Source organism: Aegilops tauschii, chromosome 2, assembly GCF_002575655.3.
Source record: "Aegilops tauschii subsp. strangulata cultivar AL8/78 chromosome 2, Aet v6.0, whole genome shotgun sequence".
NCBI lineage: Eukaryota > Viridiplantae > Streptophyta > Magnoliopsida > Poales > Poaceae > Aegilops > Aegilops tauschii.
In genome coordinates, this window is record NC_053036.3 from 348,647,710 (window position 1) to 348,719,798 (window position 72,089).

Sequence of the window (72,089 nt, forward strand, 5' to 3'; positions counted from 1 at the left end):
ATGCATAGCAACGAGAGGGGAGAGTGTTGTCCACGTACCCTCGTAGACCGATAGCGGAAGCGTTTAACACAACGCGGTTGATGTAGTCGTACGTCTTCACGATCCGACCGATCAAGTACCGAATGCACGGCACCTCCGAGTTCAGCACACGTTCAGCTCGATGACGTCCCTCGAACTCCGATCCAGCCGAGTGTTGAGGGAGAGTTTCGTCAGCACGACGGCGTGGTGACGATGATGATGTTCTACCGACGCAGGGCTTCGCCTAAGCACCGCTATGATATTATCGAGGTGTAATATGGTGGAGGGGGGCACCGCACACGGCTAAAAGATCGTTGATCAATTATGTGTAGAGAGGTTCCCCCCTGCCCCCGCATATAAAGGAGCAAGGGGAAGGCTGCCGGCCAAGGAGGAGGGCGCGCCAAGGGGGGAGTCCTACTCCCACCGGGAGTAGGACTCCTCCTTTCCTTGTTGGAGTAGGAAAAGGGAAGGGAGAAGGAGAAAGAAGGAAGGGGGCGCCCCCCTCCCTAGTCCAATTCGGACTAGTCCATGGGGAGGGGTGCGGCCACCCTTTGGGGCCTTTCTCTCCTTTCCCGTATGGCCCATTAAGGCCCAATACGAATTCCCGTAACTCTCCAGTACTCCGAAAAGTACCCGAATCACTCGGAACCTTTCCGATGTCCGAATATAGTCGTCCAATATATCGATCTTTACGTCTCGACCATTTCGAGACTCCTCGTCAAGTCGCTGATCTCATTCGAGACTCCGAACTCCTTCGGTACATCAAAACACATAAACTCGTAATATAACCGTCATCGTAACGTCAAGCGTGCGGACCCTACGGGTTCGAGAACTATGTAGACATGACCGAGACACCTCTCCGGTCAATAACCAATAGCGGAACCTGGATGCTCATATTGGCTCCCACATATTCTATGAAGATCTTTATCGGTCAGACCGCATAACAACATACGTTGTTCCCTTTGTCATCGGTATGTTACTTGCCCGAGATTCGATCGTCGGTATCTCGATACCTAGTTCAATCTCGTTACCGGCAAGTCTCTTTACTCGTTCCGTAATACATCATCTCGCAACAAACTCTTTAGTTGCAATGCTTGCAAGGCTTAAGTGATGTGCATTACCGAGTGGGCCCAGAGATACCTCTCCGACAATCGGAGTGACAAATCCTAATCTCGAAATACGCCAACCCAACAAGTACCTTCGGAGACACCTGTAGAGCACCTTTATAATCACCCAGTTACGTTGTGACGTTTGGTAGCACACAAAGTGTTCCTCCGGTAAACGGGAGTTGCATAATCTCATAGTCATAGGAACATGTATAAGTCATGAAGAAAGCAATAGCAACATACTAAACAATCGAGTGCTAAGCTAACGGAATGGGTCAAGTCAATCACATCATTCTCCTAATGATGTGATCCCGTGAATCAAATGACAACTCATGTCTATGGCTAGGAAACATAACCATCTTTGATCAACGAGCTAGTCAAGTAGAGGCATACTAGTGACACTCTGTTTGTCTATGTATTCACACATGTATCAAGTTTCCGGTTAATACAATTCTAGCATGAATAATAAACATTTATCATGATATAAGGAAATAAATAATAACTTTATTATTGCCTCTAGGGCACATTTCCTTCATCTTTTAGTTTAATTTCCATCCGTCCGATATAGATCAGGCGGTCTATATTGCAAGATGGACGCATACCATCATCACCAACTCGGTTTTTTATAAGAGAAGAATTATAAGTATGGAGATACAAACGTATTATCGATACTTGTTTCCGTAAACTAGGATCTACATTCTATTCAACGGCTCAGCATGTGGGGCCTTAGCACAATGACTTCTCGACTGTGTAGAACAAAGGTTTTTCCGTCGCAGATAAGGAGGGGGTGACGGCGGCGCGCTTTCAGCTTGCTCTAGTCCTAGTAGTCATACTAGGTGGTCTACGCATGTGTAGATTTATTCTTTTTCACGTCTCATGTTCGCCGTACTGCCACGACTGTTGATGAATAGACGGTAAGTTATTCACGGGGAAACCCTTGTTGAGCGTGTTTACGAGAGAGAGAGACAGTGTGCATGTGTGATATGTCTAGAGACTGAGGCAATGATAAGAGATTCTTTGTGTCTATGTGTGTGGAGGATAGAGAGAGACATGTACATGGGGCTTTGTGTTGTGTAACGTGGAGACACATAGACATAATCAGAGAGTGAGTGTGTGAGATACACATGCGGACATGGGGAGAGATGTGTGAGTTAGAGAGATGGAGAATTTTGGTGTGCATCTGAGCTAGAGAGAGGGGGGTATATACATACCTAGAGCTGGAGAGAATATGCAAGGGTGTGTGTCTTAAAATAAGGATCCAGATAGATGGGTGTTTGTGCGTGTCTGTGTGTGTTTCTGCGCGCGTTTGTGTGTGAGAGAGAGTGTGTGTATGTGGAGTAGAGAGACCACTAATGATGTAAACCTAGTATAAGGGAAGGGGGAATAGTGTGACATGTGTGTCAAAGAGAGACAAAGGCATGTGTAGTAGCGGGATAGCATGGGTGCGGGCGGGGAGCAGACTTTTTGGAAGAGACATCGAGTGTGTGTGGGGGAGAGGGGTGTGAGAGCGAGCGAGAGAGAGAGAGAGATAGCGACGGAGAAAGAGAGAGGAAGAGAGGGGTCGTTTGTGTCCATAAGTGGTGTATAGATAGGGAGACAATGTTGATGTTGTTCAAAATTGGCCTATGTACGAAGACGCAAGGGAAGCGAGTCATCGTGTGTGTGATAGGGACTTCATGAGAGATCTAGAATAGATGGTGTAGAGAACAACGTGTGAGATTGAGAATGATGATACATTAGGGAGCTATGTTCAGGACCCCAATCCTAAGTCACACCGATCTAGCATGTAACACATCATATCACTTTGCGGCCTCACGCACGGTATTCCCACGGGTGCCACCTTACCTGGCCCGGGACCGTTTGCGCCTTTTGGCTCAAGTATATGGTAGTGTCACTAGCATCCATATGACAGAGAACCCGGGCCGACATGACTAGTCGTAAACCCAAAGTGGCACTAACTTACAAGGGCGGGCATACATGACCCAGCAACGAACGTGTCGGTCATCATCGCATGAACCCAAGTCGTAGCAAGCTACAAGGACTTAAAGGAACAACGCGTGACATTTCCCCGAAGGGACAAACACAGTAACGAAGAAGGACACATGTCGGCCCGCCTAAGTGTTCCGGAGCAGTAGCAAGCTACCATGGCTCAGTGGAAGCACTAGGAGACATTTCCCCATAAGAGAGGCTACCAAGAATAAACAACTAGGTTGTCACATCCCACACATACCAAGCATTTCAATAACATACACACAATACGCTCGGTATGTGCAAATACAACATGGCATCACAACAAAACTCTATGACTCAAAGTATTTATTCAATAGGCTCCGAGGAGCCAGATATTACAAACATGGGTCTGATGACCCAGCATTCAAGTCATACAAGCAACAAGCACAGGCGGAAGCATAAACATGTCTGAGTACAGACATCTGAAAAGATAGAAGGCTAGTAAGCATGTATATCTACAAGACCCTCCAAAGGGTACAAGATCGTAGCTGGGGTAACAAGCTAAACGTCGAAGTCCACGCGGAACTACTAGTGAGACTGAAGTCTCTCTGCAAAAACATAAATTAAGCAAACATGAGTGCAAATGTACCCAGCAAGACTTACATCAGAACAAGCTACATATGCATCAGTATCAACAAAGGGGTTGTGGAGTTTGACTGCAGCAAGCCAGCTTTAACTCAGTGGCTATCCTGTACTACGACTGCTGGTAACTCTTTTGAGGTGGCGCACACGAGTCCACATATTCACCATATCAATACACCACTATGGATCCGCTCCCGTCTCCCTACGAGAAGGCCATCCATAGCACTCACGCTTATCTTGCGCATTTTAGAGTATCCACTTTCACTTGTCTATGAATTGTATAGGCAACCCAGAGGTCCTTTACCGCGGACGCGGCTATTCGAATAGATCATTTATAACCCTGCAGGGGTGTATTTCTTCACACATGCTCTCGCCACTTACCGCCATGTATCTCGGCAACCTTCAAGCGGAAGCCTGGCGAGGGTGTCGGCCACGACCTGACTAACCACGCAAGTCTCCAGTCCAGGTTTTATCGCCTATTCAGGTTCCATCCGCAAGGAGATCCGGCCGGGGTGTCGCTCACGGCCCCAAACGATGTGAGCAGGGTTCCCAAGCCCACCAAACGGGCGACGCTTGGTACATCGTGCCACTGCACCTAGTCTGTCCCAAGCCCACCTATACCGGGTGCCACTTGGTAGACTACTAGCACTACCTACAAACACCAGAAACTAGTTGCAATTCCTGGACAGAGATTAGGTTGATTAATAAGCTGAGAGGGGCCGAGTTACCGGAACCCAATGTGTGGTAGTAGCTGTTCATGGATCACAAACACAGAACTCAGTTCCTAAGGACGGTTTCAATGAGACAACCCACCATGTACTCCTACATGGCCTCTCACCGCTACCTTTACCAAATCGTGTTCACACACTTTCTCAAAAGTAGGACATATTCACCACATTCCAATTCATCCCCGATGAATCAGACCTGACTCAACTCTAAGCAGTAGCAGGCATGACAACAAGCATGAATGAGTAGGCATAGCATGGCTCAAACAACTCCTACTCATGCTAGTGGGTTTCAACTATTTACTGTGGCAAAGACAGGTCATGCAGAGGAAAGGGGTTCAACTACCGGAGCATGTAATAGTTGAATCATTGTTGTCCTAATGCAGTAAAAGAGAGCAGGAGCGAGAGAGTGGGATTGTATCAGAATGAACAAGGGGGTTTTGCTTGCCTGGCACTTCTGAAGATAGTATAGTTCTTCATCGGTGTCATCGATCTCGTCGTCAGAACCACGTCTACTGAGAGGGGACAAATACCAGCAAACAAGGAAGAACACAATCAATGCAATGCAACAATTATGATGCATGATAATGACATGGCAATATGTTTTGATTTGAGCTAATGCAACTAGCAACAAGTTAAATGAAGTTGGTTTGAACCCTAGGTTCAAATTCAAACTCCATATGTTAATATTCATATGCCAATTATTTGATTCGTCCAATTCAGCAACTATAGGTTGTTCCAACATGCATGAAAATGGTGCATATGGATAGATTGATTTTTCTGATAATTTTTCATATATAACTTATTTCATTTGGAGTTACAGTTGAATTTCTATGAATTTTAGAAGTTTAGACAATTTTCTGAAAATACAAAAATCATTTGGATTTATTTAAATTCCAGAAATATTTATTACGTCAGCATGACGTCGGTGTGACATCAGCAAGTCAACAGAAGTTGGTCCAGGTCAAACCTGACCAGTTGGGCCCACTAGTCAGTGACTCAGTGCTGCCTAGGGTCACATACAGGTGGGGTCGGGTCAACGGACACGTCAGCATAGTCAACTCTGACGCGTGGGTCCCGATGGGTTATAAACTAATCTAAACATAAAATAAACTCGGAGTTAGTTAGGCGTGGGGCCCAGCTATCAGTGTCACTGGAGGGGTTAATTAGTGGGGCTGTTAGCTGCTAATGACGGGCCACGTCATCTCACCGGAGTTCAACGCCGGCGAGCACACAGACGCGACGGGGTCCACCCTAGAGGCCACGGCAGTGGCAACTGAGGGCACCAGGGGTTGCCCTTGCCCATGCGCATCTAGCAGAGGCAGCAGCAAGCTGTGAGGCCACCGGAATCGACGTCGGCGATAGCAAAGGCGGCGGCCGGAGCTCGGTGGTTGCGGCTGGGGGGCTAGAGCTCGCGGGCAAGGGACCTAAGCAGCGCAGTGGCATCTACACAGCACGTGGAAGATGTCTGCGAGCTCGGTTTGGTCGTTGGGGCTTGCTAGCGACAGCAGTGACGAGCGCGGCGGCGAGAAGCTCTCGGCCATGGCGGGGCTACGGCCTAGAGGGCGAGCGCGACCAGGGGAGAAAGGGGAGACGATGCGGGTGCTCACAGCGCGTCCGATGGCGTCGTCGGTGAGGTCGGGGGCGTTCAGGTTGCTGTGAATCGACAACGACGGCAGTCGGTGCAGAGGATGAAGACAACAGTGATGGCGGCGCTGCGGGGCGCTCCGACGTCGTTTGTCTCGGCAGAGATGAAGAGCAGGTCATGGCGGAGCTTCCAGGGAGGGAAAAGGGGGCGCGGGGTCAGCGGTGGCTACGGAAACGACGGCGGCGCGCTCATGACCGGCTCGGCCATGGGGAGGAACGAGAGAGGGAGGCGAGGGGGAGAGTGAACGTGGGGTGGGATCGATCCATACGCCTCCCCGACGCAAGGCGAGGACGCAGGAGGCATCGACAACACGAAGCAGGAGGTGGCCGCTTGGCGCGTGCGCTCGCTGTCCTGCGTGTGCCTACTGGCAGAGGTATGGGACGACAGGCAACGCCTAGTGGGCTGGGCCTTTGACTGGGCTGCAGGTAAGTTAGGTAGGTTTTCTGTCCTTTTACTTTTTCTTCTGTTTTCTGTTTTGTTTTATTTCTTTTGCCACTATTTGAATTCAAACAAGTGCCAAAACATCCTCTGCGTATTTTATGTTGCTTCATGGACTTACAAAAGCACACAAAACATTTTAGAGGTATTTGAAGTTATATTCTAATTATATGAATATAATTCAAATTCAAATAGCCAATGATTTAAATTCAAAGTTCCAAAAATAAATCCTTAAAAATGTTCCTAAATTTTGGTTTGATATATAGCTCTTGCCAAAATTCTCAAACATTGCATAAGGACATCTTGGAAACGAAGAATGAAATTTCCAGGGTTCTTTGCCCTTCTTTCAATTATGTTTTTGAGGCTTAAGATTTCCTCAATTCAGATTTCTTGAAGTAAAAATGATGCATGATGCTCTCAAGTGCAACTAGTTACAAGCAGTAATCTAGGGCTGTGACAGCTACGGAAAGAGTCACGGCATATATGTATACAGGGAAGGAGCTGGGGCGGGTCCGCATGTGGGAGAGATAGAAAGAGGAGAGTGGTGCACAAGAAGAGAAAGTGTGCTTGTTTGCAGTGGGGGTGGTGTGTGAGGTGAGTGTGCGAGAACCACAGAACTAGGGACATAGACGTTTGGGGGCGACGTTTTGTGTGTATGGGAAAGATACACTCTACATAGTGTGTGTGCTTGGGAAAGAGAGATGCCGGGAGACCTAGAGAGTGGGGGAAGATATGTGTGCATACTCGAGAAACAAAGTGATAAGAGACCTATATTGAGGTCCGGACTTTAGAAGAGAGGGGGGTGTTAATGTGCTCGTGTGTTCGTGTCTGGGGGAGAGAACGATTTGTGTGGGGGGCGACGGGGGGTGGGGGGTTGGCTTCAGATAAAGAGTGAGGTGTCTATATTTGATGGACTTCAGCAAATTGAGATATAAATGGTCAATAGTGTGTGCACTCATAGTTGATCAATTTGTTTCACAGTTTGGACTATGAAATAAAGATACTTTTGAACATGCGTGATATACCTTGATGTACCAGAATTACAAACCTAAGATAGGAATTTTGGAATTTGACTCCATCATTAGCTTTTGTAATTCATTTAAATGGAGGTACATTTTTTAAGCCAGGATTTCATGATTCCAAATTCATATATCAAACCTAGAGATATACACATACGGGCATGTTCAAACTTTATAATCATCCACTTTATTCATACACATACACGTTTTTGCTTTTGTCATGATATTTAGGATAAACACATTTGGAATTTCATTTGAAGTGGACCGTATGATGGTATTTGCTTGTACTAGCTCAATGATCCATATTTGAATTGAATGGACAATCTAAGTTTCGAGTTGGAGACACTGATTTTCAAAACTTGCAATTTTTTGCGTGCAAAACAAACAAATTCTCGGCCATGATATCATGGTCGGCCGTACAAGAGCAGAACACTTATAATTTTAGGCGCCAAAAGCTTTCAAACTTCCCGCTCACATCGAAATATCTCGCGCCCGGAAGTTTAGCCCTGCGATATTCCTGTGTTACCCCTGCCACATGAACAGAAAAGGGCTGCTTTGGTAATTCCATTGTTTTCCCCTCTTTGCCCCCAACATTCTTCCCTAGAGCCCCTCCCCGACCCCCTCCCCCAACCACGGCAAGCCGCCGAATCAAGTCCCGCGCTGCAGCGGTGGACCTCACACCCCGCCGGATCTACCTTCCGCACCTTGGAACCCCCAACTGCCAACTCACCACTTCACCGGAGCCACTTCAGCGACTGGCTTGTCCACCGCTCCAGATCTCCTTAACCGCCATCATGGTCCACCGCACCGGATCTGCTTAACCGGCGCCATCGTCCACCACAGTGTAGGCCCTTCACTGACTCCCTCGTCCGCCCCATCGCTGGCCCTTCATAAAAGCCCTCGTCCGCCGCAACAGATCCGCCTCACCGAAAGCACCGTACACCGCGCCCGCCGAAGCCTTCGTCCACTGCACCGGACCCGCTCCACGGACGCCATATTCAACTCCATCGGCCCTGCTTTACTGACGCCGCAGCCTCATCAGGTCATTTCGATTTGTACTCCTTGGTTTTTTCTCTTCTTTATCGTGCAACTGTTCACTTACCACAGATGAGCTTTCTTGTATGTCGACAGGCGCCGCAACCAAAGCACCAGAGCCGCTTCAGCGACGTCGACAGCCGGCCCAAACTCAACCACAACACGAGCACATCGACGATCCTTAGCTATCAGGTATGACAACGATACCCATACGCCGCCGAGAATCAGGTACTGTTATCCAACGACCGGCGCCTACGTTCACTTTCTTAGCATAAGCATCGCACCTTTGAATTTCTTCAGGGCATCATTCAATTTTTCATGAGACGCGTTATTCTGCTTGCACCTGTAGGCCATACTTCCGGCAGTGAACATGTTACATGTGCTAAATTACATACCAGTGCACATATAGTTAATATGCTTTAGTTTTGTCCTAAGCATTACTGTACTTCCTAGATATCACTGCCTACTATTTTACTTCTTGCATGCTATATTTATGATAATGGTGTTGTTCTGATGCCACCTGTTGGTTCCATCAGACTGCTTCATGTTCTCTATGCTTAATTACACATCAGCAAACTAGCATGTGGTTCCGCTGCTTTTTGTTCGTTTACCCTACATTTTCTGATGCTAGCTATTACATCACTGCTCCGAGCCACTGTTCATTACTTTTTTGTGTTATTGATCTTCCCAAGTTGCATGACTAATTTGATACTTCTATTAATTATGGAGCTGCCAACCCCATCAAGCAAAATATTTGTTCTTTTGGGGCTGGCACCTCGAACAAGCATAAAAATAGAGTGAAGCAGATATATTGTCGTGTAAGCACACACCCTTGTTTCATTAGTTTAGATAAACCATTGATGATCAATTCGAACCAGTGCATGCGATTAAAATTAATTCACCTAAATAGAGGGTGCAGAATAAACTACAACAACTAGATTTGCAACCACGGGATGCTGACGATATCTTCAAAGAACATTGCAACAGCAGCGAGGCTTCACAGCAACATATGGTAAGCCAGTGTGTTTTAGTACATGCGAAATGTAATGCGTGTGGGATTCTTTCTTGGCTTGTGCCCTCAACCTGTAATCCTACAAAATTACAAATATTTCAGTTGGCTGCTTTGCTGTATTGCTTGATTTGAATGCTTGTTTGTTACTTGTTAGGATATACCTGAGTTGGCCAATATGTCAGCAGTGCCTGTTGTACTATCGTAAAGAAATGCATGCCTAGTTCATTTGAGTCCTTAACTTTTCCTCTGAACTTCATCACAAGACTGTCTTTGTAGTTTATATGAGGCCACACTGTTAAGTGCTTTCTCAGATTATTTCAATTGCTTAGATGCCTTGGCAACTTAAATATAGCGATGGTACACTCCCTTTCAACTAGGGATGTCAACTGGGTCCCGTTTAATCTCGATTAAAGTCCACTAGTGGTATGATAGTTCAAAAGAGTTTTTTGGTTTTTGAGGAAAATGAATTAGGGAGCTAGCAAAAACTAACTAGATGGGACTGGCGGATGTCGTTTATTTGCCACTTACATCCCTAGTTTCATCTTACCATTTTAATTTCTTTTCGGCTGATGCTGCTTCGAACCATTTAAATATAGCTTTCCATGCTCGGCAATAATTCGTATGTTGTTTACCATGTAAGCTTACTGCCTGGATCATGCGATAACTATCTCTTACTTATGTACAGCGGAAACCTTTCGGGATGCCGTTCACACTAGGACACAATGTACAACCCAGAATCTATTCGTGGAAGCAGTGCGCCATCCATGTTACTAGATGGTAGCAGTTCAGAGGCAACACCACCGGAGAGCAGTCTGAGCACATATATTATAGTTCTTGAGGTTCTACTAGATGCAGAAAGAGATGGTGTGGCTGCCATGAATGAGGTAATCTTGATCTTGAGGCTGGAAATTATGCAATTAGTTGCACGCATTATGCAAGCAACCCAAGAATTGGAGGAAGTAAGAATGTTGCATTTGAAGACGGAGGAGGTTTTGCTGTTTCTGCTGTCTGAAGCCCTGGGTAATCCTAGTTCTTCTTTAGATACGAGTTGAAACTGTCATTAGATTATTGTACTTGCATGTTGTGTCATGTCTCTGAATGGATTATGTTGTAAGACCCCCTATGTTTTTCCATGTGTTGTAATGATCCGAATTTTTTAGGCGAGGTAATCCTCAGTACTTGTATGATTGACATAAGGTGGACTGTTTTTCGTGTGAGCATATTGTATTGGATGAAATAACTATTTCACTCAAAGTGTATCCAACCTACTGAATTCGAAGATCACGGCATTTCTAAATCATAATCATATATAAAGGTGGAATAAATCTTTGTTGTGGTTTTGAAGAAATAGATAACAAAATGTAGAATTATCTGTGGATATTCGTAATCTAATACAAATTGGATTTGAATTTAGTTGCCAGGGCCCAGGGCAAACGTGAATGCTAATTCTCCCAAGTTTTGAACCATTATCATTTGTGGGCTGACCGAAGCAAGTGTTTGCGAGATGGAAATTACTGTCTACCCCTGACACTTTGACATCCTTATCGACCGGATTTACACTGCTGTCGATAGGGGTAGACTAGTAACTTCAATCAGACATGACACGACCGCCTCTGAGCCCATTCAGACACGGTGGGCGCCAAATGTGGGCAACAAAACACATTTGATTCAAGCTCGTCCAAAAGACATGTGTCTCTTCCTCCATTTCCACATTCATACACGATGGGCGGTAAAACAAACTCTCCTCGTCCGAAATTGATGTAGGCAAATATTTTAAATAGGGGCAGATGTGTAACTTCCCTCAAACGTGACACAACCGCCCTACCTGTCAGCCCCGTTCATACACCGTGGGCGCCAACCATGGTCGGCAAAATACCCTCTCCTCGCCCGAAATCGCTACCGGCAAATATTTGGGAGATGCGAGATTACCGTCCTATCCCCAACTGACGTGATGTCCAAAATTTTAAAGGGGGGGGGGGTAAGTTCGTAACTTCCCACATTTCAAACAAGCGCGTCCCAAAGTTTGAGATCCCCCTCCCCCTCCATTTCCCCATTCATACACCATCGGCGCCACAACAACCTCCCACTGCGGCCAGCCTCCTCCGTCCGCCACCCCATCCTCCATCTTGCCGGAGCCACTACCCCTACCCCGTCGTCCACTACAAGAGATGGACGTCTCTCATCCACGACGCCACACCAGGATCCTTTCATCGCGTCCCCTCGCTTCATCGGCGCCGTCGTACACCTTGCCGTTGCTGCTCCTACGACCGCCTCGTCCACGGCAATAGGATTTATCCCCCGACCTGGCAGTCTGCCGTCTAAAGTCTTCTTCCCCACCGCCGACAACCATCGCACCCGCAACACCCTCAACGTATTAGCAGGGGCCTACACGGCGTCGTAAGAGAGGTGGTACTCTTCCATATGTGCTTAAGTTATTGGTCTCACCCGGAAAATAGATCATAAATTGTTTACTGTACTTTTCTTGTCCGTACCAAATCGTAGTGGCTAGTTGAAAGCAAACATTGGTTGCGAAGTAGCTTTGTCTGGTCCACTGGTCACCTAATGTTCCTATATTCGTTTCGAAAATCATGTGCGCCACCCACTGGTCCAGCTAGTTCCACTTTCCTAATTTTACTCTTGATGCTTAGGGTTTTCCCCTTTTATCTACTCTATTATGATCTGCGTAGGTGCTTTCTGTCGTACTAGCATTACTCCACCCTTCAAGCTAAACAACACAACACTCAAAATTCCAAAGCTTAGTTGTTCAAATATGATTGCGATATGGTACTAATATTAGTTAACGGACACATTTAATTGGTTAGCTAAAGGTCCCACTTGAGTTTCCAAATGCATGTTGCGACATATAGAGAGACAGCAGGATTGCATTTCTTTGTCACTTGTTGACTGTACTTTCTTGTCCACACCAAATCTAGTTGTTATTTCAAAGCAAACATCGGTTGCTAACTACCCTTTGCGCGGTTTGCAGCTTCAGATTTGCCGTCCCACTGCCACGGTCAACACTATACTCATCATGCTTACGGTTTCCCCATTTTATGATGACCACGATCAGCCTACGTGGTTCGTGTCGTAATAGCACTTCTCCACCCATCGAGCTAAACAAGCTTAGTTGTACAAATTCAAATATGATATTATGCTGATATTAGTAAAACTGAGATATTTAATTGGTCAGCTAAATGTTCCTACTTTAGTTTCAAAATGCATGTGAGCCACATATGGAGAGCCGGAAAGAATAGTATTTCTCTGTGCGCTCTGGTTCATCATGGGTGGGCAACTGACATTGTATAGAAAGACTTGTAATATCTTCAATCTGTTTGCTCTTCTGCTCTTCTTTAAGATGATCTTCTTCTCTTCTTTAATAAGTATGTTCCTTGTTGGGAAGAGTAGCAGAGACATTTGCGGTCGACTGGTCAGGTCGAGTTGTTCTCCCTTAGTATATTTTGAATCTGTCAGGTCAGGTCGACTTGTTCTTCTTTACTATATGTTGAAGCTGTCATCTGCGAAGTATCATCACTTCTGGAGCTCTCATATTTTGAGTAGTAGGCCACATTATATTAATGCACACACCAAATTACAGCATGCATGGCATCTCTCAGAAGAATTGCATAGATAGCACAAAGGGGTTTACAGGGGGCAGTATTGGATTAGAATCACTTCTGCATTAGAAAGATAATCTCACTTGTTTTTATGTTTTCATGCATGTCAGGTATTGAACATTATAAAAATTAATATGAGAATGGACGCACGAGAGGAATATTGCGGAACAATCCACTGGCTAACAAACTTGGCATGGTGGAGGATGGCCTATCTTATTCACCCATCAAGGTGCTTGCTCTAACTTGGCAAGGTTGTATAGATCGCACATACTTTGCATCTGACCTCTTGCACTACTTCTACTTTGTTATACCATCTGCTTAGTTTAAGCATCATATATGAGTATATGCCACACCTATCCATTTTCTGTACCTATTCCATGTGTCGTCATACTATGTTTTTCCAGTCAAATGTTGTTCTTTTGTAATAGATGTCCAAAAGGAAAAGGGTGAGTGCAGATCCTTAAGGAGTACAAACTAGGTATTTGGAAAAGGTAGTGATACTTGTTAAATCAGATAGATGAGCAGCCACAGAAAACACAGGCCCAACTGTACCACACTTTACCCATACTCCACTGGCCAAACCCCTATTAGAAATGCTGAGAGCCCAGCATCAGGTACTGTCTATGATATCAATTCAAAATTTGAACTCCTAAATTTCTGCATGTGCCCTACCTTCTCTCTTGTATGAAAACTAATTTCAGATGAATCTCCTTACTCAAAGGATCATAGGATCTCACAACAATACTGAGCTCTGCATTGCTCTTGTCAGTATCTTTTGCCCTTTGTCAGCATACTTACACTCATTGCTGTTTGATTATGTAGCATCACTGTAAATGTTCACTTCTTTATCCTTCCTTTGCTTGAAATTATAAGATCTATATTTACTCTTAGATACATGTAGAATTAACATAATGGTTATGAAGTTTTGGATTGCTCATGTAAGTACCTGTTGTCATGTACTCCCTCTGTATCGAATTAATTGTTGATCAATTGGATGTATTTAGAACTTAATAATGCTAGATACATCCATTTGAGCGACAAGTAATAACAGACAGTGGTGGTATTACTGTACTTGTATCGCGAGATAGTAGATTGTCTAGCATTACTCTGCATCTTATCTGCCCTGCTCTTCACTTTCTTCAAATTATCATGTCTACATTTACTCTTACCAAAATCAAACATACAACTGATGGCTCGAGTGCACGGCACCACGCGAGGCGAAAAAGACCACCGCACCGCGCCCGCGCCTGGGGGCGCAGCGCACCACGCGAGCGCAAAAAACACCGCACCGCGCGAGGGACGAAAACGGCATCGAACCCTAGCCCCAATCCACAGCCCCACGTCCCTCGCTCCTTCCTCCCTCACCCGCCGCCGCTCCCTCCCACCTCCTCCTCCTCCTCCTTCTTCTGCGCCCTCGGAGCCCCGCCGCCGGCTGCTACTCCTCCACCGCCTCGCCTCTTCCTCCTCCCCGCCTTCCCATCGCTCGCGTGCAGGCCATCGTGGCCACACGCTTCGTGGGCGAACCCGACCGGCCCGTCGCTGTTGGCTCGAGCTGTTGGGAAGAGGGAGGAGTCCCGAGACAGGGTGAAGGCGCAGGCCGTGCCTGGTGAGGCGGCGCCGCCGGCCATGGGACGCTGGACCTCGGGGAGCCCCATCCCAGGCCCGCGCCCAAATTCTTGAGCAAGGGAGGATAGATCGACGATGGCGCATCACATAAGGGAATGGGAGATCGAGGAGAAGGGAGACGAGGGTGGGTGGTGGCTTGCAGCATGGGGCGGTCACGTCCAATGAGGGTGGTGTTCTGTGGATCTGGTGCCCCCTCTCCTTTGGCGACCTCCTCCTCAAGCGTTTCAGGTGAAATGCGGTGAGGAGCAATGCACACGCAGCCAATGGATGGGATGGTGCTGCTACTGGGCAGGTATCATCTTTTGTGTTGTCTCTCCATCTCTCAACTTCCTTGCCTCTCCACCCTCGCTTAGCCTCATTGGGTGTGCCATTCGTTTCAGTCTAGGACATCCAGTGGTTGGAGTGGGGGCTCTGTTCTGTGAGCTGACCGCTCCGTCACGAACAAGCAACCATCTGCGGCCTTGCAAGGGTCGACACCGCCATTGCCGCCTCATCTGTCCTTTCCAGATGCCATGGTCTCCTCTCCTCTACAGAGACCTCCTCATCTGCTGCCGATGGCTGTGAGTTCACGGCTGCTCCGGAGCTCCAACGAGCCAAGGTCATCTCTGAACTGCATTTTTTTAAGGGAAAGATAGATACAAGAAGAAATTAGTCTGTACGTGCCCTTATTTATTTTGATTTTTACCACTCCTTGATCAACTCATGCTGACATATCAACGATTCCCCGGACTCCCTGTTTCTAGACTGCTAGACATGTTAGTTGGTTTTCTTCTTTCTTATCCTAGGATGGCATTTTTGTTTAAGGGGGAATTAATTCTTTTTTTAATAGTACATCTTCCCCTTTTACCAATAATCTGATTTGTATATATCAATTTATGGGTTTCTCCCAGCTGTGTGCAAATCCGACAAAGAAGAGAAAAGGAAGAATATTGAGGAAGAGTTTTGGTGAAGAAGAACAAGGTGAACTCCCTCTCTCTCTTCCCCCTCTCTCTCATGTACAGCCATGGTTGTTTGCAATTCTTGTTTCTTCTTATGGTGCATCTATGATCTTCCTAGCTTGTTTTCATTTCTAAATTACCACACATGTGAGCACCACCACAGTCTAGCCAGGTTTGGTTCAGAAGATTTCTTTGTTCCCTGTCTTGTCGATTGTTTTCTAAAGAAAGAAAAACAGGTTTTCCTCAACAAGGAAAATAAATAAATGAATGATACTACTGAAAGTACTGACTAGCTAGCTTCTATTCTTGTCCTAAAATTTGGTTCTGTGATCAACATAACATGCATGGAAGAACAATGTCACTCCTCCATTATCTAAAACCACATGTGCGTGTGCATGCAGAGTAGAAATGGATTGTACAGAAAATAGCATACTAAATGTTCTTGATGATCTGATCATGGACCTCGGCAAATTTGACAATGCTATCGACACTCTTTGCGACGCTGTATAATATCTTACACACTCATATTCATTCGATATATGCCCTTGTATATGTTATACCCTTTTTTAGACGAAGTATATGATACTGCTTACCAAACATAGCTGTTCTGTTACACTTTTGTCAGGGAATAGAAATGAAAAATTATAATTTAATTACTCTGGCATCTACAGTGGAAGGATCGGTTTTTATGGCATGCACTACAAAGGAGAGAAGTGGACCATGTGAACGTAGTACAACATTGTTGTTAGTTCGCGCAGTCGAGGTCTGCTCAGGAAGACACAGTTCGACCGAACAGCTGTTGTGTTTTCCCAGTTGTTTGCAAATCTGACGAAAAGGAGCAAAGAAAGAATATTGAGGAATATTTAGGTAAAGAAGAACAAGGTGAACCCTATGTCTCTCTTCCCCCTCTCTCTCTTGAACACCCATGGTTATTTGCAGTGCTTGTTTGGAATTCTTATGGTGCATCTATGATCTTCCTAGCTTGTTTTCTTTTTCGGGTTAAACTCCAATCAAGCATTGTGACGTATTAGTCATAATTTTATTATTTTCCCCTCGACTACTTTCTTTTGCCAAGATGAATTAATGTGTAGGTTTTCCACCACAAGTTCGTTGCAATGCCTTATTTTGTATTTAGTTCAGTTCAACTCTGGAGAATAGCAGTTTGATTTTTACCCCTTGACAAGTTACATTGGTACTGTATACAGGTTTGTGTATGATCTTAGTTCCTACAAACTGGAAGGCGAAGATAGATTAGTTTACCATTTTTTACCATCTTCAGTCACAACCATATTTTCCGTCATGAAAACACTCTTAACTCTGAATTTGCAACTGTTCAGTGCATTTATGTTGCTTCCTGCAAGGTCAATGATATGGTGCCAGCTGGAATTCATATTCAAGCTAATACAGTGACTAAATTTGGCGAGGTTGGCACCTTACTGCTACTCTGTTGATTCCTCTTTCTTATAATTATGTCAATATGTCGTTTCTTGAGAAAATATGCTTTTGTACCTAATCTTGATATGCTGGAGGGTGACTGATTTTGACAACTGAGTGTGTCTTAGTCGCAGTAGGGTAAGGGCATCCATAATTTTGATCGTGGTACCGTAGTTTCCAACTAAACTGTCATTTGCCGATTCTATAGCAGTGATTTCATATGCCTTACTAAATATGCTCTTGTTTTCTGAAGCAGCGAGTGCCTGATCATGATCTGCGGGAGGGTAACGGTTATTATAATAATTGAGTGTACCCAATGGAGGCTGCATTACATAATTAATGGGAGGGTAAGGGCGTCCATAGTTTTCATTGAACTACTGCAGTTTCCAACTGAATTTTCATTTGCAGATTCCGAAGAACGGAGTTCTAGGTTCTAACCATGTCGCTTCCATTTGTTGTATTCTGAGAATAAATCTTGTTCTATATCCCTGCATTGTTATCCACCGGACTCTAAAACAAAAATCAATGTTTGCACATCCAGACAAGGTAAACTTATGATGAGTGGACTCCACAATATAAATTGACATTCTATGTCAGTGTAAGTGAGTCTATACTCACCGAGGAACAATTTGATCTGATAACTATGAAATGTTCTTTGTTGGTTTTGGTTCTATAAGATCAAGATCTATAATTATATTCACTTTACATGTTAACATGTTGTAAATAAATTGTTATCTAATAGTCAGCAATCTGTGGGAGCTTTTCCTCACAGTAGGGTGTGTTGTTGATGTTTTCTTGATCTATCAGTGAACTTGTATCATGTGGCTAATATGTATATACAACGAGACTTTGTTTACGTTCGCCCTTTTTGTTCTGTGCGTGCTTGGTGAATTGCTTACCCGGTGTGTGGCAGAAAATAGAAAGTCGAGTTTGATTTCTGTTGTGGCATTGCAATAGATGACCAACCTTTTATGTTATGTGCTTTAGCTTCTTTTCAAATTTTAGAGTGACAACCGTTTGACAAAGGGTGAAATTTTTGGTAGGGCCTAGGTGGAAAGTATTTGATTAGTTTTTTGAGAGACTGAACTATATTTTTAATTCTGTTTTGTGCTAATGAACTACTTTTTAATCACTTTCTTATGAACGTATAAAATAAATTACATTGTAATGTATCATGTTGTATTACATGAAAAGGTGTTGAAAAGGACGCAATCCATCAAATATATGTAGTATGATATAGGATCCTCGCTTTATTGTATCCATATGTTGTAAGGAGATTATCTTGTCCATTCATTATTCTTATTATTTGTCCTTTTCACATTAATCGTGAGTAGACTTGGGCCATTGCATTTGATGTTGATCTTATTTGCATATTAGTCCAAGAACAACAATTGCTCTTTGTTGTGGCATTGCTGGAGAAATACAAATGTATATACCCGTTTCCCACTGTCCAGTCGAGGAGATCCCTGAGGCATTTGATTCTTGTGGGACTCCAACACATCTTACAGGATCATCAACAAGTGGCCGGGCCTCTGCATTACTCAGAAAAGCTTCCGACAGTTTCCGATTCAAAAGAAAACAAATAAGAAAGGATGCATTGATTATTTTGGGTTGATCTTGTTTGAATTTCCAGTGAAATTCAAACTTGAGACCTTACTCGAAGTATTTAGTTCCAATGGAACTAAATGAATTTCCCAAAATGCCTCTTTGGGTATTAGTTGCATTTTTATTTGGATCCTTGTATATTCAAACAGTTTCTGATTCAAAAGACAACAACAGTGAGAAGATAAAATGATTAAGCAACACCCAAATAGTGGTCGCAGCAGATCTCTCTCTCATTCTCTTTCCAGTTTGGTTGACCATTCTTTCTGTTCTTAGGTCTTTGATCTGCTTTCTTCTTCAATGAAGTAGACCACGATCTCCTACACATTCTGCCTTGCTCCCCGGGGCAACCTTCTATGTTTTAGATCCACTCTTTTTTTTTGAGAGATAATGGGCAGCCTCATTCATACATTTCAGAACTGTTCAGTACAAACTATATTCCTGATAACTTCAGGAGATACATTAAACCAGCATGACCCTTCATCATGTTCAGCAGACTTTGCTAGAACATGTGCTGCCTCATTACAACTTCGACTAACATGAGTAAAACAACAGGATAAGAACCTTGGAGCCCTACTCTTAATATCAAAAACTACAGCACCTGTGTGAGACCTGTCATCCACTTTACTCTTAATTTTGTTGATCAAACTGGCACAATCTGTCTCCACAAGGATTTTCTGGAAACTGGAATCTTCAGCAAAAAACAACGCATGGCGCATTGCAATAAGCTTCACCCAGCTCCGGATTATCAACATGATGAATAAACCCTCTGCTTGCTGCCAGCACCAGACCTAGATGATTTCGGATCACAACACCAATGCCCATGCGTTTAGTCTGGGCAAAAATCGCAGCATCAACATTGACCTTGACCGACTCAGCCGGCGGCGGAGACCACTTCGGGATTGACACCTGGTGCTCACGCCTATTGGAGCCAGTCGACCTGAAATTGTGCAATAAGATGAAATCGACATAAGCTCTGGTGTGTGCCGACGGAATTCACTCTTTTCGTTCTGGTTTTAACTATGCTTATGATTACCTGTCTTGCCGAAATTCACTTGCCATACGCAAGTCTTCTGGTGTGTGCCGACGGAAATTATATTTGCGCAATCAGATTAGAGTAGATAATTTCCTAACCTTGATTCCTTATCGATTGCTTACTAAAATGTATGTACAGTTATTTCATTCCATGCTTACAATCCACAAAGTTAATTCTTGCGATTTACTTCCGCTATCAAAATATGTTTGATTTCCTATACCCGTAGGTACCATTGTATACCTGAATCCATGTGATTTCATGTCTCTATGGTTATATTGATTATCTTGTAATCTCATGTCATCAGTTTTCTCAGGGGTTATTAGATTCTTAACGGTGCTAAAACTTTGTTGGTAATCATTCTTAATATACACTCCATTTACAGCTTGTGCCTAACCTTTGGATTTATCTTCTTTCAAAGTGATCCTCATTGGGCTGGTTGAGCTATCCAACAAGTTTCTAGCTGAGGCAATTTGAAAAGCTCGAGCTCCCTAAACCAGTCTACTTCGTACGTAGGCTTGAGGAGGGTGGATATGTGTCGGTAGTTGAGTTTTACCCCACAAAGGAGCATTTCTGCATTTCAGCAGAACGAATTGCGCTGTCAGACCCGTATGTAAGGATGGGGTGTTATCGATGAATCAGGATGGGGTGTTATCGATCAATCACGCGGCTGTTCGAGCCCTCAGGTTCATGGAACGGAGAGAGCACAAGGTGCTTCTTGATTTCAACTATGAGCATCTGCAAGAAGAAAAAAAAAGGCATATGCAAGCATCACAAACAAGCTACTCGAAAAAGGAAAAGAAATTAAGAAGCACAAGAAGACCATCAAACAGATGACTAGGGAAGGGTGCGAGTATGTGGATGAAGTGTGTGTTGCACCAAACGAAATCCATTATCATGCTGGAGCTACCTACTGCTTCTTCAATGACAGACATGCTCTTCTGGAGATTCATGATGTCGTGGTTGAACTTCAAAGCATTACAAGCGCGGCATGTCTCTCACTGCAGCAGAAAGGTATATACCCATATGATCCAAGCTCAGACTCAAGTTGTGGTGTGGATTTTGTTAATGAGATGGGTGATGGCTACAACTATGAGTGATCACCGTAGGCATAGGCTTACTCTTAGGCAGTCTGGTATGCATACTAAACGCAGCTATGAACACTATGCGTTGTACTGACTTTGATGCATCTCTCTCCATGTAACTTTGCTTATCATAAACTAATCTCAAGCCTTTCTTTTGGCCTATGAACCTACCTTTAATGTAATAGATAACGCTATCATACATAAATATCTACTTCCTTGCTTCAAAGATTTAATGACTGGTCTCTAAATATTCTTTTCTTCCATGGTTCGCTCTCGCCCTTTGCGCCATTGGCGCAACGGGACGGGCTCCCCTGCATCCTCCTCCTCGCGGGCGAGGACGACGCCTCCGGAGTGAGCTGAGGGTGGGGGGCGGGTCAAGGCTGCTGTTGGCGGCCTGGATGCAGGCGATGGTGGCGGCCGGCGGGGGTCTGGCGGGCGAGGGAAGGAGCAGCAAGACTGGTGATGGGCCAAGCGCCACCAGAGGAGGGGGAAGGGGCGACTTCGTGCTTCGCAACAACAGTTCGTGTCCATGGTCCTCTTCCTTCCGCTTCTTTCCTTTCGTACTAATCAGCTCATTGTTCTTGTTCATACCTGTAGGCCATACATGATACATGCTCATTTTTCTTCTCTGTATTTTTTCTTGTTTATACCTACAGAAAAAATTGTGGTGGTGATGGTTGATCTAAGTATCAGATTGGTTATATGGAAATGGGGCTTTACTTCCGGAGATGTTCCCAATGAAGGAGCTTCGAGGCGAGCACTCCAATGATGTAGTTTTGTATATGGCATAATCTGTAGGAACCCTCTCTTAGTTTCTTTTTGTTCTTCGTTTCACTCCTGTTGATTAGTCAACTTCAGGGTATGTTGAATATGACAGTTAATGAAGATGATCGGGAAAGCTCAAGGACAGCCCCTGGTTGAGGAGGCCGAGGAAAGCCCACAGTCGAGGAGGGGATGCTCGGCACAGGTGAGCTCTTTCTTCCTCGCTTCCTCGTCTTCCCATGGTCACATGAGCTCCTCCCTCTAATTCATGTCTTTCTACTGTATTCCTTATTTGCAGCTAGGGTTTGGGTGGGGGTTGGTTCCAACACCGATGATGACATTGGCCAACAGCGGCACATCCCTCGATTTCCATAACCTCACACCATGAGTATGAGGTTGCATAGGCAGCTGGAGCTTGTCCCCTGCGCCCTTCTCTGGTCGTAGATAAAACTGTCATGTTGCTTTAGATTTAAGTGGCCAAGTCTTGATAGTAGGCATGGCTGAACGCGCCTTTTGTTGAATTTGGACACCATCTATAATATAGCTATTTGTTTAGGAGCTTGAACAAGTCTCGGTATATGTTAATTTTGCAGAACTGAATGTTAGCACAGAATTGTATGAGTCTCGGTCCAGTCAAGGTTTCTTTGTCTGCAATTGAAAATTATGTGAGAACTGGGTTTTTCCTCCAATACCCCAATTTCAGCAGATATTGAAAACCTCGAGAGTTTGGTGCCATTTGTCACGCTTGTATACTTAATGCTATTCTTTGTGTCTTTAATAATGTCTCACCATTTGTACAACTCAAAAGAGGATTTCCCATGAACATTTTAGCACTACTCTTACCTATCGATCAACAAAAGTTATTCTCTGCAGGTTAAATTTGTTTAAAGATGATGCTATGCAAAATGCGTAAGCTGGGGATGGCATGACAGTGCATGGTGATGCTGTCGGTCGAGAAGTACCATGCCGGTGAGTAATTCCTCTAGGCCGCTTCTTCGATTTGCTCTTGTTGAATGACAAGTTTATGCTGGACTAGGATCCGATTCATGGCGTTTGGTGCATCCGCACTAAACTTCTTGCTGGATTTGGTAGGGAGAGATATCCTTCGGTTTCTAAGTAAACCTGAACAATGATGTAGCATCCCAAATTTCTCTACACCCCAATCATTCAAATATTTTGTGATGCCTATGCCTCTGTTCTTATCTTCTGAAATAATTTAAGATCAACACGGTGATTTGAAAATGCAATCAAGCACAACAGGATGTTCCATGTCCATTGGTATATTTATTTCTCTATTTTAGATTCCCCTAAATGAAAGTTGCAATGACGCCTGATTATTGTATATGCTAATATGGTGGGCTTGTTAGGTTCAATTTGTGGTGGCATTCGGTTCTTTGTACAGTTCTGCTGAACGCTAAAAGAATTAGCTTATTTAATTTCTTCCATTTGTTGTGCCTGCCACTGATATTCTCTATGGTTCCCTTGGTTGCAGCTCTTGCCTTCCCTGCCAATGCTTCCTCCTACCATGCTAGCCATGTGTGCCCTCACCTTTGTTCATCAATTCGTGTGCAGGTATGGATCGGTGATGTCAATGCCCATAGAGCCATTACCTCATGCATGATGTGTGTTTTGTGTGTGCTAGTTTGCCGGTTAGTGAGTGATAATATTCTGATGAATGTTTCATCAGTGTAGCAAGTGATCAGCAATAGACAACTCTTACTTTTGGATTGAAGTGCAGATCTTGCTAATGAGTTAACTATTGACTCATTTATGTATTCTTATGCCCCAATGCTTCATTAAGTATTCTTATTTCTGCAACATAAAATTATTTCTTACCATCTTCTATTGTTTCCTCTGTTTTTATAGTTATTCAGAGAACACCACATGTCACATGAATTCTAGACTACTTGTCTACAGTTAACTGGTTAGAATCAGTTTCTTGAGTTTGCTTGCTTAGCATGTAATATTTCACTCACTAATTGTATTATTTCACGGTTGGCAATTGTTAGAACCAGGTCTTGAGTTTGCTTGCTTAATCGTGTCCCTGTGTAATTGCTCACCAAGCTCGCCAATGTGAGTTTGTCCCACATAATGGAGTTTCTATGAATTTTTGTAGTCCAGAAATTCTTGGAAATTCTCTTGTTGCTGTTATAATGTGGGTGTGTTCGGCTTCCTTCTTCATTAAAGGTGAGTCCTTTCTTTCAGGTTGGCCAACATGATGTTGTTTCTGCTGCAAAATAATTCGTTATGCAATTATGGTTAGGTTGTCCTTTTTCCTTCATAACCGCGTTTAATGGGTAGCTGTTATGCTCACTTTCCTCAAAGCAAGGTTGTGTAGCCATGCTATTTTGTGCTTTAAGAAGTAAGCCGACACCAAATCAGTAATCATGTGCTTCTGCTTTGTTGGCCCAAAGTCACTATTTTTTGTGTGTTATCTTTACTCTTTAGCCATTCCAAAACATTTATCTGATTTTGCAGTATTGCAGACCATAGAATTACAAGTTGGCCATATTTTTGAATGTGTGAACCTCACATAGATGTCGTGCGAATGCAGTTTGACAAGAGTCGTAAAACCAATGGATAAGAGACTGTTTGATGGTGAAAGCATTTATGCTCGTGGTGACTACCTCAAGTGTGCCAGAGTAAGAATTTGTCACAATTTAGTTTAAGAAGACTATATTATAGTTCTGCAATATTACATGCTTATTACATGAAGAGGACCCATTTGGCAACACTTAAATCATTTTATGGCGCCTTTGTTTCTGATCTACAAAACAACAACTTTTACCGAGGCTTGTTATTTCTAATTCATTCTTTTTCCCTGCTTGCTTATTGTAACACAAGCCACCATGACTCTAATATCAATCATACACACCTGTTCGATATACTCCCTATGTCGTGCAACAAGCCAAAAGTAATCCATTGGAATTTATAGATGCTTACAAAATATGCAGCCCTATTGGTAAAAAAGGAAAAAACAATTTTCAGATGCCACTGTTTTCTCCATCGAGATTAGCCTTCATAAAAATCACATTCTTATTTTCCTTCACAAAACATTTTGTCGCCCTTCTGTCTACCATAGACAACCAATCATATAGCCCCCTGACTATGGTATACATTTTTTTATGCCAACAGAAAAAATGTGTACTACTAAATCTCTGTGCAACGCCTGCACAGAAATATTTTTTTCATTAACAAACATAATAATGTGGTTCTGCCCCGCAAAAATAATAAATAATGTGGTTCTGGCTTTTGTAGCCGCAAAAAACGCTCTCCATCAACTAAACAAGTTTCTGTAAAATAGACTGGCCTGCTTAATACAGTGGCTTTCGAAAATTTTCACAGCCCATCACCAGCCCATAGAAATCTTCGCCTGACCCTTTTTAGAAGGAGACCGCAGCTCCCATTAAACTCAGCCGCTCCAGATTCCTTATCCAGATCCACCGCCGGACCACCTCCCCCATCTGCATCGACAGTGACTGACCTGGCATCGACCGGCTCCTGGAGCCATGGCCAAGAAGCCGCTCCGAAGTAGCGCCGCTGTCCGTCGTCACGGCGTGCTACCGACGTATTCGCTCACGGCACGCCTGCCTCAAGGACTCACCAACGAACAAGCCACCTCTTCCCTTCTGCATACGCGTTCCAACTGCCAGATTTATAAGGTAGGATCCAACAACTGCATTAGATTCATACAGACGAGCCAAGATTTCTCTTACAGAATCGATAAAGAGGCAAATCAATTTATCTAATACTTATATAGTTATTTTTATGAGAGATAACCTAACACTTACAATATCATCTCAAAATTTCCAAATAGATCCTGTACATCTTCCATCAAGCACTATTTTTAGATGCTATGCTCAAAGACAGTGTAGCTCCAAAAGTCTGTATGTTACGCCCAGCCTACAGGAGATGTTGTTATAGAGACTATGACAGAGTTTTCCCGATCTCTGCAACGCTTGCCAGAGAGCACTGTCAAGAGATTTGTTTTTCAGACTCATCTTGCTACTTTTTCCGGTTTATTAACATATGAAATCACCATAATTTTTGCCATGTCTCTGGTTCTTAATATGATGCTCACAAGCACTATCCCATCCAATCTTCAAGTCAATGAAGAGCACTCACATGGCCAAGAGCCATGAGATCTTCATCCGCCATACCTTGAAAATGAGGCGAGAGAGATCTGCCCTCTACTGGGTTCGATGGGATGCCGTCGATTTCACCCACTGGCATTGAGCGATATGCTTCCCCTCCCACATAAAGAAATCAGATTTTTGAGGGCTAGGATTATTTATTAAATATAATGACCGCCTTTTACTACTAATGTCCTGTTAAGTCTATGTGCATCACTGTTAATCATCACAAATAATACCATGGTCTAATATATCAGCTTAATTATTCTATTACTTCTTTCCAGATGGCTGCTGTTAAACAAGAGGAGGTAGACACAGCCAATGATACCAGCGGTGGCCAAATTACCCATGGTAATTCTGAAAAACGTATTTATAATTGTTTATATTGCAAAGAATGTTTCTTCTTCTTCGCTGATGCATGCTGTTTGAATAGTTTTTTGCATCACTTACACATGCAAGTTGATCAAGTATGTAATAAAACAAACTTCTTTCAGGGTCCAATAGATCTTCTGTTTGCTATTCATTAATGTTGTATTTATTTGTTGTTACATGTGCAAGCACTGCTTACTACTTCTAGCTTACCATATAGGATGGATACCATTTTCTGCCTTTCACTAATACACACAAGCTAATTAGCCCCTCTGTTTGTTTATGTTATCCTCTATCTGCTGTTGCAACCTTTTACAATGATCTCCTTACCTATTCAACACAGACGAACCACTATGTCGGAAGCACAATAAGCGACACGAGTATATTCATCGCCCACGCAAAGCAAGCTTAATCCAAAAGTTCAAAGGCAAGAAAATCCATCTAAAGCCTGGAAAGTCCATTCTCCGTGGTAAGAACTACATTACTCTTCCCATTCCATCAGCTCTCGCAACAGCTACTGAAAAGTATAATTTTGCGCAATTTAACATAGGTGAGCCTTGCAAGCACTACTTAGATGAGTTTAGTCACCACGTTACGTTGTGTGGGGCAACACAGTTAGGCTCTACAACATAATGTTCGTGCACTGCGAAAGATCATCCGCAGCACCACCACGCCTAATAACTACTATGTGTGCCACATGACAGAAACATTTGCAACACAAGGCAAAAGAATGGTAATCCTTTGCAATTATTCTGTTTTGTTTCATATTGCATGGTATAAAATGATAGTGACTAACCTTTACAATTGTTTTCAGTACTTTAATGTCCACTTTTCTACGGGTTCCCTTTTCCCACACATGAATGCTGACCACGGTGAACTTCCAATCACAACTGGAGACGGAACAACCACCGTCACGGTCCGCTTTATCAAGGGAGTTGACAAAAGGGCCACCATCACTAAAGGCTGGAGCGACTTCTTTCGTCGGACCCACATGAACGAAGGGCAAGCATATGCTTTCGGCTTTAAATGCACTTCCAAGGGATTGCGCCTGATTGTCTACTCAATATAAGCAAGCTGCAGGAGCCCCTTGCTATATAACATAGTATTAGTATAAATGCCTACAAAGACATCTATGTTTATCCTCCTTTTTGATCTTCTGTAATCCCCTAAGACAGTGTTGTGCATTTAGCTATCGATTATCCGCTACTTAGACTGCTCTATCGCATGCTTTTGAAACAACCATGATAAAGGAAATATATGCTCCTTCAAGTGCATATCCAAAGGCCTCTGCATGATTATTTATCCAATTTGAAAAGATCACAAGGGTACTTTCCTACATGACTTGGTGTATCATTTTCAATCTTATGTACTTACTGCATATAGTATATGAGCTATTCATTTTGAACAACAATATGTTAATGCATACTCTTACACCAATTGGCTTACATTTGGCCTTTGCGCCATGGGCGCAACGGGTCATCTAGTGTTGAATAAAGCCAATGCCATTGCACATGTTGATGTCTGCATTCCTTTTGTCAGCACCTTTTGCCTTGTAACCCTGTACTTAATTAATTGCTATTTGATTATGTATCATCAGTTTGCATCTGAGCTTCATTATGCTCTGTTTCTTTCAATATTATTTGATCTATATTTATTGTTTACAAAATGTAGAATAATGGCAACGCTTATAAAGAATTTCTTTGGGGAATATATTGAATTATCCTTCCATCAACATGGAGAAGGGCTTTGTCCAGCCCGTGTTAACATGTAATGTAAGTTCATCCTTCTCAAGCCTTCAAACTTTGTTCTAGTATAGATTTGGATAGGCATCATTTCCTCCATTGCTGTTTACTTGCTGTTTACATCTGATTGGATGTTTGCAACAACTACCAGTTTTAAATTGTAGTTGTAAAAACATGTTCCTTATGCAGAACAGATTCATTTATTTGCTTATATAATTGTGAAACCTGTTACGTGTCTCCTTGTTTCTCTTTCAGAGTCGTATCTCTTATGCCAGGCAGAACTTTAGGGAAGATAGTGAGCCAAACCATATTGAGGACAGCGAGATGACCCCAAGGTCTTGTCTTGATGAAGACAGTGAGTTAAAGCTATTCACCAGCAGGTGTGAGACAACCTCTGTGCAGTCACTGCCTCAATCAGTTCGACTTCTTCAGTCTCAACTTAAAGCGGAAAGGCTTGCTTCAGCTCAGCTCTGACTTGAAGTCAAAGATGCAATGAAGATGTCAGAGGACTGCCTTGTGCACTATGCTGCCATACAGCTAGGGATGGAGCATGTATCGTTGACACAACTGAGGTCTCATCAGCTTGTTAGGCTGCTTGCGAGGCCCGTCCTGGCCAGGCCTAGTGCCTTCTGAAGTGCTCTCAGTTTTGTATATTCTTTTTTTGGCGCGTTTATATGCACTGGTGGCGACCTTTGATGCCCAGCGTATGTGTTCCGCGGTCATGTTGCTCTTTATTATCACCGGTAGCGAACTTTGATTCCCAGTGGATGTAATATGTCGTAATTTCTTTATTGTATAGTCTAGGTTTATTCTTTGGTCGGTATGCTGTAATTTAGGCCAGAAGGTTCAGTGGATCTTAGTGTTGTCGGTCTTCCGGCCGGCTCGTTACTCATATGGGCCAAAACATGGGCCTATAATCATCTTGGGCCATTAGCAGGTCTAAACCTATCGTAGTTTCCTGCCTTTAACAGGCCGAGTAAATTTCTAGCCAGCTGTGCCAGAGAATACCATGGGCTTTTAACAGGCTAAAACCTAGATTGGGCTAGCGTTGGGCCGAAAAATTCATGGGCCAATACAGGCCGAAAATGCCTAAGGCCCATGTTTGGCCCAAATAGGACGAGCAGTTAACAGGCCAAAATATATCTCGGGCCTGTTTGGCCCAATAAAATTATGGGCTTTAAGCAGGCCGGTATCCACGCGGGCCATAGGCCCAAAAGTGTCATGAGCCATTATCAGATGGGCTGTAAGCAGGCCGGATTCAACGCGGGCTGTAATTAGGCCCAACTGTTACACAGGCCACTAACAAGCCGATAGGCCAGTTGGGCTGAAATTTATCCACGAAGACTATGGGCCGTTAAGAGGCCTAAAGTTACTTCGGACAAGAAATAGCCCAGTTTCTGCATGGGCTGTTAAATGGCCTAAAGTTAAACCGGGCCGACAACGTCCCAGATGCACCACGGGCCGCTAACAGGCCGAAACTATTATCGGGCCGAACTGGTAAACGTGCATTTAATAGGCTGAAATACAAACCTGTCTTAGAATGGGCCCAAAAGAACAGTGGCATGTTAACGGGCCTGATCCGATATGGGCCGTAATTTGGCCCAAAACACGACAGACTGTGAACGGGCCTGATCTGGTATGGGCCTCAATTTGACCCAAAACATGGCAGGTTGTTAACGGGCCAGCCCACTAGTGTTTGAAAAACATGGTGGGCCTTTAGCTGGGCCGGCCTTTTCACCGGAATGGGCCTCTGTTGGGTCGTGCCACGTGTCGACATATCATAGGTTCCTCCTGTCCAATGAGTTGATGACATCTGTCCCAACGGTGATCAAACACGTGTTTCCTCCGGCCAATGAGAATTTTACACGTGGAAAATCCCCATTGGTCCGGGCTGTTAACGGGTTATCAGATCCAAAACCGGACCCGATAGCTTAATGGCGACCCGTTACAGTCAATGCCACGTGTCAGTCACCCTTGACGAAGCACTTCTATGACGTGCGATTTATCGTCATGGAAGTGGACACTTCCATGATGATAATTTTGGTAATGTCATGGAACACTTCTACGACAGCACAGGTACGACTATCTTGATTCTATCATAAAATCGTCATGGATGTACATGCATGACAAAAAAGTGACCTACTGTGACAAACACGTATCATCAGGGAAGTGTATTTTTTTGTAGTGAGTATAGTCGAGGAATAAAAGATCCTAATACCATCCAATGGTGACGTGGGCCCGTAAGCCACACAGCCATGTTAGTAAAATAGTTTTCAAAAACTAGACTCAACTTCGGCCAAAGAGTTGGAAAGGGGGATCCTACAAGCAGTCGGCTCTGATACCAACTTGTGACGCCCCCGATTCAATCATACACGCAAATGTGTATGATCAAGATCAGGGACTCACGGGAAGATATCACAACATAACTCTAGACACAAATTAAAATAATACAAGCTTTATATTACGAGCCAGGGGCCTCAAGGGCTCGAATACAAAAGTTCGATACACAAGAGTCAGCGGAAGCAACAATATCTGAGTATAAACATAAGTTAAACAAGTTTTGCCTTAAGAAGGATAGCACAAACATCAACGATCGAAGAGGCAAGGCCTCCTGCCTGGGACCTCCTAACTACTCCTAGTCTTCGGCGGCCTCCATGTAGTAGTATTCGTCGGCGGTGGCACTGGCTCCAGGGATCCACCATCTGGTTGCAACAACCAGAAAAAAGGAAGAAGGGGGGGGGGGAAGGGGTAGCAAAGCAACTATGAGTACTCATCCAAAGTACTCGCAAGTATTCGAATAGATAACTTCCCTGCAGGGGTGCACCACATTACCCAACACACTTGATTACTCTGGCCGGACACACTTTCTGAGTCAATGCTCGGCCTCAAAAGATCAACACGTCGCAGCCCTACCTAGGCTGAGCAGAGAGGTCCCCGCCGGTCTACATCCTAAGCACTCCGGGGTCTTGGGCCCATCGCCCGTTGCACTCTTGGTCATTGCGTGCAGGGTGATACAGGCCACCTCCACTGGGGCGCCGACCAGGCTGTGCCGCAATGCTGAAGTGGACGTTTGACAAAGCTTCGACTGATACTGCGACGTCGAGGCCCATAACTATTCTCACGTGGTGGTTAGTGCGTAAAGGCCAGAGGCCAACTCAGAACAAATACCCAAACCTGTTAGTGCATTGGGGCCTCGCGGAGACGAGCAAAGACTCGCGATAATGTGACCCCGTCGCCCCGTCTCATGGACTTACGACAAGGGCCTAGAATGCCCGGCCATGCCACGTAGAAAACTCACGGGTGCTCTACGGGCCCGCCCGACTTTCACATCAACTCACAGGTACCCTTCAGGGCCGACCCGACTTCCACAATGGTCTCAAGTAAAGTTCAGGTAACCATGTGTCCATGACATCAAGGGGGAATCCGAGGCATCACCCTCGATGGATTCCACTCGATGTAATCATCAAGGTGAACATATGAGGAACCACCCTCGAGGTTCACACTTGAGGTGTTGCATGACACAGCCGTATCAGGAATGGTGAAGGAGGATCACCCTGGTTGACCACGATCGAATAGCTACACTACAGATTTATCATCAGGAGTGTGTTACGAGGTATTACCCTCGGCACTCGATAGTAACTATGCAGAGTCGTACATCTAAGGGGGTGAAGTGATGTGAGGTGTCGGGCTCTGGTCGTCGATCACGTTGATCGGGTCATCGATGAAGAAGCAGGGGCAACAAGGACAAGGTGGGGGTCACTGATGGATCACTAACCAACCTGTACTAAGCAGTTTAGGATAAGCAGGTAAGGTACAATGATCAGGTTGCAAAAGCAGGCTATGCATCAGAATAGGAGCAAACAATAACAGTAGAAAAATCTAAAGCAAGCATGAGAGAATGGAATGGGCGATATCGGAATGTTCAAGGGGGGGGCTTGCCTAGAAGCTCCGCGGAAAGGGAAGAAGGGTCCTTGTCGACGTAGTCGATCACAATGGCATCAGCAGCGGTCTCGGGGTCTACCGGAGAAGAAGAGGGGGAAGAAACGGTAAATACAAAGCACACAGATGCATGACATGACAATAAGCGGTGCTAGGGGTGTTCTAACGCGGTGCTACATGATACCGGCAAAGGGGGAAACATCCGGGAATTTTTTCCTGAAGTTTGGTATTTTCGGACAGACGAACCGGACGGGGACGGTTGCAGGTTCGCTATGCGAGGGACGTGTGGCAGGCGAATGGGTTGCGTATGTAGATTCGTCTCGTCTTTCTGAGCAACTTTCATGTATAATGTAAGTTCATCTGAGCTATGGTTTATTTTATATTAATTTCTAAAGTTTTTAAAACGGTTTTGGAATTAACATATTTAATTAAATGGAAAACAGGGTTATGACATCACCATGAGATCAACATGATGTCAGTAGTCAACAGGGATGTTGACTGGGTCAAATGTGGCTCCCGCTGTCATTGACACGGTTTAATTAAACAGATTTAAATAGCTAACCTAGTTAATTAGGTTAATTAGATTAAGTTAATTAGATTAATTAATTAATTATTATTTTAATTATATTTTTATATTTTATTTATAACCAGGGGCTGGGCCCCATTGGTCAGTGGGCCAAAGGCCTTAGCGGGGCGGGCGGTTACGGGCGTAGGGGGCGTGCGGGCGCCGATGCCGCCCGTTAGGCCGCCTGCCCAAGCCACGGGGGGGGGGGGGGGGGCTGGCCACGACAGGCATGACCGCTGGCCAGGGAAGCCGATGAGCGCGAGCGCGTGCGGGGAAGCGGACTGCGCGGGGGCACGACAGGCGTGGGGGAGGGCCGAGCGCGGGCACGCACACGCGTGGGCGATGTGAGGACGGCACATCGAGCGGGCGAGGTCAGCGGGCAGCGCGAGCCGGGGCACGTGCGCTCGTCGGTGAGCGGCGAAGGGAGCAGCAGCTGTGGGGCAGCACGGAGGAGCGGGCGAGGCCGGCGGGTGCAGTGATAGGCGCCGGGAGCACGGCCGGGGACGACACCGTAGGGGAGCGGAGATAGGGGAAGGGGGAGCGTGCTCATGAGGCCCTGTAGAGGTGCTAAAGCGAGCTCGGGGAAGTGCCGGAGCTTGGGGCGGCGGTGGTCAACGACGGGACGGCGACGACGCAGTGAGGCGGCGGCGTCGGCGAGGCAAGGCAGAGGCCTCGGGCGGGCGTCGCGCGAGAAAGGAGCTGCCAGGCGTCCGGCGAGGGGGGTCGGGACCTCCGGGCGGCGGCGACGATCGACGGGGCCGGTCGGGGTTGCTCCCCCGATCCACCGATCAGACCGAGTCGGGTGGGGGAAGAGGAGCGAGGGGGTTCGAGGGGAGGGGGAGTGGGTTGGTAGCGGTTAGGGTTCGCTCGGGGTGAGGGGATAAGGTGGGAAGGTGGGTCAGCCAACTTGGTTAGCCCAGGGGGGTACGGTGGCCAGCTGGGCCGGCCAGTTGGCCGAGGCCCTAGGGCAGTGGGGGTGTTTTTCTTCTATTTAAAACTGCTCCACTATTTTCTTTTAAATTGTAAATAAAAGAGTTTTGTTAGAAAAGAGACTTGTCAAATTAATCAAGCACATTATTTCTAGGAGTCACAAAAAGTTTGAGGCCAAAAAGAGTTGCCTAACCATCTTTAGAAATTGAAAAGGCTGATTTAATTGCTGCTGGACCACTAAATTAAATTCCAGGGGCATTTTGGGAATCCAAAAGAGGTTGGTTTTAACATTACAAATATCCAGGGATTATTTGCAACACTTTGAACATTTTAGCTTTCATGTTTGAAAACTTCTATTTTTGACTTTAATTTAAATTTGAATTTGGTCCGGATTCGAACCAACGCGAGTTTAACAACAGTAATCATGATGATGTGGCATCATTAGCAGGGAGTTACTGTAACTTAATTATCCGGGCGTCACAATGGTCGTGCCTCTAGAGGAAGCAAATCCTTGCCTCCACGAGAGGTAAATTCGTTCTTCTCACGGAACGAAAAATTATTTAAAAGCCGAAAAAGCGTACAGAAAAAAGGCCCGAAGGAAGCGCCAAGTGACGGGCTCCCAGCCAGACGCAAGTGGCTCTCGTTAATTAGCAGCACCCTTTCGCTAGTGTACCTTTCGTCGCGCTAAAGAATTTTCATTCACATGTAACAACTCGGCAGGCTTATTTCTGACTTAGTTAGATTCCGCTCGATTTCATTCGTTGTGTTATTTCCTTTTTTATTTTATTTTTTCACTGGTTTTCGTCGGATTTCTGTTTTCTTTATTTTTTCATCGTCTTTCTTTGTTTCTTCTTGGTTTTTATCTTTCATTTTTATCTTCGTTTTTATTTATTTGTTTCTTTATCAGTTTTCGTTGGTTTTCTTTTTTATAACATATGTCTAGTTTTCTTTGGTATAAAAAATACATACTTAGTGTGCACGTCAAACATTTTATGATACATGGCAAACATTTTTCAAATATGATGTACATTTTATTTTAATACATGTTTTGACTAAATGGTCAACCTTTTGTCGAATACATAGGTGAACATTATTAGTATACATCAGGTACTTTTTTATACATCTTTAATATTTTCAAATACATGATTACTATTTTTTAAATATATGTTTTGATGCCTATGTCTTTTTTCATAAACATTATACATTTTTGGTACACATAAAAAATATTTTAAATATAATTTTAACATTTTTTAAAATAGATGATTAATATTTTTTCAAATATATTTTTATGTCAACTTTTTTCATACACCATTCAAACAATCAATACACTACACGGATCTAACAAAACTTACTCAGATTTCATGCATTGAGACAACATAATCATAGGATTTCTATTCCTAAAAGGGGAGGCAGGACTAACCAGAGAAACCCTATGATATATTTGCCACATAAATGGGTATAGATGACTAAGCGGTTCTCCGCCGTTGTAAGAGTCATCACCGGAGTGGTCGTCGGAGTCATCGACGGAGTCGTTGTGGACCTCGGCTCCGGCTGTGGAAGCACGACGCCGTCGAGGACGTCAAGGTCGCGTGAGACCTCGACGACGTCGACAGCAACCTCTGTCTCCATCTTCATGTCATGCTCAGGTGCTTCAGCAGCCCCCGCGTCGCCACCCCCTCCGATGGTGTGCCTCGACGGCATCCTCATACACTGACGGCGGTGACCACTGAGAGCGGTGTTGAGGATGCAGGCGGAGAAAGAGGATTCACTACAAAAAAGACATTCGTGACATTTTGGCCCGAACGAAAACCTTTTTTGTCATGGTTATGACACTTATATGACGATAATTGTGACAAAAACATGTATCATCATAGATGCGGTGGGCTCCTACTTCTATGACAGAAAACCATGACAGAAATGGGCTTTTCGTCCTGGGTCGGCAGGAGAAGCACCTGCATGACATTCTTTGGGCCGTCCATGATGGAAAAAATCATGGTAGAAGTGAGGCGAGGAAAATATCGAGGAGTTCCCGGTTACGGTGGGTGGTCGGGGCCGAGCAATGTAGTGTGGTTTGTGCGTTTCTCTCGTACGTAAGCGTGTGTGTGCGTGCGCGAGGGGTTGGATCTAACTGAGCCTGAGGAAGAGGAGTTCACTTACTGAACACGAGCGATTGCACTAGCTACGTTAAGTTACTGAACTGTATGTTGGGGAACGTAGTAATTTCAAAAAATTTCCTACGCACACGCAAGATCATGGTGATGCATAGCAACGAGAGGGGAGAGTGTTGTCCACGTACCTTCGTAGACCGATAGCGGAAGCGTTATCACAACGCGGTTGATGTAGTCGTACATCTTCACGATCCGACCGACCAAGTACCGAACGCACGGCACCTCCGAGTTCTACACACGTTCAGCTCGATGACGTCCCTCGAACTCCGATCCAGCCGAGTGTTGAGGGAGAGTTTCGTCAGCACGACGGCGTGGTGACGATGATGATGTTCCACCGACGCAGGGCTTCGCCTAAGCTCCGCAACGGTATTATCGAGGTGTAATATGGTGGAGGGGGGCACCGCACACGGCTAAGAGATCTCAAGGATCAATTGTTGTGTTTCTGGGTGCCCCCCTGCCTCCGTATATAAAGGAGCAAGGGAGGAGGAGGCCGGCCCTAGGAGGGGGCGCACCAAGTGTGGAGTCCTACTAGGACTCCCTAGTCCTAGTAGGATTCCACCTCCCATATGGAATAGGAAAAAAGGAAGGGAAAAAGAGAAGGAAGGAAGGAGGCGCCCCCCTTCCCTAGTCCAATTCGGACCAGACCAAGGGGAGGGGTGCGGCCACCCTTGAGGCCCTTTTCCTTCTTTCCCGTATGGCCCAATAAGGCCCAATACGTATTCCCGTAACTCTCCGGTACTCCGAAAAATACCCGAATCACTCGGAACCTTTCCGAAGTCGGAATATAGTCATCCAATATATCGATCTTTACGTCTCGGCCATTTCGAGACTCCACGTCATGTCCCCGATCTCATCCGGGACTCCGAACTCCTTCGGTACATCAAAACTCAATAAAACTGTCATCGTAACGTTAAGCGTGCGGACCCTACGGGTTCGAGAACTATGTAGACATGACCGAGACACCTCTCCGGTCAATAACCAATAGCGGAACCTGGATGCTCATATTGGCTCCCACATATTCTACGAAGATCTTTATCGGTCAGACCGCATAACAACATACGTTGTTCCCTTTGTCATCGGTATGTTACTTGCCCGAGATTCGATCGTCGGTATCTCGATACCTAGTTCAATCTCGTTACCGGCAAGTCTCTTTACTCATTCCGTAATACATCATCTCGCAACAAACTCTTTAGTTGCAATGCTTGCAAGGCTTAAGTGATGTGCATTACCGAGTGGGCCCAGAGATACCTCTCCGACAATTGGAGTGACAAATCCTAATCTCGAAATACGCCAACCCAACAAGTACCTTTGGAGACACCTGTAGAGCACATTTATAATCACCCATTTACGTTGTGACGTTTGGTACCACACAAAGTGTTCCTCCGGTAAACGGGAGTTGCATAATCTCATAGTCATAGGAACATGTATAAGTCATGAAGAAAGCAATAGCAACATACTAAACGATCGAGTGCTAAGCTAACGGAATGGGTCAAGTCAATCACGTCATTCTCCTAATGAGGTGATCTCGTTAATCAAATGACAACTTATGTCTATGGCTAGGAAACATAACCATCTTTGATTACCGAGCTAGTCAAGTAGAGGCATACTAGTGACACTCTGTTTGTCTATATATTCACACATGTATTATGTTTCCGGTTAATACAATTCTAGCATGAATAATAAATATTTATCGTGATACAAGGAAATAAATAATACTTTATTATTGCCTCTAGGGCATATTTCCTTCAGTCTCCCACTTGCACTAGAGTCAATAATCTAGTTCACATCGCCATGTGATTTAACATTAATAATTCACATCACCATGTGATTAACACCCATAGTTCACATCTCTATGTGACCAACACTCAAAGGGTTTACTAGAGTCAATAATGTAGTTCACATCGCTATGTGATTAACACCCAAAGAATACTAAGGTGTGATCATGTGTTGATTGTGAGATAATTTTAGTCAACGGGTCTGTCACATTCAGATCCGTAAGTATTTTGCAAATTTCTATGTCTACAATGCTCTGCACGGAGCTACTCTAGCTAATTGCTCCCACTTTCAATATGTATCTAGACCGAGACTTAGAGTCATCTAGATTTAGTGTCAAAACTTGCATCGACGTAACCCTTTACGACGAACCTTTTGTCACTTCCATAATCGAGAAACATTTCCTTATTCCACTAAGGATAATTTTGACCGCTGTCCAGTGATCTACTCCTAGATCACTATTGTACTCCCTTGCCAAAATCATTGTATGGTATACAATAGATCTGGTACACATCATGGCATACTTTATAGAACCTATGACTAAGGCATAGGGAATGACTTTCATTCTCTTTCTATCTTTTGCCGTGGTCGGGCTTTGAGTCTTTACTCAATTTCACACCTTGTAACACAGGCAAGAACTCTTTCTTTGACTGTTCTATTTTGAACTACTTCAAAATCTTGTTAAGGTATGTACTCATTTGAAAAACTTATCAAGCGTCTTCATCTATCTCAATAGATCTTGATGCTCAATATGTAAGCAGCTTCACCGAGGTCTTTCTTTGAAAAACTCCTTTATGCTTTGCAGAATAATTCTACATTATTTCCGATCAACAATATGTCACTTACATATACTTATCAGAAATGTTGTAGTGCTCTCACTCACTTTCTTGTAAATACAGGCTTCATCGCAAGTCTGTATAAAACTATATCCTTTGATCAACTTATCAAAGCGTATATTCCTACTCCAAGATGCTTGCACCAGTCCATAGATGGATCGCTGGAGCTTGCATATTTTGTTAGCACCTTTAGGATTGACAAAACCTTCTGGTTGCACCATATACAACTCTTCTTTAATAAATCCATTAAGGAATGCAGTTTTGTTTATCCTTTTTCCATATTTCATAAAATGCGGCAATTCCTAACATGATTCAGACAGACTTAAGCATAGATACGAGTGAGAAACTCTCATCGTAGTCAACACCTTGAACTTGTCGAAAACCTTTTTGCGACAATTCTAGCTTTGTAGACAGTAACACTACTATCACTGTCTGTCTTCCTCTTGAAGATCCATTTAATCTCAATGACTCGCCGATGATTGGGCAAATCAATCAAAGTCCGTACTTTGTTCTCATACATGGATCTCATCTCAGATTTCATGGCCTCAAGCCATTTTGTGGAATCTGGGCTCATCATCGCTTCCTCATAGTTCGTAGGTTCGTCATGGTCAAATAACATGACCTCCAGAACAGGATTACCATACCACTCTGGTGCGGATCTTACTCTGGTTTACCTACGAGGTTTGGTAGTAACTTGATCTGAAGTTACATGATCATCATCATTAACTTCCTCACTAATTGGTGTAGGAGTCACAGGAACAGATTTCTGTGATGAACTACTTTCCAATAAGGGAGCAGGTACAGTTACCTCATCAAGTTCTACTTTCCTCCCACTCACTTCTTTCGAGAGAAACTCCTTCTCTAGAAAGGATCCATACTAAGCAACGAATGTCTTGCCTTTGGATCTGTGATAGAAGGTGTACCCAACTGTCTCCTTTGGGTATCCTATGAAGACACATTTCTCCGATTTGGGTTTGAGCTTATCAGGATAAAACTTTTTTTACATAAGCATCGCAACCCCAAACTTTAAAAAACGACAACTTTGGTTTCTTGCCAAACCACAGTTCATAAGGCGTCGTCTCAACGGATTTTGATGGTGTCCTATTTAACGTGAATGTAGCTGTCTCTAATGCATAACCTCAAAACGATAGTGGTAAATTGGTAAGAGGCATCATAGATTGCACTATATCCAATAAAGTACGGTTATGACGTTCGGACACACCATTATGCTGTGGTGTTCCAGGTGGCGTGAGTAGTGAAACTATTTCACTTTGTTTTAACTGAAGGCCAAACTCGTAACTCAAATATTTTACCTCTGCGATCATATCGTAGAAACTTTTATTTTCTTGTTACGATGATTCTCCACTTCACTCTGAAATTCTTTGAACTTTTCAAATGTTTCAGACTTGTGTTTTATCAAGTAGATATACCCATATCTGCTCAAATCATCTGTGAAGGTCAGAAAAAAATGATACCTGCTACGAGCCTCAATATTCATCGGGCCACATACATCTGTATGTATGATTTCCAACAAATCTGTTGCTCGCTCCATAGTTCCGGAGAATGGCGTTTTAGTCATCTTGCCCATGAGGCACGGTGCGCCCCCCTTCCCTAGTCCAATTCGGACCAGACCATGGGGAGGGGTGCGGCCACTTTTTGAGGCCTTTCTCTCCTTTCCCGTATGGCCCATTAAGGCCCAATACGAATTCCCGTAACTCTCGAGTACTCCGAAAAATACCCGAATCACTCGGAACCTTTCCGAAGTCCGAATATAGTCGTCCAATATATCGATTTTTATGTCTCGACCATTTCGAGACTCCTCGTCATATCCCCGATCTCATCCGGGACTCCGAACTCCTTCGGTACATCAAAACTCAATAAAACTGTCATCGTAACGTTAAGCGTGCGGACCCTACGGGTTCGAGAACTATGTAGACATGACCGAGACACGTCTCCGGTCAATAACCAATAGCGGGACCTGGATGCCCATATTGGCTCCCACATATTCTACGAAGATCTTTATCGGTCAGACCGCATAACAACATACGTTGTTCCCTTTGTCACCGGTATGTTACTTGCCCGAGATTTGATCGTCGGTATCTCGATACCTAGTTCAATCTCGTTACCGGCAAGTCTCTTTACTCGTTCCGTAACACATCATCCCGCAACTAACTCATTAGTCACAATGCTTGCAAGGCTTATAGTGATGTGCATTACCGAGTGGGCCCAGATATACCTCTCCGACAATTGGAGTGACAAATCCTAATCTCGAAATACGCCAACCCAACAAGTACCTTTGGAGACACCTGTAGAGCACCTTTATAATCACCCATTTACGTTGTGACGTTTGGTAGCACACAAAGTGTTCCTCCGGTAAATGGGAGTTGCATAATCTCATAGTCATAGGAACATGTATAAGTCATGAAGAAAGCAATAGCAACATACTAAACGATCTAGTGCTAAGCTAACGGAATGGGTCAAGTCAATCACGTCATTCTCCTAATGAGGTGATCTCGTTAATCAAATGACAACTTATGTCTATGGCTAGGAAACATAACCATCTTTGATTAATGAGCTAGTCAAGTAGAGGCATACTAGTGACACTCTGTTTGTCTATATATTCACACATGTATTATGTTTCCGGTTAATACAATTCTAGCATGAATAATAAACATTTATCATGATACAAGGAAATAAATAATACTTTATTATTGCCTCTAGGGCATATTTCCTTCACTGTAGCGATCAATCACTTGGCTGTTAACTGAACCTGAGCGATTCCTTCGCTGCTCCTGCTAACTGAACCTGATCGAGCGATCGATCGCTGCTGCTGCTTACTGAAGCTGATCGAGCCCACGTGCGAGACGCGACCAACCAGTGTGTTGGGTTGCCTCTCGATGAACAATGACCGTTGCTACCGCGCGCGTGATACCTAGAACGAGTCGAGACGTGGTGAGTCGAGGCTGTGGATAAACAGTTCCCGGTGGGGGTTGGATGAACAGGACCCCGTTGTAGTAGGCGGTTGCCGCTGGATGAACAGGACCCCGAGGAGGCCGCCGCACCCCAGCCGGTTGGGGTGGATGAAGGACCCCATGCATGGAGGCTCTATGAATAGTAGCCGGTGGAGGCTGGGTGAACAGTAGATGGTGGAGGCTGGAGGAAGTCGACGATGGATGAACAGTAGCTGGTGGAGGCTGGAGGAAGTCGACGGTGGATGAACGGTAGCCCATGGAGGCTGGAGCGAGGAAGTAGACGGTGGATGAACAGGACCCTGTTTCGACCGTAGGCAGCCAAACAGAAGTTCGTTTCCTCTGTTTTGTGGTACGCCACACCCCTCCCGATCAACAGGACCCCGTTCCGACTGTAGGCACTCGAAAAGACGTCTGTTTCCTCCATTTTGCGGTACGCCAAACCCTGTCGGATTCCGGGCTCCGCAGACCCTTGATAGATTCGAACTCTGGGGTGCGTGCGAAGAACTCAACCTCCCCAGTCTGCCAACTCATATATCCCACGGCTTAGCTCGATGAACGGGAAGGAAAGGGGACAAGGCGGTTTACCCAGGTTTGGGCCACCTTGCGGTGTAAAACCCTACTCCTGCTTTGTGGTGGATTGGCCACGAGGTGGGCTGAGGATGAAATAGTAAAGTGGGGAGAACAACCTCAGGAGGTGTGTTCTTGTGCTCGGGTGAGCTGGTGAGGGTGAGGATAGAATGGATCCGATCCCTCTCTACGGTGGTGGTGCTGCTCTACTTATAGTGGCCTTGGTCCTCTTCCCAAATGAAGGCGGGAAGGGATCCCACAATGGCCAAATTCGAAGGGAGACAACTAGTACATCCTATCCTGACAAAAGGTGGTCTTCGCCTGCAGAGCCTCTGGTCGTGACGACGTGGTGGGCTCGGCGATGACCTCTGTCCTGACGGTCTTGGTCTTGTTGCATGGAAATGGAAACGTTTGGCTGATTCCTCGGGACTCCGTGCCTGCGCTTGCCTCTTTAGCACCAAAGAGGAAACTGCTGCGCGGCGCCCGCTGGTGCCCACCTGGGCTTGGTCGTCATGGCTTGCGTCATCCAAACCTCACGAGGTGAGGGCTTGCATAGAGACCTCCGCTCCTCAGGAGCTAGCCCGAGGTGGCCGCTCCTTCTGGAGGTTTTGGCGTCGTCCGCCTCGCAAGGCTTGGCCCCTCGCGAGGGTCTTGAGTTGTTGGTGCAGAAGATGGGCTGTACCAGGCCGTCGATGGAGCCACGCCGCGGGCAGCAGACAGGCAAGTCTGGGCGCCCCCGTTCCCAGAACGCCGACAGTAGCCCCCGGGCCCAAGGCACGCACGGACTTGGCTTCAAGGCAAAGCCAAGGGGCAAGGGCGAAGCGCCGTGGGCCCCAGCCGCCTGCGGCCTCGGTCGACGTGTGGAGCTTGATGGGACGTGGGTGTCTTCGCTTCCCCACATAGCCTCGGCAACTGTCCAGGGCTGACAAAAAGGTTGGTGCCTGCCGCTAAGCATTCATTGCCTCCTCGCCGTATTTCTTCAGATCCCCTTCTCTCCCTGCTCAGAGTGCCTCCAGATGTGCTGCACCTTTCCCTGAGCTCGCCACCGATGCCCTCGGAGAAAGCAAAGCCCGCCGCCCCTTCTGCGCGCCCTACCTCTTGGTTCGAGCCAACCCTCAGTGCGTCCACCATCACTAAGGAGAAGCATCTTGCCACCGTGCTCCCCCTGACGGCGAGCAGCGGCAATGAGGGAGGGGAGATGGCGCTCCAGTCGGCTCCGCCAAGCCAGAAGCCTTGGGGGAAACCTTTTACCCCTTATTCCCGCACAACGTCTTTGCTGAGCTTGTCCCTCCTTTCTCAGATTTCTTCCTTGCCGTCCTCGGCCATTCTCAGACCCATGCCCTTCATCTTCATCCCAACTCCGTCCTCCTCGTGTCGATCTTCGCCTTCTACTGTGAAGCGTTTGTGGGGGTGATGCCCTCCGTCGCGCTGCTCCGCCACTTCTTCTACCTCCGGATGAGTAGCAACTAGTGCTCTGGGTGCATCTGCCTCGTCGCGGCTCATGGCAACAACGCGATTTTGAGGGCCGGGAAGAAGGTGGAGGACTTCTGGCACAAATGGATCTTTATGGACGCCAGGCGCTCCCACGCTCGGCTGGGGCTGTCGACCGTGCTGCCGATGAAGCTGGACCAGTGGGCTCACGAGAAGCTCACCAACCCCCGGGCGGAGCGGTTGCTGGAGAAGATGACGGCCGATCTGAAGGCAAAGAAGCTGACAGGAGCCATGATCGTCAAGGAGTTCCTGACGCAACACTTGGCTCCACTCCAGGCGCACTCGTGCCCTCTGTGGAGCTTCAAGGGCGCGGAAGATGACCTCCGGCTGCGCCCGGACGACCTGTCCAATGAGGAGCTAAGCAAGGCCATGCGCACCTTGCTCGAGAAGGACCAGGGCAGCCCCCCAGAGGCCTATCTCCTGTTGTGCCGCCGTGTCGACGGAGAGAAGGTCGCCGCCGCCATGCCCACCTTCGACGAGCGGGGGCTCTTACCGCTGAAGCCTTCCCAGCCCCTAGCTCCCCGATGTCGGCGTCCTCCGGCGAGCCCTCCGAGGAGGAGGGGAAGGAGGACTCGGAGGCGACCTTGGAGGGGGTGGGGGAGACCTCTCCCCTGCGGCAGAACGATCTCCTCCGCGCCCTCTCCGAAGATGACGACGCCGGCGCGTACCTGGTCGATGGGTCATCGCGCTCCACCGGGGTTGCCACAAGGTCCAGGGGCACCCCCCGGAGGAAACTGAAGTAGGAGACCCTGAAGAAGGGCGGGGCGACGCCTCCACCTTGCCTCCGGCTGCCACGGTCGCAGATCCGGCCGCCGCGCACTCGTCCGCTCCTGAGAATGCGGCGAAGCTTGTGCCCAAGAAGCTCGGGGAAGGCGCGCTCCTGGGCAGGAGGTCGTAGATCGCTGAGGACCAGTAAGTATCTCACCTTACCTTTTGCTTCCTGTCCTTGATGCCATGCTCAAGGCATTCCCGTCTGGATGGCCAGACTGACGTTGGCCGCAAAGAGGAAGAAGGAGGAGGCCAGGACCGCCGAGGCCAAGCGGCCCGCTGCGGCCACGGTGACCCTGGTGCGGGAGGAAGAGGTCGCCTCGCGCCCTCCTACGACGGTGCTAGCCTCTGGTGGTGGAGCTGACTCCGGAGGTGCCTGTCCCCATCGCACCAGCTGGGGGTTCGAGGGCTCCGGAGCCCCCTGCCGTCCTCGCTGCTGCTGCTTCGCTGGCGCAGGCGCCGGTGCTGTCTCCTTCCCAACCCATCACGCCGGTGGGCCACGGCTCCTCCACCATGCACGGTGCTCTGGCGGATGCCTTCGCCGCACTGGGCCGGCTCGGGGCCGATCTTCAGGGCGCCGACCGACGCATGACGACGGGGTGTCTGGGGCTGGTCTCTGGGTGGCTCCAGGCCGACTCGTCCGTCAGGGCAGCCTGGGGCCAGGCCGAGGCCGCTGCCGAGGAGGGCAGGAGGTGGACGGCGTGGCCGCGACTGCTCGCGACGTGGCGTTGAACGACGCAGCAGCCGCCGAGCAGCGCTGCCGTGTGGCGGAGGCCGAGCTGAAGGCTCTCCGCGACGAGCAGGCCACCCGCGCTCATCAGCTCAAGGAGCAGGAAGAGAAGCTGGAGACCCGCGAGACCACGCTCACCGACCACAGCGCTGAGCTAGAGCAGGCAGATGAGGAACAGGCCATGGAGTGCAGTCGCCTGGAGAAGCTGAAGGAGGAGGTGGAGGCGGCCCAGGCATCCCACACCGATCTCGTCTCCAAGGAGAAGGCTCAGCTGGAGGCCAGGGAAAATCTCCTTGCCGCGGCTGAGAAGGCAGCCTGCGGCACCCCGGCTCAGAGAAACCGAAACGCCCCGTATTCTAGCCCAGAGATTGAGGAGAAGTCTTCTGGAATACGGCACTCCGTAAGGGCCTTTAGTCTTTTGATTAGAGTGGAGGTCGCAAGAGAGCAGAGCATACCGCCCTGCCATAGTCGCGAGGATCTTAATAGTCGGTCGTCTTAGCATAGAACAAACTAGCTCTTTATTACAGTCTATGTGGGTACAAGGGGAATTACATCGGCATGGCGACACTACGCCTGTCACGGTTGTTCCATGCAAGCAGTAGAACAACACGATGCAGCGGAATAACTCTAGCAGCAGAACAGAGACGACGGTGATGAACTCCACTCCGCAGGGACTCTGGCTGGAACGCTTATCCTAGCTCGCAAACAAGGAATCCACGGCAAACAAGCAATCAAATCCGGCATGACCTGCAAGCTGGCATGACACGCCAGGTCAGTACATTGAATGTACTTGCAAGCTCACAGCAACCAAGAGCAATCAAGACATACAACAACGTGGAAATTACAGGTTAACAAGGTTTAACATGATACTATCAGACTAACATAGCATGAGCAAGATGACACAGCTAGAACAATACGAGCATGGCCTGAACATATGAACATGATAATACTAGCATCCAACATGATGCCGCTATCATGCACCAACTTACTCTGCTCGGGTTACCTTGTAACCATCACATGCCTTAGCTTACCATCACGGACATCACACGATCATCTCAGGATCCAATCAAGCTTGGTATTACAATACCGTAGTAATCATTCATGACCACAAGGAGCTTGACTTTTACCCTTTACTCTCGCATAATATCACAAATATCCATCAACTCGGTATCCACGATACCACAGTGATCCTCTATCGATCATAACCGATCTCTTTCTCATCATCGAACCAAGGTTGTTATTAAGCACATTATTACAATTACTGTTGACCCACAGTGTGACCAACTACGAACTGGGCCCATATCGGCGGGCGCGGCTATCGATAGATTTAATACACACTCTGCAAAGGTAGCGCACTATACCCATACCACGGAACCCATGGCCTCGCACTCCCATTCGGGTGGACCAACAGCATTCCGACAAAACCGTCCTACTGCCATGACACTCCCCCGGCCACTCCGACCAACTCCCCTTTGGGCTAAGTCATGGGTGGCCCCGTGCCTACCAAAGGCATCAACGACCACCGTCGTGGCAAAACAAAAACGGTCCCAAACGGGGAGAAGCCGGCTACAACAACTACGAGCACACAAGGCTTATGTCGTCCTACCCTGCCAAGGTAGCGCCCGCGCATAACCTTCCCTCATTGGAGGCACCGGCGAGAGGCATGATAATAGACCCAGTTAGGACCTCCCCATAAAAGGCAAATGTGGTTGCACTGGTCAGCTCGCTATGGTGGCACCATGAATCAGCCAACAGTTGTTCAAGTTCAATTTAATCCGGTTAAACTTGAATGCAATATGCTGAGCCATGATAAAATAACATGATGCAACTACAATGCTTGAGCATGATATCAACATAAGCATAGAGGTACAACATAATCATCGAGCATAACCACAATGAATCATAGATCGGAATGAGCATGGCATACTGACGAGCATGAATATCACAAGTATAGCACTACTCATAGCATAACATGACCACTAGCATCAACAAAAGAATACCATGCAAGAACACATCAATAACATTACCGAGTAAACTGTTGACCAACTAACAGCAAAGGAACAATGCATATCAGCGGTACTCGGTAACCGACGATAGTCATGCACTGAAGAACATGACCAACCCAACATGTACTACTAGCAAGCATGAACATATGAAAGTAATACTAGCAAGTAGAACATGCTAACCAGGTGCATACGAACATAGCATGAAAGTAAACACAGATCCATAAGCATCACCGAAACAACGATAACCGTAATAAAACAAGCAGACATTCATTAAATAATCAAGTTCAAAACCATGGCTACTGCATTGCCATCATGCAAGTGGGTGTTGTGGCTTGCCTGGGGATGAAGAATACACCGGGGAGAAGTGCGGAAGGGTCACGAAAAGATTCGCCGGAAACAGTTCTCTCCCGAAGGGGCTGTTTACAGCAAGGGCAAAATGGTCATTTCTAGTATGTCAAACCATAGTGAAAATGGAGGGAACAGGACGGGCTCGACGATACGAATACATGGGCGTTGGATTCACCTCAATCGAAGTATTGAGCAAAAAGTTATAGCCCGACGAAGTCCAGGGACTAATATGTAAAGATTTCTCCACAACCAGGTCCCTCGGCTGAAAAACAGAAAGCACATTTAGTTGAATACGCCTTCCCAGCAGAGAAAACATATTTCTAGCCATAGTTAAATAAGAATACGCCCTCTCATAAAGAAAACGGATTTCCAACCGAACTAAGACAAAAGTACGCTTTCACTAAACGAAAACGTATTAAGCGAAATGTGTTTCCACTTACCTGACGTGGCCCGGCGGGTTCAAAGCGTGTGGCTACCAGGGGGGTCTCGCGGGAGGTGGGGCCCGCCTGGTCCAAGGTCGTCCTCAACCTCGCCCCTGCCCGCGACGCAGAGGCAGGGCGTGCAGCGCCGGCGCCCATCCCGACGACTCGGGCGGCCCCAGGCGGAGCTCCGACCACTGGACTGACCGTCGCGGAGTGGCGCATCCGATGGGAGGTAGCACGATCGCCGGAGATCACTGAGACCAGTGGGGTCACGACCACCGCGGACGGTGGCTTCTGGTGGAGTCGGGCAGGCGTTGAGGTTGCTCCGACGGCGAGGCGTGGGGTTGGGGAGGCTCGCAGGAGCACGGGGAAGCCAATGGTGGTGGTGGGATGGGGAGAGGAGCTTCGGCTCGAGCTAATTTAGCCAGGCACCGGCGGAGGCTATGGTGGCAATGGAGGGCAAGGAGGGCGGTTCGAGCTCCGGGAAGTGGCTAGGCGAGGCTGCTGGTGAGGTCGAGCGGCCTCGGGGTGGCCTTAAATAGGCGGGGCGACGAGGGGGGGGGGGAGCTCGACCGCGTGACACATCGCCGGAGCCGCGGACGCGTGGCCGGATGAGCTCGGTCGACGAAACGCGACGGGGAGCAACAGGGGGCAGGCTCACGGGGCGGAAGAGGTCGAAGAGCACGGGAAGGAAGACGCCACGGCGCGAACAGAGCCGGTCGGCTACAATTTGCCCATGGACGCTCACTGTTCGGCGACGGGTCACCGGAGAAGCAAACGAAGGGGGAGATGGATCCAGGGGAACGACGACAACAAGGGGGAGCTAGGGGACATGCCCGTGCTCGCTGATACGCCGAGCAGAGAGCGGGAGAAGAGGACAGAGGCGCCAGAGCACGCGTTTGGCTGGCATGACCCATGGTCACCGCCTGAGCTGGCATCAAGAAGTGCCAAATGGCTGGAAATTGTTGTTTAGGGGAGAGTCCATCCAGGGCAGGTTTCAACTGAGGTGGTGTCTCGGCCAAAAATGTTGTGGTTCGATGGGAAGTTACCTCTGAATGTTGCTGCATCAAACTTAATTATGACGCAGTGATCACCATAGGTGAGATTAGAGATAAAATGAATTGTCTGGGAGGTTTAGCATAGGAAGGACTCTATTCCCGTGCATTTTGGTGGGATTGGACAACTTCTTAATACAGTTGCTTTACAACTGCATAAATAGGGCCAGAAACTTGATAATGAAGTAGCACTCACTTGGAGTAACCGCTTGAGCTCAAATTTGGCAAGGCAGGGTTATTTGGACATAAGAGTGTGCCATAAAAATTTCATGTCATTTGGCCAAGCCAAAATGGTACTTCCTTCATACAACACCTCTTTGGACAGAAACTTAGGAAAAATCCTGAGGGAGAATGGCTGAATGAAATGAGCCCAAATCTTGTGGAGATAAGTTATATTGGTAGAAGAAGGCCCTGGAAACTTTTCAGCAATAATGGAGCAATATAAAATATAGGGACAATTGCATTTTTACCCCTAGTTGGTTCTTACCCACGGGTTTTGCCCTTACTTTTCGAGCTTGCTCAGTTTTGCCCTTACTTTTTCCGTCGAGGTCCCTCGAATGCCCTTTGACCGTTTGACCAAAACTTTGAAAATTCATAACTAATTCATATGAACTCAGAAAAATGCAAATAAGATATCAAAATGTTCAGATAAACATTACCTTTATGTGCATATCATTTGCATTCAGGACAAAAGCACCCTTTAAACTACATGAGGTAATTAATGTTATTAACATTCTTAAAAATAAAAAGGTATAAACAATATTGTTTTCATGAATAAAAATTACATGCAAATGTAGGTGATGTTTTCCGAACATCCTGATATCTTATTTGCATTTTTCTGAGTTCGTATCAACTTGTTATGAAGTTTCCAAATAATGGTCAAAGTTGTTAGAACATTCTTAACAAGATGATACGAACTCAGAAAAATGCAAAAAAGATATCTGGATGTTCAGAAAACATCACCTACATTTGCATGTAATTTTTATTCATGAAAAAAAATATTGTTTATACCTTTTTATTTTTAATAATGTTAATAACATTAATTACCTCAGGTAGTTTAAAGGGTGCTTTTGTCTTGAATGCAAATGATATGGACATGAAGGTAATGTTTATCTGAACATTTTGATATCTTATTTTAATTTTTCTGAGTTCATATGAATTAGTTATGAATTTTCAAACTTTTGGTCAAACGGTCAAAGGGCATTCGAGGGACCGCGATGGAAAAAGTAAGGGAAAAACTGAGCAAGCTTGAAAAGTAAGGGCAAAACCCATGGGTAGGAACCAACTAGGGGTAAAAACGCAATTGTCCCTAAAATATACTTGCTTCATAAACTAAAAAACTAACCAGAAACAAAGATTCGAAGGTGTGCTCACATGGATGGAAGGAATGATCTCAACTCTTGAGGAGAGTCATGATTTGATGATATTGAGGTCATACAAAAATTTCAACTCATTTTGATATGACTAGCTTGTACCGCCTTCACAAAGTTTCTTTCTGGGCAGAAACTTTGGAAATTAGCTGAAAAATAATTAGTAGTCAAATGAGCATGAATTTGCATGAGGCTGTTGTATGGACATGAAAATGTGTCCAAAAAGTTTGGGGAAAATGGGCAAAGATAAATAGCACTTGCTTCACAATGTGCCATTTAGGATAGAATAGGAATATATGACCCAAACAATTTATGAGAATTATTCAGAAATTTTAGGAGTGATGGAAATATAGGTTGCTTCACAACCTAGGGCAAATTGGGTTATTCCTTTAATAGAAAAAGGAGTATTCCCAAGGAAAAGATTATTGGAGTTGGGCTAGGATAAAAATGGCAAGGTCTTGGGAAGGGTTTGAGGATGACAAGCCACTCTGGAAAGAAAGAAGAAGTAATATTCTTCAGTTTCCAGACCACATAGCCACGGAAAAAGAAAACTCAAGCAAAAATCCCAGAAAATCAAAAGAAAAAGAAAGGGCCAAAAATCAGGCTGTGACAACTCCCCCCCCTTAAAGAAATCTCGTCCTCGAGTTTTGGTTGCTCAGGGAACAAGTATGAATATACTGACTTAAGGAAACCGTTTCCAACTCGGGTATCCTTTTTCCTTAATTGATTGTTCCCACTGACTTTCATATGATGAGATTGCCTGGCTCTGGGGTGGTTTGCTTCACTGTATCCACATCCTGACAGAACTTACCTCACAGGTTCATGCTTATACTGGCTCCAATTCTTTTCATATCTGTTGACTTAGCTGAGTGCGATAGATCATAGTGGCTGAATTATATGCCTCTTTCACGAGTCTGAGAGTGATTTCTGATGGGATATGTCGTCCAACATTGTCAACCTTTCATGAATTTGTGAATAGATTTTCCTGGTGGACACCCAATATCTTTACTCCTTGCATTGGGTTTCTCAACAAACTATAGGTCCTTCGGGTTCAAGATAGTGCGGTGGATCATAACTGTTTTTCTGACTGATACTGAGTTCTACAGAGTTTCTGAATCATCTTGACTGACTCCACTGTCTTGAGTGTCAGATCCGTACCAAATATTTGACGGTCTCCTGTCATGGTCATCATGAAGGGGTACGGCCTTATATGATAGTACCCGTAGTCTTGACTAACGGTGGTGCTGGCAGAAAGTTTTTGCTCAGGACAGGCTGCCCTTTGATGCTTCACATAAGTGAGGGCACATGCTTCAAGACTGTTATCCCCCCTTCTGATTATTCATTTTGACGGTATATCCATGGGGATAGTAGGCTGCGCGATGCTTTACCACAGTTGCTGGAGTCACACCGTTGATTTGACCTTTGGTCTGACTTTGCAGACTCGGATATTGATACTGACAAATCTTAGGTGAATATTCATGGTGATCGATGCTAACTCAGACTGTCCGGGGTATCTGCACCATGTGGATCATGCAACAATTATCAATCTTGCTCCTTCATTACTGTTCTCTTTGTCTGGATCCTTTGCTTAAAGAGCTTAGTCATACTGCTTCTTTGTGTGACCATTGGTACTGTCGGGTGCAACATTCTGGCAGGAGTACTTTCATCCTCATCTCCTGACATGGTAATATTGATTAAATGGCATGTTCATCGCTGGGGGAGTCCTGGATTAGGGGGTCCTCGGACAGCCGGACTATATCCTTTGGCCGGACTGTTGGACTATGAAGATACAAGATTGGAGACTTCGTCCCGTGTCCGGATGGGACTCTCCTTGGCGTGGAAGGCAAGCTTGGCGATTCGGATATGTAGATCGCCTCCCTTGTAACCGACTCTGTGTAACCCTAGTCCCCTCCGGTGTCTATATAAACCGGAGGGTTTAGTCCGTAGGACAACAACAATCATACCATAGGCTAGCTTCTAGGGTTTAGCCTCTACGATCTCGTGCTAGATCAACTCTTGTAATACTCATATCATCAAGATCAATCAAGCAGGAAGTAGGGTATTACCTCCATCGAGAGGGCCCGAACCTGGGTAAACATTGTGTCCCCCGCCTCCAGTTACCATCCGCCTTAGACGCACAGTTCGGGACCCCCTACCCGAGATCCGCCGGTTTTGACACCGACATTGGTGCTTTCATTGAGAGTTCCACTGTGCCGTCACCACAAGGTTTGATGGCCTCTTCGATCATCGGCAACGATGCGATCCAGGGTGAGGTTTTCCTCCCCGGACAGATCTTCGTGTTCGGCGGCTTCGCACTGCGGGCCAACTCGCTTGGCCATCTGGAGCAGATCGAGAGCTACGCCCCTGGCCATCAGGTCAGGTTTGGAAACTTGAACTATACCGCCGACATCCGCGGAGACTTGATCTTCGACGGATTCAAGCCCATGTCAGGTGCGCCGCACAGTCACGACGGGCATGACTTAGCTCTGCCGACGGACAGTGTTCGGGAGATCCCACCTGCAGCTACTCCGGCTTTCAATCCGGAGCAGATTGCGCCGTCCGAGGACGGGTGGATGGACCCCGCCACGGAGGCCGCCGATAGAGCCGAATACTGACTTCACCTCTTATGAGACCCGTGTTGCCGGACACTTGGATTCGTCCCCAGCCACGGGCTCTGAGCCTCCTGCGTCCATGCCTATCGAATCTGATTGGGCGCCGATCATGGAGTTTACCTCCGCAGATATCTTTCAGCACTCGCCTTTTGGCGATGTGCTAAATTCATTAAGGTCTCTCTCCTTGTCAGGAGGCCCTTGGCCGAACTATGTCCGGCTCGAATGGGAGGCGGATGACGAAGAAATTCGTTCCCCACCAACCACCCACTTAATAGCCATTGTCGATGACTTAACCGACATGCTCGATTTCGACTCCGAAGACATCGACGGTATGGACGACGATGCAGGAGAAGAACAGGAACCACTGCCTACAGGGCGCTGGACAGCCACTTCATCACACGATATATATATGGTGGATACACCCAAAGAAAACAATGACGAGGAACGGAAGGATGCAGCGAGGGATAGTTCCCTCGAGAAGCAACCGAAGCGATGGTGTAGGCGCCGCTCCAAATCCCGCCTCGGCAAAAACAACAATAACAGCGCAAGAAAAAATAATACCCCAGTCGACCCCAGAGGAAACAACGACCATCTGGACCCAGCGACAGAGCAGGATGAACCAGCGGACGGCGAACATAGTACAGAGCCGCTGTCCGATCACGGCGACGCTAAGGATAAAGCTCATCAACCTCTCTCCGGAGAGGAAAACAGTCCGGAAGACGATGCACACATCATCCCGGAAGGGCACTTGGAACAAGAGAACCTCCATAGAAGGCTTATTGCCACCGCGAGGAGTCTGAAGAAGCAGAAGCAAAGGCTTAAGGCCGCGCAGAATACGCTCAACAGTAGATGGAACAAAGTGCTCGACACTGAAGAAAAGTACGGTGGCAGTCGCCACACAAAGAGCTATCCAAAGCGCAAGCTGCTGCCTGAATTCGATGACGAGGCTTTAGAGCCCACATAGCCGAAAAATAAAACGGCCAATCAGCCGGATCGACCACCCCGTGGCCGCGATAGGGCGGCTAACGATGTCGGTATGACCAGGTCCATCTACTAATCTAGGAAGCGCGCTCCGGCACAGAATCAAAACAGAACACTACAACCGTCAGAACGTCATGACACGTCCAAGTACAGGGGTGCTGCGCACCCCCTATGCTTCACCGATGAGGTGCTGGATCACGAATTCCCAGAGGGATTGAAACCCGTGAACATAGAGGCGTACGACGGAACGACAGACCCTGGGGTCTGGATTGAGGACTTTATACTTCATATCCATATGGCTCGCGGAGACGATCGCCGCGCCATCAAGTACTTGCCCCTCAAGCTGAAAGGACCAGCTCGACACTGGCTGAAGAGCCTCCCCGAAAATTCAATTGGAAGTTGGGAGGAGCTTGAGGATGCTTTTAGGGCTAACTTTCAAGGGACCTATGTCCGACCTCCGGATGCAGACGATTTAAGTCATATAATTCAACAGCCCGAAGAGTCAGCCCGAAAGCTTTGGAACAGATTTCTCACCAAGAAGAACCAAATCGTCGACTGCCCGGACGCCGAAGCCTTAGCAACTTTAAAACATAGCGTCCGAGACGAATGGCTCGCCAGACACCTCGGCCAAGAAAAACCGAGGACAATGGCAGCCCTAACAAGCCTTATGACCCGCTTTTGCGCAGGCGAAGATAGCTGGCTGGCCCGTAGTAGCACCAGCGACCCAGGCACATCTGAAGTCAGGGATGGCAATGGAAAACCACAACGCAGTAAAAGCAAGCGTCGAAATAACGAAGACAGCCCAGACAACACGGCGGTAAACGCCGGATTTAGGGGCTCTCGACCCGGTCAACGGAAAAAGCCTTTCAAAGGCAACAGAGATGGACCGTCTAGCCTAAACAAGATTCTAGACAAATTATGTCAGATTCATGGCACCTCCGATAAACCTGCAAATCACACCCACAGAGAATGCTGGGTCTTCAAGCAGGCCGGCAAGCTAAACGCCGAACACAAGGGGAGGGAGACACCAAGTGAAGACGAGGATGAGCCTCGCCAGCAAAACATTGGGGGACAGAAAAATTCCCCACCAGAGGTCAAAACAGTGAACATGATTCACGTAACAAAAAGGAGGTGCAAACACGCACTCTGAGACATATGCGCCGTAGAGCCCGTCACCCCTAAGTTCAACCCTTGGTCGGCCTGCCCGATCACTTTTGATAGCAGGGATCACCCGACTAGTATCCGGCACGGAGGATTGGCTGCCTTGGCACTAGACCCAATAATCGACGGATACCATCTCGCCCAAGTCCTCATGGACGGCGGCAGTAGTCTTAATCTGATATATCAGGACACAGTCCGCAAAATGCGGATAGACCCGAAAAGAATCAGCCAAAGCAATACTACCTTTAAAGGAGTAATACCAGGCCCAGAGGCCCGCTGTACGGGCTCTCTAGTACTAGAGGTTGTATTCGGTTCTCCCGACAACTTCCGAAGTGAAAAGTTAACCTTCGACATTGCTCCATTCCGAAGCGGCTATCAAGCACTACTCGGAAGAACAGCCTTCGCTCGTTTTAATGCAGTACCGCATTACGCTTCTCTTAAGCTTAAGATGCCCGGTCCATGTGGCATCATCATAGTTAGCGGAAACACTGAGCGTTCTTTACGCGCGGAAGAACGTGTGGCGGCTTTAGCAGCCGAACACTAAACGGCCTCTCCAACCAGAATAAATGGTCGGTCGTCAAGACCGCGGACACGGCTAGACGAGTCCGGCGCACCACTAGCTGTAACAGCTTAGATAAACCTGAGATTGGTTTGATGGATATACCCCCATAGGCGATACCAGGGGCTTCCTGCATGTAAAAAGGACTACAGTTCGGCTTTATTTCATTTAGATTGCATTTTATGAGAATAATCATTTTTTCGCACGACGACTTTCATCTAAGTTTTTCTCTTTTACAGATGACAATCGTGCTACACCCTTCCAGGATACGGCACAACGGAGACACAGGCGCAGATGTGCAGCAGGGCCCCGCTCAAAGGTTTCTTTTTAGATTAAGACCCTGTGTAAACCTTTCTTACTGTCTCTTGTTGCTTCACACCCTCCGAATACTCAACACAACCGAGAGGGATGCTGGCGTTATTGGCATTTCGCCACGTTAGACTAATGCACGTACCTGGAAATTCAGGGTTCAAGGGCGTTACTCAGCCCGGTATATGTTGTAAAGACCGAATACCTTAGTGAGTGTTCGGCGTCGCGAGTTTGGCCTTATATGCATCAGCTCCGAATCATGTCTTTGGTCAAATGTTGGGTTTGCCTGGATCCCATGTTTTGCTACCTTATGTTCCGCTCTATCGGCTAAGGTGGCACTGGGAGAACTACTGCGATTGTGCCCTGGTTCATCTGGACGAGCACCTCAGTAGAGAAAGCCGAAAACTGACTGTCATGATAAAGCACGAGACTGGTCAACCACTCGATGACTCATCTGAATCTTCGCGATTCCTCCGCATTAACGAAGGACCGGTTTCCCGGTCATGTATGTACGCGCACCGTACTCGGATAGACGCGGAAGTACCAGGGGCTATATAGTAGCCCCACCGTCAAACTCCTATGGCTAAGTGAAAGTGTTAAAGCAATATGGTACGATTGCCTTGTTCGCCGCGCTATCACCTCCTTAATGGACCAAGATGTTGGATCAAGTGTGAATACGTGCTTTTTCGAACACCCCCGCATTATATGCGTGGGGGCTGAAGCCGACGACTGCAAACTTTCAGGTTATATATACATACATAAACGGCCGCACAGGAGGCATCATACTACTTTCAAGCAAAAGTATAAACACAGCCTTTATAATCATAATAGCATTGTTTTTACAATTGGGATACATGTCACTAGAACATGATACTCTTCGAGCACTGAGCCTCTATTAAACGAGCGCCTTCTAGGACTTCTTCAAAATAGTGCTCGGCCGATACCCGGCCTACGGCCGAACTCTAGGTTGCAATAGCGGTGGCCTCCATCTCTTCCCAGTATGTCTTGACACGGGCAAGAGCCATCCGCGCACCCTCTATGCACGCCGACCTCTTCATAGCGTCGATATGCGGCATAGCACCAAGGAATCATTGCACTAAGCCAAAATAACTATTCGGCCTTGGTCCTTCCGGCCAAAGATGATCCACAACAGACGTCATGGCAAGCCCGGACAACCTATGGAGCTCGGCCCACTCAGCCATTTGCTCATTTAACAGCAGCAGACGCACTAGAACATTGAACTGCGACCAGAACAACTTTTCCACTTCGTGATCTTTGAAAAACTCGGTCGCATCAGCAGCACTCGCTGCCAAATCGAAGTACGCGTCTGCAGAACTCCATAATTGATCCAGAAGGGCATACTTAGGATCTCCGAACTTCGTCCGCAACAAAAAGGGCTTCCCAGCCGCGATATCTCCGGCTTGACGTAGCTCCTCCTTCGCCGCTCTGATTTTAGAGCGGGCTTCCATGGCTGCTACCATGGCTTTCTCCAGGTCCGCCGTCTTCGTTTGGCTTTCCTTTTCAAGAAGCTCATAACGGTCGGCGGCATCTTTGAACTCAACAGCCATCTTGGCTATTTTATCTTTGCTCTGGCAATGTGCAGCCTGTTCGGGTCTTTGCTCTTCGACCGCCTTTTAGGTCAGCCGCATAACTCTTCCTGGCTTGCTCCTTGGCTCGGGCAAGTTCCGCCCGAAGGGTCTCCACGGCGGAAGCTCCATCTGCAGTCACAGCATATTACAGATACTAGCATCATGCTCCTCTTAATATATGTTGACCACCGGAGGATACATACCCTGTGCCTCGCCAAGCCGCTTGTTTACAAGCACGATGTCGGCATCTGCCGCATCAAGTTGCCGCTTCAGATCGGCAAACTCACCAGTCCGGCTAGCCACCAAAACCTCAGCCGCCTACACATGAAAGCAGCATGATCATTACCTAGGACTATGATCCTCTGTTTGCCGCCTTTCGACAGCAACCAGAGTCTCAGGGGCTACTATCTGCATAGGGTGCACCTAGCGTGTGCGGTACCGTCAAAAAATATATATTACTTTGCGTACCTCAAAGCCTCTTAGCAGGCTCATAAAGGCTTCATGACCCACTTTCGGCGAATGAAATTCTCTCAAACACCGTGCCCATTAGAGTACGATGCGCCTCTGAGATAGCCGCTTGCTCCAGAAGACTCATCAGTGCGTCCGGTCGTGCGCCGGACAGCCCCGGACTCTTTTTGTGGCTCTCCTTAGGAGCCTAATACTCCGGACTTCGGGTGGCCGAAGGGTTACCTTCTGGCCTTGGCGGATCAGGAGAAATCCTCCGTGACGACACCTCAGGGTCATCCGCCTCACGAGGCGGGGAGGCACGGGGAGGCACGGGGAGGCGTTTCGCTCTTCATCATCTCCGGAAGAAGATCCCCCGAAGACGAACTCTGTCGAGAAGGGCTACGATCTGAACTACAAGACATACGTCTCGGTTATTGTTCTCAGAAATGAAGCAGAGTATATTTACTATAAAGTACTTTTGTTTACTTACAGCTCGGTGGAGGGCTGAGCCCCTTGCGGGCACTGTGCGGTAAGGACGCCCTCCGAGGCAGGGGCCCCTGGCGAAGATTTCTTCCCTCGTTTGGAAACCATCGTTTCCAAGTCTTCAGAGGCGGTCCTCTTCCTTCCTTGGGGAGAGGGAATTTTAGATTCTTCTCCCCGGTTATACTCCTTCGCGGAGGCACTAATTCCCCTGGTTTGGATGAATAGTGAGTGAGGCCCGCTTTCGGCTTCTTTACTCCTCCCTTTATCTTCCCCCGATGGCGCTTGATAAGGCGCAAGCTCAAGCATCCTGGCTAGTACAGGATCCGGTGAGCCTTCGGGAAGGGGGGCCGAACACCTGATCATCTTCGCCTTTTTTATCCAGTCCTGGTCAAAAGGCGACTTTTTAGAATGATGTTGTGATAAATTAAAAAACAACGTGTTCGGCCGTGGAATTACTTACTTGGGTGTCTGGACGATTGCAGTTCAGACCCGCATCCTCGGTGGTGTCCGGACTCTTTATTCGTGATCCGAAGAACAATCCATACATCTCTTCAAGCATCGCACCAAAGAATTGCTGAATAGTTCGCGGTCCTTCCGGGTTGAACTCCCACATACGGAGAGATCGGCGTTGGCATGGCAGGACCTGACGAACTAGCATGACTTGCATTACCTTGACAAGGCTGACATCTCCCTTGAAGAGATCTCGGATGCGGCTCTGCAATGTCGGCACATCATTAGCTGGCCCCCAGTCCAGCCCTTTGTTGACCCGTGATGCCAATTGTGGCGGAGGGCCCGGACAGAAGGCGGGGGCAGCTACCCACTTAGCGCTTCGGGGAGCAGTGATGTAAAACCACTCCCGCTGCCATAACTTGGATGTCTCCGGGAAGGAACCCTTTGGCCATGGAGCATCGGCGCCTTTGTTTATTATGGCACCTCCGCACTCTGCGTGTCGCCCCTCAATCATCTTCGGCTTCACATTGAAGGTCTTGAGCCATAAGCCGAAGTGTGGGGTGATGCGGAGGAAGGCTTCACACACGACGATGAACGACGAGATGTGAAGGATGGAATCCGGAGCCAGATCATGGAAATCGAGCCCGTAGTAGAACATAAGCCCTCTAACAAAGGGATCAAGACTAAAGCCTAGCCCTCGGAGGAAGTGGGAAATAAATACGACACTCTCGTTGGGTTCGGGAGTGGGGATGACCTGCCCTTGAGCAGGCAGCCTGTGCGAGATTTTGGCGGTCAGATACCTGGCTTCTCTTAGCTTCTTGATGTCCTCCTCTGTGACAGAGGAGGCCATCCAACGACCTTGAAGGTTGGATCCGGACATGATTGAAGGTCCGAAGCACTTAGCCTGAGCCTTGAGTGTTGGAATTCAAGGTGGGGGGAAGGGAAGGATCGAGCGCGAGAAGAAAAGGACAGGCCTTGGCCCCTTTATAAAGAGGGTGAATATCAAGCATCCTCCGCGTGGCCGTTTGGAACTTGCCTAAAATCGAGGAGTCATACCAGCAGGCGCGATTGGGTTACCCACACCCGTATTGATGAGAATCCAGTGAAAAGAGGGACACGATCTCTGCTTCGACAGGACGTGCCAATAAAACCGCCTCGCAACACGTGCAGTGGCAGGCTCGAAAAAATGGTTCATCATGACCAGACCACGGCAGAATGTCACGTTATGAAAAGCTGTCAGCAGATTAGATTTGTGGAAATATTATTCTCTCTACGGTGGTATGTGGAAATTGTTTTGCAGAGCCGGACACTATCCTCGTGTTCAAAATCTTCTATGGAGTATTCGGAGGAGGAACCCGCCTTGCAATGCCGAAAACAATCTGCGCGCCGGACTCATCGTCATTGAAGCCTAGTTCAGGGGCTACTGAGGGAGTCCTGGATTAGGGGGTCCTGGGACAGCCGGACTATAACCTTTGGCCGGACTGTTGGACTATGAAGATACAAGATTGAAGACTTCGTCCCGTGTCCGGATGGGACTCTCCTTGGCGTGGAAGGCAAGCTTGGCGATTCGGATATGTAGATCTCCTCCCTTGTAACCGACTCTGTGTAACCCTAGTCCCCTCCGGTGTCTATATAAACCGGAGGGTTTAGTCCGTAGGACAACAACAATCATACCATAGGCTAGCTTCTAGGGTTTAGCCTCTACGATCTCCTGGTAGATCAACTCTTGTAATACTCATATCATCAAGATCAATCAAGCAGGAAGTAGGGTATTACCTCCATCGAGAGGGCCCGAACCTGGGTAAACATTGTGTCCCCCGCCTCCTGTTACCATCCGCCTTAGACGCACAGTTCGGGACCCCCTACCCGAGATCCGCTGGTTTTGACACTGACAATCGCCTCTTAAGTTTTAACCGTAGGAAAACGATCATTCGAAACCCTTGCAAGAAATCGGCAAATAAATCAGTAGCCACCAGAACGGTCTTTACAACTCAGATCTGGGACATCACTGAAATAACTCAATCACGGCTCAAGACGGCCGAAAAGCAGCTCAGAGCATGAGACCGTGTTGATAAGAAGAACATGGCAGTTCCCCAAGACGGCTGAAATGCAGCTCAGAGCAAAGGGCCATTGTCACAAAAGAAACTCAACAGTTGTACGAGACGGCCGGAAAGCAACTCAGAACTCGTGACAGTTGTTGAATAGAGAAATATAAAGTCGGCATCCACCCCGGATAACTAAAAATAGCTCAGATCATAGGCGTGGTGCCCTTACTGGAGAAGAGAAGACAAGGGCTCATCAGGATCATATTCCAGGTTCACAGGTACTTGTACTGAGCTCACTGTTGTCGTCAATCTTCATAATCCTTTGTTAGACTGCGGTGTATAACTGGCTTATCTTAACAATCCTCGTGTGGTTGTCAGATCTACGTTCGAGTGACTTGCAATACCTTGATGATATGCTGACCACATATATATATATATATGAGAATCTAATTTCCAAGGCAGACTTGTGTTCAGACTAATTCTTGCTTCTGACCAAACTGTTGCGGATCTGATTCTTGCACTGCCATCTGCTGTCAATTCACAATGTACTATCTTGCACCGGTGTCGTACTGAGGATGATTGGATGGCTTATGCTTATGCCGGAAGCTTTGGCGATTGCTTACTGAAGAAGCCTTTTCTGGTAGCTTGCAAGGAAAGACTGGGTTGCTTACACCAGAAGTTTCTAGTTGTGATATGCGGACCGATTACCACATATACATACCATCTTAATATTTCTCCTATTGATTACTTGTATGCAACTGGGTTTGCTGGACTATCCCCCTTTCTGAGTATTGAATACATGGCACATTCTCGCTTGCTTCCAGGTATATCTTGTTTCAAAATCATCCTCAATGAAGAATCAAACCTTGCATCTGACCCATACCTTTGACTGATAACATACTGTCGATCCATATTGTTGTGAGGAGTGCACACTAATGCAAACTTGATACTGACAGTCCATCCAGGATTTCTTTGGCATTCAGACGATACATTCCCAATTTCACTACAGTCTGCTGATAATCCCATTCTGTTTAGCTAAGTTTCCAAATATTTGAATTCCTTACTGATTCCTCGGGTCCGGTGTCGGTTGACGAGCAACTTTAATGAGGGGAAAATATGTAACACCGAAGGCCCAAAGAAAGACACAAAAGAAACGACGAAAACAAAATGAAAGGATCGAGAAGAGGTGTCTAGAGGGGCGGTGATTAGACCCTCAACAAAGAAAATTAGCAGTTTTTAAATTCTTCAAGTTAAGGTGGAGTTTTAGCACAAGTTTAAACATTCACAATACTTATCAAGCAAGCATGGCAAGAGTATATGAGTAGCGGAAAGTAAAGCATGCAATTTGCGAGAATGTAAAGGGATAGGATTGGAGTGCGCAAACGCAATTGGAGACACGGAGATTTTTGGCGTGGTTCCGATAGGTGGTGCTATCGTACATCCACGTTGATGGAGACTTCAACCCACGAAGGGTAACGGTTGCGCGAGTCCACGGAGGGCTCCACCCATGAAGGGTCCACAAAGAAGCAACCTTGTCTATCCCAGCATGGCCATCGCCCACGAAGGACTTGCCTCACTAGGGTAGATCTTCACGAAGTAGGCGATCTCCTTGCCCGTACAAACTCCTTGGTTCAACTCCACAATCTTGAAGGAGGCTCCCAAGTGACACCTATCCAATCTAGGAGACTCCACTCTCCAAAAGGTAATAGATGATGTGTTGATGATGAACTCCTTGCTCTTGTGCTTCAAATGATAGTCTCCCCAACACTCAACTCTCTCTCATGGATTTGGATTTGGTGGAAAGAAGATTTGAGTGGAAAGCAACTTGGGGAAGGCTAGAGATCAAGATTCTTGTGGTTGGAATGGAATATCTTGGTCTCAACACATGAGTAGGTGGTTCTCTCTCAGAAAATTTATGCTGGAAGTGTAGGCATGTTCTGATGGCTTTCTCCACGAATGAAGAGTGGATGGAGGGGTATATATAGCCTCCACACAAAATCTAACCGTTACACACAATTTACCAAATTCGGTGGGACCGAATCATGAAACTCGGTCAGACCGATTTAGTTCAAGATGTGACCGTTAGGCTTTTCGGTGGGACCGATATGATCAACTCGGTGGGACCTATGTGCTAGGGTTAGGGTAAAACCTCGTCTCGGTTTGACTGATTACACAAACTCGGCGGGACCGATTTTGGTAATAAGCTAACCAGAGGGTTGGTCAAGCAAACTCGATGAGACCGATTGCATATCTCGGTGAGACCGAAATAAGTGCAGTAGGAAACAGAGAGTTTGCAAGCCCATCTCAGTGAGACCGAGATCCCATCGGTGAGACCGAACTGATTAGGGTTTCTGGCAGTGGCTATGTCAAATGAACTCGGTGGCGCCGGATAGATCAAATCGGTGGGGCCGAGTTTGACTTTTGGTTTGGGACATATGTGGATATGAGAAAGTGGTTGAGGGCTTTTGGAGCATATCACTAAGCACTTTGAGAAAGCAAGCCATTAAGCAACACCTCATCCCCTTTTAATAGTATTGGCTTTTCCTATGGACTCAATGTGATCTTGGATCACTAAAATGAAAATATAGAATCCTGAGCTTTGAGCTTTTGCCAACGTTCTGTCCTTAGCATCTTGAGGGGGTTCCACATCCTCTTGTCCACGCCACTCCACTGTTGAACTCATCTGAAATATACTAGATAAAAGTATTAGTCCAACAAGAGATATGTTGGCATTAATTACCAAAATCACCCAGGGAGCACTTGTGCTTTCACAAAAGCACACAAAGCATCCAAATAATAATATTAATAATCAAGCAACATCACATATTACTGCTACTCACAACAATAATATGCATGCATACCTAAGCCCACAAATCTTGCAGAAACTCCGGTATTACGGTCTAATATGCTGTGGCGTTGTGCACGAAAGTGAAATCCATGTGTGGAAGGAATTGGTGTAACCAAGGCTACACCAAGTGCTGGCTGAACTCCGGTTGCAACTGGATGGATACGGAGGCGAGGATGGACCTGGTGATCATGTAGCGAGACACAAAGGTCACGACCACATCATCATCAAGCGTATGAAAGGGAATCGTACACGTCCAAAGAATGGAATGATAGGGTAGGATAGCGGAGGAAAAGCAAGGCTTGCTGGCATTGCCCTTTTCTGATAACAAAGATCAGTAAGGGTTGCCAAAGGGACAAGATGGATAGCATGATTCGGGATAGATACATGTCTATCACCGAAACAATATGGGTGGATGGCAGAAAAGATATCGACGCGATACCTGAGCATAACTACTGCAACTGGTGTCTGGAACACTCGGTACCAGGGCATCACTCTGCTGGGACAGAGGTGACACCAAACACCGAAGAGCGGGTATCCTAAGAAGAAGGGTGCAGGTAGTGGATCGAAGCTGATGCCACCTACACTCACCATATTAACTGTTAGTGACAAGATAATAAGTCTATATGCATGCTATGCGACAAACAAATGCAGCAATCAAGTGCAACAAACCCACTAGGCTCTATACTACCGCATTCTAACGTTCTCGCGAGCTAGGGCGTCCTACAGCCAGACCTGCTCTCATACCAAGCATGTGGCACCCCGGCTCAGAGAAACCGGAACGCCCCGTATTCCAGCCCAGAGATCGAGGAGAAGTCTTCTGGAATACGCCACTGCTTAGCATAGAACAAACCAGCTCTCTATTACAGTCTATCTGGGTACAAGGGGAATTACATCGGCACGGCGACACTACGCCTGCCACGGTTGTTCCATGCAAGCAGCAGAACAACACGATGCAGCGGAATAACTCTACCAGCGGAACAGCGACGACGGCGATGAACTCCACTCCGCAGGGACTCTGGCTGGAACGCTTATCCTAGCTTGCAAACAAGGAATCCACGGCAAACAAGCAATCAAATCCGGCATGACCTACAAGCTAGCATGACATGCCAGGTCAGTACATTGAATGTACTTGCAAGCTCACAGCAACCAAGAGCAATCAAGACAGACAACAACATGGCAGTTACAGGTTAACAAGGATTAACATGATACTATCAGAACAACATAGCATGAGCAAGATGATACAGCTAGAACAATACGAGCATGGCCTGAACATATGAACATGACAATACTAGCATGCAACATGATGACGCTATCATGCACCAACTTACTCTACTCGGGTTACCTCGTAACCATCACATGCCTTAGCTTACCATCACGGACATCACACGATCATCTTGGGATCCAATTAAGCTTGGTATTTCAATACCGTAGTTATCATTCATGACCACAAGGAGCTTGACTTTTACCCTTGACTCTCGCATAACCTCACAAATATCCATCAACTCAGTATCCACGATACCACAGTGACCCTCTCTCGATCACAACCGATCTCTTTCTCATCATCGAACCAAGGTTGTTATTAAGCACATTATTATAATTACTGTTGACCCACAGTGTGACCAACTACGAACTGGGCCCATATCCGCGGGTGCGGCTATCGATAGATTTAATACACACTCTGTAGAGGTAGCGCACTGTACCCACACCACGGAACCCATGGCCTCGCACTCCCATTCGGGTGGACCAACGACGTTCCAACAAAACCGTCCTACTGCCATGACACTCCCTCGGCCACTCCGACCAACTCCCCTTTGGGCTAAGTCATGGGTGGCCCCGTGCCTACCAAAGGCATCAACGGCCACCGTCGTGGCAAAACAAAAAAGGTCCCAAAAGGGGACAAGCCGGCTACAACAACTATGGGCACACAAGGCTTAAGTCGTCCTACCCGGCCAAGGTAGTGCCCGCGCATAACTTTCCCTCGTTGGAGGCACCGGCGAGAGGCATGACAATAGACCCAGTTAGGACCTCCCCACAAAAGGCAAATGTGGTTACACTGGTCAGCTCGATATGGTGGCACCATGACTCAGCCAATAGTTGTTCAAGTTCAATTTAATCTGGTTAAACTTGAATGCAATATGCTGAGCCATGATAAAATAACATGATGCAACTACAATGCATGAGCATGATATCAACATAAGCATAGAGGTGCAACATAATCATCGAGCATAACCACAATGAATCATATATCCGAATGAGCATTGCATACTGACGAGCATGAATATCACAAGTATAACACTACTCATAGCATAACATGACCACTAGCATCAGCAAAAGAATACCATGCAAGAACACATCAATAACATTACTGAGTAAACACTTGACCAACTAACAGCAAAGGAACAAAGCATAGCAGCGGTACTCGGTAACCGACGACAGTCATGCACCGAAGAACATGACCAACCCAACATGTACTACTAGCAAGCATGAACATATGAAAGTAATACTAGCAAGTAGAACATGATAACCAGGTGCATACGAACATAGCATGAAAGTAAACACAGATCCATAAGCATCACCGAAACAACGATAACCGTAATAAAACAAGCAGACATTCATTAAATATTCAAGTTGAAAACCTTGGCTAGTGCATGGCCATCATGCAAGTGGGTGTTGTGGCTTGCCTGGGGATGAAGAATACATCGGGGAGAAGTGCAGAAGGGTCACGGAAAGATTCGCCGGAAATAGTTCTCTCCCGAAGGGGCTGTTTACGGCAAGGGAAAAATAGTCATTTCCAGTACATCAAACCATAGTGAAAATGATGGGAACAGAACGGGCTCGACGAGACGAAGACTTGGGCGTTGGATTCATCTCAATCGGAGTCTTGAGCAAAAAGTTATAGCCCGACGAAGTCCAGGGACTAATTTGTAAAGATTTCTCCACAAACAGGTCCCTGGGCTGGAAAACAGAAAGCGCATTTAGTTGAATACGCCTTCTCTGCAGAGAAAACGTATTTCTAGCCATAGTTAAATCAGAATACGCCTTCTCATAAAGAAAACACATTTCCAACCAAACTAAGACCAAAGTACGCTTTCACTAAACGAAAACGTATTAAGCGAAATGTGTTTCCACTTACCTGACGTGGTCCGGCGGGGTCAACGCGTGTGGCTGCCAGGTGGGGTCTCCCCATGGTCGTCCTCAACCTCGCCCCTGCCCGCGAGGCAGAGGCAGGGCGTGCGGCGCCGGCGCCCATCCCGGCGACTCGGGCGGCCCCAGGCAGAGCTCCGACCACTGGACTGACCGTCGCGGAGTGGCGCATCCGACGGGAGGTAGCATGCTCGCCGGAGATCACTGAGACCAGTGGGGTCACGACCATAGCGGACGGCGGCTTCTGGTGGAGTCAGGCAGGCGTTGAGGTTGCTCTGGTGGCGAGGCGTGGGGTTGGGAAGGCTCGTTGGAGCACGGGGAAGCCAATGGTGGTGGTGGGAGGGGGAGAGGAGCTTCGGCTCGAGCTAATTTAGCCGGGCACCGACGGCGGCTATGGTGGCAATGGAGGGCGAGGAGGGTGGTTCGAGCTCCGAGAAGTGGCTAGGCGAGGCTCTGGGAGTGAGGCAAGGCTGCTGGTGAGGTCGAGCGGCCTCGGGGTGGCCTTAAAAAGGCGGGGCGACGAGGGGGGGCGAGCTCGGCCGCGTGACACATCGCCGGAGCCTGGGACGCGTGGCCGGACGAGCTCGGTCAACGGAAGGCGACGGGGAGCAACATGGGGCAGGCTCATGGGGCGGAAGAGGTCGAAGAGCACGGGGAGGAATACGCCGTGGCGTGAACAGAGCCGGTCGGCTACAATTCACCCATGGACGCTCACTGTTCGGTGACGGGGACGGGTCACCGGAGAAGCAAACGAAGGGGGAGATGGATCCAGGGGAACGGCGACAACGAGGGGGAGCTAGGGGACATGCCCCTGCTCGATGAGACGCCGAGCAGAGAGCAGGAGAAGAGAACAGAGGCGCCAGAGCACGCGTTTGGCTGGCATGAACCATGGTCACTGCCTGAGCTGGCATCAAGAAGAGCCAAATGGCTAGAAATTGTTGTCTAGGGGAGAGTCCATCCAGGGAAGGTTTCAACTGAGGTGGTATCTCGGCCAAAAATGTTGTGGTTCGATGGGAAGTTAGCTCTGAATGTTGCTGCATAAAACTTAATCATGATGCAGTGATCACCATAGGTGAGATTAGAGCCAAATGAATTGTCTGGGATGTTTAGCATGGGAAGGACTCTAATCCTGTGCATTTTGGTGGGATTTGGACAAGTGCTTAATACAGTTGTTTTACAACTGCATAAATAGGTCCAGAAACTTGATCATGAAGTAGCACTCACTTGGAGTAACCGTTTGAGCTCAAATTTGTCAAGGCAGGGTTATTTGGACATAAGAGTGCGCCATAAAAATTTCATGCCATTTGGCCAAGCCAAAATGGCACTTCCTTCATACACCACCTCTCTGGACAGAAACTTAGGAAAAATCCTGAGGGAGAATGGCTAAATGAAATGATCCCAAATCTTGTGGACATAAGTTATATTGGTAGAAGAAGGCCCTGGAAATTTTTCAGCAATAATGGAGCAATATAAAATATAGTTGCTTCATAAACTAAAAAACTAACCAGAAACAAAGATTTGAAGGTGTGCTCACATGGATGGAAGGAATGATCTCAAATCTTGAGGAGAGTCTTGATTTGATGATATTGAGGTCATACAAAAATTTCAACTCATTTTGAGATAACTAGCTTGTACCTCCTTCACAAAGTTTCTTTCCGGGCAGAAAATTTGGAAATTAGTAGAAAAATAATTACTAGGCAAATGAGCATGAAAAGTTGCATGAGGCAGTTGTATGGACATGAAAATGTGTCCAAAACGTTTGGGGCAAATGGGCAAAGATAAATAGCACTTGCTTCACAATGTGCCATTTAGGACAGAATATGAAATGAATTAATTGAGCATGATAGAAAACATGGCAAATGAATTAATTGAGCATGATAGAACACAGACACCATGCCTAATCTTCTCATGCGAAGATCCTGAAGAAAGACAACCGGCGCGCGGCTCCCGCGGCTGTGAGGCACCGGGTTGCGCGCCCTAACTTACCCGCCCCGATTAGCTCATGCAAGAACAATGCACCAAGGCATGGGAGGTGACGTGCACGGGAGCTGGCCCGCGAGCCAGAGCTCAGCCACTTCGATTTAGCGACGCTGCAGGGACGGACCCGAGCACAGATGTCGTGCCAGTCCTTAATCATGAGGCGGTCGTGGGTGGGTGTCGGTGTTCTGGGAACGGGGGTCGCGAGACTTGCCTGCCTGCGGGCCACGACGTGGCTCCACTAGCGGCCTAGTACATCCCATCTTCATCAGCAAACACTCAAGACCCTCGTGAGGGGCCAAGCCTCGCGAGGCGGACGACACAAGACCTCCTCAGGGGCAGCCTCACAAGCCTGGCTTGCGAGGAGCGGAGAGATCAATGCGAGGGGCACCTCACGAGGTCCCCATGATGTAAGCCATGACGACCAAGGCCAGGCGAGTGCCAGCGGGCGCAGAGTACTGGTTGCCTCTTTGGTGCTAAAAGGGCAGGTGCAGGCGAGGAGTCCCAAGGCATCAGGCAAAGGTTTCTATATCGGTGCAACGAGACCAAGACCAGCAGGACGGTAGGACGGAGGTCATCGCGGAGCCCACGACGTCGTCACCACCAGAGCCTTTGGCAGGAGAAGACCACCTTTTGTCAGGATAGCTTGTACTAGCTGTCCCCCTTCAAATTGGCCGTTGTGGGATCCCTTCCCGCCTAAACATTTGGGAAGGGGACCAGGGCCTCTATAAATAGGACTAGCCACTACCGTAGGAAGTAACTGATCTTGGATCGGATCCATTCCATCCCCACATGCACAAGCTCACCGAGCTCAAGAACACCTCTCCTCAGGAGGCTATTCTTCCCTTGTACTTGTTCATCCTCAGCCTACAAGGCAATCCACCACACCACACTGGAGTAGGGTATTACACCACATTGGTGGCCCGAACCAGTATAAACTCTTGTGTCCCTTGTTCCTTGGGTTCGGTGGGCTAGGCCTTGAGATCATTGCAAGAGTGTGAGCTTGGGGAAGAGATCTTCATGCGCACCCTAGAGTTTGAACCTCAAGGGTTTTGCCGGAACCCGTAATCCTTGGCACGCCAGGTAGGGGTGCGCTGAAGCTTTTCTTCCGTCGGTCCACGCTCCACTGCTCCACCGCGTCCATGGCGGACGCACGCCGAGCGCCGGGCCGCCCTGGCCGCTCATGTCGCTCAGACAGCCCCTGTCGGTGGGCCTCCCCGTCGTTCTCCATCACCCGCCGCCAACGCCGCCACCGGCCCGGCGGGAAACGAGCAACAAGCATCATCGCTGCACCCCTCTGTGCGACGGGACGGCCGCACCGCCACCCCATTGCTGACTCCGGCCGGCTCATCGTCCCACGCTCGTCGCGCGCCCACAGATGCACAGGCCGCGCTGCTCATGGCAGGCGAGCTCCTGCGCTACCGCCCGGTCGACGACATCTACGAGGACTGGCTCGACCGCATCGCCGAGCTCGTCAGCACCGCTGGGGGCTCCCCCGTACCATCTCTCTCGCTGCCTCGCCCTCCTCCAGCTGCGGGCGACGTAGCTCACGGAGCGCCTCCGCCACCTCTGCACCAAGACGGCGTCCTGGCACCAAGACTTGCGGCCCCTCGGCGCGACCCGACGCGCCGAGTGCCCGCGCACGAAGAAGGAAGCTGCCAAGAAGTCCCCCGACCGCGAGAAAATGCTCCTGCACTCTCGGCGCCACCACATCAAGACCGTGTGCCGCCTGCGGCGGCGGTGCGTGGGCATCAAGATCAAGCTCCGCCCCTGCGACGGGCCCCGGTGGCCACAGCAGGCTGCCGCGCCTTCACTCCAGAGCTGCGTAGCATCGTTTGGCCAGGCAAGTTCAAGCCAGACCTGCCCCCGCGCTATGACGGCACCCCGACCCTGCGGAGTTCTTTCAGCTCTACGAGCTGAGCATCGAGGCGGCCAACATCAACGACTGCCAAGAGCTCAGGGCCATCCGAGATGGACGCTTCGGTTGACGCTCTGAGCGCAACGACCGGGGCTATGGCTGAGGAGGAGGATGAAGTGGAGGGTGCTGGGACGACCGCGGCCCCCGCCAAGAGTGGCACAACCAGCCTCGTGAGGACCACTGGCAGGACCAGCCTCGTGAGGGCGCTTGGAGGGACCAGCCTCGTGAGGACCATCCTCAGGGCAACGCTGGCTACCCTCCGTTGCCGCCACCGCCAAGAAGGAACGACGACCACCATCAGGACGAGGGGGCTGGGGGCTTCCAGGAGCCGTGCGCTGTCGCCTGCATCTTGGGCGGTGTTCAGGCCCCAGCTTCCCAGCGTATCTTCAAGCAGTTTGCTCGTGAGGTGAACGCGGCCCTTCCTAGGCTCGAGGCCACGCGCCCGCTCAGGTGGTCCAAGTGCACCATCACCTTCAGCTCGTCGGACCAGCTCAAGTGTGCGGCTATTGCCGGCGCCCTCCCGATGCTTTGCTCACCCGTCATCAGCAATGTCCAAGTGACCAAGACCCTCATTGACGGAGGCACAGGGATCAATGTCCTGTCCGTAGAGACATTCGATAGCCTCCAAGTGCCATACGATCAGCTACAGCCTATCAAGCCTTTCTCAGGAGTGACTGACGGCTCCAGCACCCCGATAGGGCAGGTCCGCCTCCCTGTCGCCTTCGGCCAGCGTAACAACTACCGCACCAAGCTCATTGACTTCGACGTCGCCCACATCCGTCTGCCGTACAACGCCATCCATGGGTATCCAGCCTTGGCCAAGTTTATGGCAGTGACCCACCACGGCTACAACGTCCTCAAGATGCCAGGGAGCTGCGGAGTCATCACGGTCCCCTGCGAAGAAAGATATGCGGTGTGCTTCCTTGAGCGCGCCTTCCAAGCCGCGATGATCGAAGACCCTGACAATGAAGGCACCATGTACCCTCCTGAGGCCATATCCAAGAAGAAGAAGCAGCTACTCCACCCAGGGCCTCAGGAGACCGGTGTCTCCAGCGGTACCACCTCAGGACCAGCGCCTGCAGCTGGGGCGCCTCCCTCCCTCGCATAGGAAGGCGCGCCCGGCGCCCTCCTCGGGCAGGGCTCGGGGGCTCTTTTCTGGAGGGCCTCAGACCTAGCCAACATCACGAGGGACGCGCTCGGGCACCACGTGGAGGCGTGCTTTGCTGCACGTTTCCCTCAAGAGGGCATAGGGCGTGGAGCGCCCAGTGCTCAGGAGTTCATCACCAAGGCAACCCAGGAGCTTCAAGAGGCAAGGATCATATGCGGCGACGACCGCCCAGCACCCGGCGCAGCCCCCCATCCTGGCGAGGACAGCGGGTTGCGCATCTGCGTCGACATCCCAGGGCTTAACAGGGTCGCATATCAAGAGCGCTTTTGGCCTTCGCGCGTTGGACGGTGCGAGGGTCCGCCTCACAGCTACGTTCGCATGCCATTCGGCCAGCCGAACGCGGCTGTCACCTTCCAGCGCTGCTTGCAGAGCATTCTGGCGGCTCGGGAGGCCAGGCATCATCCAGTCCTGGTGGAGATGGTGACGGCCCTTCAGGAACCACCCGAGCCCCTGGAGCCTCCTAAGGCTCAGGGCCCTGGCGGTTCGTGAGGAGCGACTCCTTCAGCGCACACCTTCAGTTACTTCAA

At 47.5% G+C, this 72,089-nt stretch overlaps 1 long non-coding RNA gene across 6 annotated transcripts; it reads left to right on the forward strand.

Annotated features, from left to right (window-relative positions):
• Positions 1 to 14,419: 14,419 nt before the first annotated feature.
• LOC109745036 (uncharacterized) lies at positions 14,420 to 28,750 on the forward strand. Of its 6 annotated transcripts, XR_012202686.1 has the most exons (22): positions 14,420 to 15,125; positions 15,214 to 15,431; positions 15,724 to 15,793; positions 16,443 to 16,653; positions 17,109 to 17,195; positions 17,462 to 17,552; positions 17,614 to 17,751; positions 20,262 to 21,457; positions 21,582 to 21,719; positions 21,803 to 21,892; positions 21,986 to 22,082; positions 22,561 to 22,656; positions 23,180 to 23,259; positions 23,554 to 23,611; positions 23,697 to 23,874; positions 24,242 to 24,329; positions 26,105 to 26,171; positions 26,533 to 26,658; positions 26,740 to 26,922; positions 27,004 to 27,514; positions 27,861 to 27,961; positions 28,187 to 28,750. It is a non-coding gene; the product is annotated as an uncharacterized lncRNA (long non-coding RNA). The 6 variants fall into 6 exon arrangements; XR_012202685.1 differs by lacking the exon at positions 23,554 to 23,611 and having other exon boundaries at positions 17,459 to 17,552; positions 20,226 to 21,457; positions 23,804 to 23,874; XR_012202689.1 differs by lacking the exon at positions 27,004 to 27,514.
• The last annotated feature ends 43,339 nt before the right edge of the window (positions 28,751 to 72,089 follow it).